Source organism: Tachyglossus aculeatus, chromosome 2 (assembly GCF_015852505.1).
Source record: "Tachyglossus aculeatus isolate mTacAcu1 chromosome 2, mTacAcu1.pri, whole genome shotgun sequence".
Classification (NCBI taxonomy): domain Eukaryota; kingdom Metazoa; phylum Chordata; class Mammalia; order Monotremata; family Tachyglossidae; genus Tachyglossus; species Tachyglossus aculeatus.
Window position 1 is genome coordinate 99,444,118 of NC_052067.1, and position 53,475 is coordinate 99,497,592.

A 53,475-nucleotide genomic window follows, 5' to 3' on the forward strand; every position below is an offset into this window, starting at 1 on the left:
AACGTATATGCGAGGACGCCTACACATCCCAGCATGCACTGCCAAGAGGAAGGGCATCTGGGTACGCCTACACATCCCAGCATGCACTGCGAAGAGGGCAGGCAGCTGGGTACGCCTACACATCCCAGCATGCACTGCCAAGAGGACGGGCATCTGCGTACGCCTACACATCCCAGCATGCACTGCGGAGGGGGGGGGGCGCTGCCCGGGCTCCGGCTCCCAGAAGGCTCCGGGTCTCCAAGTGGGCAGCGTCTTTCTCCGGCGGCTTCGTCCCCCTCCCGAAGCCCCCGTGTTGTGTGGGCGCCAAGGTAACGAGATCCGGTGTCCCTCACGGCGCTCTTCCCCTGGATCGTAGTGCGGAACAGCGGGGCCGGCGGCCGGAGGGGTGCGCGCGCATCCGCCCGGGCGCGCATGCGCCGTCGGTTGTGCACACGACACACGGTTGGGGGTGTGTGTGAGGAGAACGGACCATGGCGGCCGGAAGTGGCGGCCATTGGCCTCACGGGCCTCAACGGCTTTTTTTACAATAATAATCCTAATAATGGTACATAATAATGATAATAATGGTACTTGTTAAGCGCTTACTATGTGCAAAGCACTGTTCTAAACACTGGGGAGGTTACAAGGTGATCAGGCTGTCCCACGGGGGGCTCACAGTCTTCATCCCCATTTTGCAGATGGGGTAACTGAGGCCCAGAGAAATGAAGTGACTTGACCAAAGTCACACAGCTGACAATTGGAGGAGCCGGGATTTGAACCCATGACCTGTGACTCCAAAGCCCGGGCTCTTTCCACTGAGTCACGCTGCTTCTCTGTACTAGACTATCAGCCCGTTGTTGGGCAGTGATGGTCTCTGGTAATAATCATAATGGTGGCGTTTATTAAGCGCTTACTATGTGCAAAGCACTGTTCTAAGCGCTGTGTTATTTGTTTTGATGTCCGTCTTCCCCCATTCCAGACTTCAAGTCTTTTAGACTGTGAGCCCACTGTTGGGTAGGGACTGTCTCTATATGTTGCCAACTTGTACTTCCCAAAGCGCTTAGTACAGTGCTGTGCACACAGTAAGCGCTCAATAAATACGATTGATTGATTCAAGGCCCTACTGAGAGCTCACCTCCTCCAGGAGGCCTTCCCAGACTGAGCCCCTTCCTTCCTCTCCCCCTCGTCCCCCTCTCCATCCCCCCCATCTTACCTCCTTCCCTTCCCCACAGCACCTGTATAGATGTATATATGTTTGTACATATTTATTACTCCATTTATTTTACTTGTACATATCTATTCTATTTATTTTATTTTGTTAGTACGTTTGGTTCTGTTCTCTGTCACCCCCTTTTAGACTGTGAGCCCACTGTTGGGTAGGGACCGTCTCCATATGTTGCCGACTTGTCCTTCCCAAGCGCTTAGTACAGTGCTCTGCACACAGTAAGCGCTCAATAAATACGATTGATTGATTGGGGAGGTTCCAAGGTGATCAGGTGGTCTCACGGGGGGCCTCACAGTCTTAATCCCCATTTTACAGATGAGGGAGCTGGGGCCCAGAGAAGTGAAGTGAGTTGTCCAAAGTCACACAGCTGACAGTTGGCAGGGCCGGGATTTGTACCCGTGATCTCTGACTCCAAAGCCTGTGCTTTTTCCACTGAGCCACGCTGCTTCTCAGAAATGTTGCCGAATTGTACTTTAATAATAATAATGGCATTTATTAAGCGCTTACTGTGTGCAAAGCACTGTTCTAAGCGCTGGGGAGGTTCCAAGGTGATCAGGTGGTCCCATGGGGGGCTCACAGTCTTAATCCCCATTTTACAGATGAGGTAGCTGGGGCCCAGAGAAGTGATGTGACTTGCCCAAAGTCACACAGCTGACAGTTGGCAGAGCTGGGATTTGAACCCATGACCTCTGACTCCAAAGCCTGTGCTTTTTCCACTGAGCCACACTGCTTCTCATAAATGTTGCAGAATTGTACTTTAATATAATAATAATGGCATTTATTAAGTGCTTACTATGTGCAAAGCACTGTTCTAAATGCTGGGGAGGTGCCAAGGTGCTCAGGTTGTCCCATGGAGGTTCACAGTCTTAATCCCCATTTTACAGATGAGGTAACTGAGGCACAGAGAAGTTAAGTGGCTCAATGGGAAGAGTCCGGGCTTTGGAGTCAGAGGTCATGGGTTTGAATCCCGACTCCACCACTTGTCAGCTGTGTGACTTTGGGCAAGTCACTTAACTTCTCTGGGCCTCAGTTACCTCATCTGTAAAATGAGGGTGAAGACCGTGAGCCCCACGTGGGACAACCTCATCACCTTGTATCCCCTCAGCGCTTAGAACAGTGCTTTGCACACAGTAAGTGCTTAATAAATGCCATCATTATTATTATTCTTCTTAAGTGACTTGCCCAAAGTTACACAGCTGACAAGTAGCGGAGCTGGGATTTGAACCCGTGACCTCTGACTCCAAAGCCCGTGCTCTTTCCACTGAGCCACGCTGCTTCTCATTACACTGCTTGTCTTTCCAAGCGCTAAGCACAGTGCTTTGCACATAATAAACACACAATAAATACGATTGAATGAATGAATAAGCCCCCCTTTTCCTCTCGTGTCCCCCCCCCCCCCATGGCCCCAACTCCCCCTGCTGTACCCCCCTCCTCCCTCACAGCACTTGTGTATATAAGTACATATTTATTATTATAATTCTGTTTATTTTTATTAATGATGTGTATGTATCTATAATCCTTTTTATTTATAATGATGCTGATGCGTGTTTACTTGTTTTGATGTCCGTCTTCCCCCATTTTAGACTGTGAGCCCGTTGTGGGTGGGGATTGTCTCTGTGGCTGAATTCTACTTCCTAAGCGTTTAGTACAGTGCTTTGCACACAGTAAGCGCTCATTAAATACGATCGACTGAATGAATGAATAAAAAGTAACCAGGTTGTCCCTCCAGCGCTTAGAACAGTGCTTTGCACATAGTAAGCGCTTAATAAATGCTATCACTATTATAGAGGGCTCCCAGTCTCAATCCTCATTTTACAGCTGCGGTAACTGAGGCCCAGAGAAGTTAAGTGGCTTGTCCAAGGTCACACAGCAGACAAGTGGTGGAGCAGGATTAGAACCCACGGCCTCTGACTCCCAAGCCCGGGCTCTTGTCACTGTCACGATGTTAGATATCACTCTATTTATTTCTTTATTTATTTTACTTGTCCATATCTATTCTATTTATTTTATTTTGTTGGTATGTTTGGTTTTGTTCTCTGTCTCCCCCTTTTAGACCGTGAGCCCACTGTTGGGTAGGGACTGTCTCTGTATGTTGCCAATTTGTACTTCCCAAGCGCTTAGTACAGTGCTCTGCACGTAGTAAGCGCTCAATAAATACGATTGATGACGATGATGATGTCTCAGGGCCGCTTCGGGGGGCGTCTCCCCCGCGGTCACGCTCCCCGTCGGGGCAGGAAGGGATGGCGGGGGGCCTGAGGAATCAATCAATCATCAATCAATCGTATTTATTGAGCGCTTACTGTGTGCAGAGCACTGTACTGTGGTCACCCTGCCATCGGGAGACGGCGAAGTCTCAGGGGACCGGCCTTCATTTATCTGTAATTTATTTGCTTCATGGGAGAAGACACGGGATGTTCTGGAAAAAAACACATCCACCGACGACACTTGATAATAATAATGATAATAATAATAATTATTATTATTATTCATCGTATTTATTGAGTACTTACTGTGTGCAAAGCACTGTACTAAGTACTTGGGAGAGTACAGCAGCGTGGCGTAGTGGAAAGAGTCAGAGGACGTGGGTTCTAATCCCAGCCCCACCATTTGTCAGCTGGGTGATTTTGGGCAAGTCACTTCCCTTCTTATAATAATAATAATAATAATAATAATTATTCCTTTCCAAGCTGCTCATTGGGTAACCAGGTCATTCCAGGTCACCTGTATACATGTTTGTACAGATTTATTACTCTATTTTACTTGTGCATATCTATTCTATTTATTTTATTTTGTTAATATGTTTGGTTTTGTTCTCCGTCTCCCCCTTCTAGACGGTGAGCCCACTGTTGGGTTGGGACCGTCTCTATATGTTGCCAACTTGTACTTCCCAAGCGCTAAGTACAGTGCTCTGCACACAGTAAGCGCTCAATAAATACAATTGATTGATTCTCTGTGCCTCAGTTACCTCATCTGTAAAATGGGGATGAAGACTGTGAGCCCCATGCGGGACAACCCGATTACCTTGTCTCTACCTCAGTGCCTAGAACAGTGCTTGGTACATAGTAAGCGCTTAACAAATGCCGTCATTATTATTATTACAATGTAACATTAAACACACACTCCCTGCCTACAACGAGCTCACAATCATGGTATTTGTTAGGCGCTTACTATGTGCCAGGCACTGTTCTAAGCGCTGGGGTAGTTACAAAGTTGGACTCAGTCCCTGTCACAAATAGGGTCACAGTCTTCATCCCCATTTTACAGATGAGGGACCAGAGGCACAGAAAAGAGAAGTGACTTGCCTGAGGTCACACAGCAGGCAAGTGGAGGAGCTGGGATTAGAACCCACGACCTTCCGACTCCAAGGCCTGTGCTCTATCCCTTACACCATGATGCTTCTCATTACTTCCCAAGCGCTTAGTACAGTGCTCTGCACACAGTAAGTGCTCAATAAATCATCATCATCATCAATCGTTATTTATTGAGCGCTTACTGTGTGCAGAGCACTGTACTAAGCGCTTGGGAAGTACAAGTTGGCAACATATAGAGACAGTCCCTACCCAACAGTGGGCTCACAGTCTAAAAGATAAATGCGATTGATTGAATGAATGAATGAATACTATAATGTCTGTCTCCTCCTCTAGACTGAGAGCTAGTTGTGGGCAGGGAATATGTCTGTTGATTGCTATATTGTACTCTCCCAAGCGTTTAGTACAGTGCTCTGCACACAGTAAGCACTCAATAATAATAATGGTGATGGTGGTATTTGTTAACCACTTACTATGTGCGAAGCACTGTTCTAAGTGCTGGGGGGGATACAATCAATCAATCAATCAATTGTATTTATTGAGCGCTTACTGTGTGCAGAGTACTGTACTAAGCGCTTGGGAAGTCCAAGTTGGCAACATATAAGAGACAGTCCCTACCCAACAGTGGGCTCACAGTCTAAAAGGGGGAGACAGAGAACAAAACCAAACATACTAACAAAATAAAATAAATAGAATAGATATGTACAAGTAAAATAAATAAATAAATAGAGTAATACATATATACAAACATATATACATATGTGCAGGTGTATATACATATATAGAAGGTGATCAGGTTGTCCCACATGGGGCTCACAGTCTTCATCCCCATTTTACAGAAGAGGTAACTGAGGCACAGAGAAGTGAAGTGACTTGCCCAAGGTCACACAGCCGACAAGTGGCCGAGCCGGGATTCGAACCCATGACCCCTGGCTCCCAAGCCCACGCTCTTTCCACTGAGCAACGCTGCTGCTCTGTAAATGCGATTGGATGAATGGATGAATAATATAATGCCTGCCTCCTCCTCTAGACTAGGAGCTAGCTGTGGGCAGGGAATATGTCTGTTTATTGCTATAGTGTACTCTCCCAAGCGTTTAGTACAGTGCTGTGCACGCAGTAAGCGCTCAATAAATACGATTGAATGAGTGAAAGTTCAATCTTTAACCAAAAGGGGGCGCCAGAGTCCCGGCGGTGCTTGGCCACGTGGCATTACTGAATTAACAGTTCATTATTTTACTATAAAACGGTGGAAGAGAAAATCAGAACTAGTGTTGTCAGTCAATCACTGGTATTTATCGAACTCCTGTATGGCCTGTTTCCCCTTTAGGTACTAAACTCATTCATCCATTCATTCATTCAATCGTACTTATTGATATAGTCTTGTGATTAAAAAAAAAAATTAGAAAAACCGTGGAGGTTCAAGCACAGAAAAACATGAAATAGTGGCCTGGTACTTAGCAACAAAACCCGCCATTTTCAGGCAGTCCCAAATTAGCCTTAATGTTACTTTCATAGAATTAAGGAGAGGAGCGATGAATGAAGTACACTTCTCCATAGTCAACCCAAAACACTTAATTTTATTTGTTTGGACGATTTTGACACCTGTCTACGTATTTTGTTTTGTTGCCTGTGAGCCCACTGTTGGGTAGGGACCGTCTCTATATGTTGCCGACTTGTACTTCCCAAGTGCCTAGTACAGTGCTCTGCACACAGTAAGCGCTCAATAAATACTATTGAATGAATGAATAGTACTTGCCGAATACAGAGCGCTGTTCTTAAGCACATGAGAGAGAACAGTACAATTAGAGAAGAACGCGGATTAGTGGAAAGAGCTCGGGCTTGCGAGTTTAGAGAACCTGGGTTCCAATCCCAGTATTGCCACTTGCTGGTTGTGTGATCTTGAGCAAGTCATTTAACTTCTTGGCCCCTCAGTTGTCCCGGCAATAAAATGGGGGTTCAGTGCCTATTTGTAGATAATGAACCCCATGTGGCACAGGGACTGTGTCCAACCCTCTAGACTGTAAGTTCACTGGGGGCAGGGAATATGTCTGTTAGATATAGTGTACACTCCCAAGCACTCTGGGCTCAGTAAGCGCTCAATAAGTACGATTGATACTCTGTGTCTCCTGTTGTGCTCAGAATTGTACTTGGCACATAGTAAGGATTTAACCTATACCTTGCTTGTCTACTCAGTTATACTTTCTCAAGCAGCGGGGCTCAGTGGAAAGAGCCCGGGCTTTGGAGTCAGAGGTCGTGCGTTCAAGTCCCGGCTCCCCACCTGTCAGCTGTGTGACTTTGGGCAAGCCACTTCACTTCTCTGGGCCTCAGTTACCTCATCTGGAAAATGGGGATGAAGACTGTGAGCCCCCTGTGGGACAACCTGATCACTTTGTAAGCTCCCCAGCACGTAGTAAACACTCAATAAATGCCGTTAAAAAAGATGCTACTACAGTGCTCTGCACACAGTAAGTGCTCAATAAATACCATTGATTGAGTGGGAAGGTAACGTTTTAGAAAAATGAAATGGAACAACATTTCCATGACCCAAAATACTTTTTTTTTAAGGCCCATAATGTAGCACCCCGACCTGCAATTTATTTTGGTGTCTATCTTCCCTGTTAGGTTGTAAGCTCCTTGAGGACAGAATCACATCAGCTTATTCTGTTGTACTCTCCTGCACACGGGTATTCAGCACATGCTGTTGATGGTTATACGATCATATTATGTCACTAGGTACCTTTCTGCAAGAATGTGGAAAAGAATCCCTTAGCCCATAACGAACCACTCTGAGCATCGTACTTGGGCATGGCTTCTGGAGTGGGCCAGTGTGACTTTGGGCAAGTCACTTAACTTCTCTGTGCCTCAGTTACCTCATCTGTAAAATGGGGATTAAGACTGTGAGCCCCACATGGGACAACCTGATCACACTGTATCCTCCCCAGCGCTTAGAACAGTGCTTTTGCACCTAGTAAGCACTTAACAAATACCAATATTATTATTATTATTATTGCAATTGTGGTCACAGAGTGATTCTGTTCTGTGCACAATGCAACCTTCTTTGCTGGACGTAGGGAGTAGCTTTGGTCAAGCCCCTGCTTCCAGCATGATACCACGCTGGAAGTTATCATCATTGTTATTATGGTATTTATTAAGCATTAAATGTGTGTCAAGCACCGGGGTAGATACAAGTTAATCAGGTCGACACAGTCCCCACTCAGATGGGGCTCACAGTCTAGGTAGGAGGGAGAACAAGCATGGACTCCTCATATTACAGATGAGGAAACTGAGGCACAGAGAAGGGGAATGACTTATCCAAGGTTATCCAGCAGGCAGTTGGTAGTAGAATCCAAGTCCTGTGATTCCCAGGCACACGCTTTTTCCAGCGGGCCACACTGCTGCTGTTGAACACACTTTTCTCCTCTTAACCATTAGTGCCCGAGCAGTACTTACCCCAGGGGGCTAGAAAAAGTACCCTCCTGTATTTTCAGGGACACAGCGCGGAAGAGATCATCATCATCAATCGTATTTATTGAGCGCTTACTGTGTGCAGAGCACTGTACTAAGCGCTTGGGAAGTACAATTTGGCAACATATAGAGACAGTCCCTACCCAACAGTGGGCTCACAGTCTAAAAAGACTCTAAAGAGATGTGTAACATTCAATATCTCTATCAGCAGTGTGATCTTTGAACTGAAGGACAAGGTACCAAATGTAAAATATTTTGAATGGTTGTTCCTGAGTACACTGGTAAACATTTACCCTTCAGCCTTATGGTTCACATCGTACTCAGCAAAAGCTCTCCGTATTAAGATCCTAAAGATTGATCATTAATCTAATGCCAAATTCAGGAGACAGCACGTGAGAGGGGAGCGAGGCTTGAGCCAAGGTAAACTGTGTATGGGCTGCAGTAGGTGGGCTGTTGATGTTGTGGGTAAGGGAATGAAACCGTATTTTTCCCATTTGTTTATTTCCTCCCATTTGCATTTTGCCTTGCAAATAGTGAGGTTTTACTGCATTGAGAAGACTACCTTAATGCAATCACATATCCTCTCCCGCCTCCATCACTGTTTCAGCCTCCTTGCTGACCTCCCAGCCGCCTTTCTCTTCCCCACTCCAGTCCATACTTCACTCTGCTGCCCAGATCGATTTTTCTACGAAAAACGTTCAGGACGTGTTTTCCCCACTCCTTAAGAAACTCCAGTGGTTGCCCAGCCACCTCTGCATCAAACAAAAACTCCTCACCGTTGGCTTTAAGGCACTCAGTCACCTTGCCCGCTCCCATCTCACACACATATTTGTAATTTATTTATTTAGATTAAGGTCTGTCTCCTTCTAGACTTTAAGCTCGTTGTGAGCAGGGAATCTGTCTGCTTATTGTTATTATTATTATTTAGTACAGTGCTCTGCCCGTGGTAAATGCTCAGTAAATATGATTAAATCAAATAAGACCTTGATCGGTACCTTTCTTTAGTCAAGGTTAAGCCTACAAATTGGCAACAGTGGTTAGAGGACTGTCTGGGGATTGTCATCTTGAGCAGCCCCCTTAAGGGTTAGGACTTCCTCCCATTTTACCTCTCCATCCCTGACTTTTTTTTTTTTATCTTTTATCACTTGTCAGCTATGTGACTTTGGGCAAGTCACTTAACTTCTCTGTGCCTCAGTTCCCTCATCTGTAAAATAGGATTTAAGACTGTGAGCCGCCTGTGGGACAACCTGATTGCCTTGTAACCTCCCCAGCGCTTAGAACCGTGCTTTGCACATAGGAAGCGCTTAATAAATGCTATCATTATTATTATTATTACTGTGGATTTCTCATCCGCGAATTTATCCAAACCCCTCATGAGCCTCCTCAGATTTTTGGCCTGCTGGACTTCTACTGGTCATTAGTTCCATTACTTGATCACTGTCTGAGTGAAGTGTGTTTGAAAATTTCTATTTCAGTGCAACATTATTGTATAACAAAGTTTGAATTTTTTTTCAAAGGTACATGTTTTTAGCTAAAAAGACTTCTGCACTTTTAGTTCTATAACATGGGGGTTGCATTCTCTGAAGCCTCATGCATTGTAGGGCTCACCTTTCCAGGGCTGCGGCACGTCACACCCAAACAGGAGAATGTTTCACGCGTTTGATCGAAAATGCACCTCGAGAACACGTGTTATGGCAGAATTGAGTGTGTTTTGGAAGAAGTGATTGCCTAAATTGAAGTCTGTTCAGCTAACTAGGTTTGGGTGATGGTTGCAGTAAAGCTGAAAGCCCAACTAAATTAATCATTTAACAGCGTACAAATCCTTGCCTTACATAATAAAGGCTCAGACAAGCACACCTGAGATAGATTCTCAAAGGGGTCATGCTTGACATGTTTCCTGTCGGGTGCCCATTTGGGAACTTTAAGGACCAAGTATGACCTCAAATCCCACAATATAGCGCAAGAAAAATGAAAGAATCCATGCTTGGTAAGTCATGTTTCTATTTGAGGTCTTCAATGTGATTTGCAATCCAAAAATAACATTTTCAAGGAATGACCTCGTGCATGTTGAAACTACATATACTATACAAATCCATGAATAAAGGAAGCAAGTGTCACTGAGAACATTCCTTCTAATTTGTTGTAGAGAAGCAGCATGGCTCAGTGGAAAGAGCACGGGCTTTGGAGTCAGAGGTCATGGATTCAAATCCTGGCTCCCCTAATTGTCAGCTGTGTGATTTTGGGCAAGTCGCTTCTCTGGGCCTCAGTTACCTCATCTGTAAAATGGGGATTAAGACTGTGAGCCCCCCGTGGGACAACCTGATCACTTTGTAACCTCCCCAGCGCTTAGAACAGTGCTTTGCATATAGTAAGCGCTTAATAAATGCCATCAGTATTATTATTATTATTATTTCTATGACGTGTGAGTCATGAGGAAAGACCTCCTGCCATGTGTTTCAGAGGAAGCAGCGTGGCTCAGTGGAAAGAGCCCGGACTTGGGAATCAGAGGTCATGGGTTCTAATCCCGGCTCCACCACTTGTCAGCTGTGTGACTTTGGGCAAGTCACTTAACTTATCTGTGCCTCCGTTACCTCATCTGGAAAATGGGGATTAAGACTGTGAGCCCCACGTGGGGCAACCTGATTACCTTATATCTACCCCAGTGCTTAGAACAGTGCTTGGCACATAGTAAGCGCTCAACAAATGCCATCATTACTATTATATGAGGGAGGCATCTATCTGGTCAGGTGCTCCTTCAAGTGACAAGGAGGTGTATTAATAGTATTTAAGTGCTTACTATGTGCTAAGTGCTGGGGGTAGATACACGATAATCAGGTCCCACATGGAGCACCACAGTCTACGTAGGAGGGAGAACAGGTATTGAATCCCCATTTTGCAGATGAGGGAACTGAGGCACAGAGAAATTAAGTGACTTGCCCAAGATCAATCAATCAATCGTATTTATTGAGCACTTACTCTGTGCCGAGCACTGTACTCAGCGCTTGGGAAGTACAAGGTGGCAACATAGAGAGACAGTCCCTACCCAACAGTGGGCTCACAGTCTAAAAGGGGGAGACAGGGAACAAAACCAAACATACTAACAAAATAGATCACACAGCAGACAAGTGGCGGAGCCAGAATTAGAACCCAGGTCCTTCTAACTCCCTGGCCTGTGCTCTTTCCACTAGGCCACGCTACTTCTCTGGTGGTTCAGTCTTACAGGAGTTTTCCCAATCAGTTGTGGAGGTTGTGGGGGCAAGGGGAGGTACTTGTTTATCAAAAAGGAGTTTGTGGAGCGGGGCTGATGGAAGGTAAATATCTTCCAGAGAGTTCCATGAAAATGCTGAAAATCTGAAGGAACAGGTGTGGGATTGAGGGATGAATAGAGCATGAGAACACGCTGTGATTGAGAAGAGCACGAGTATCCATTTGGGCCTGCCGAAGTAACCGTACCCTGTCTGGGACGGTCTTTCGAACCCGGGTCTGGCCCACGGGGAGATCATCATCATCAATCGTATTTATTGAGCGCTTACTATGTGCAGAGCACTGTACTAAGCGCTTGGGAAGTACAAATTGGCAACATATAGAGACAGTCCCTACCCAGCAGTGGGCTCACAGTCTAAAAGGGGGAAGACAGAGAACAAAACCAAACATACTAACAGAATAAAATAAATAGGATAGATATGTACAAGTAAAATAAATAAATAATAATGGAGATGAGGCACAGTTCCTCGTATAGAGAAGCATTAGCGCAAGCTTTCTAATGCCAGGGGGCTGGAGGATAGATAACTCGTGGGGAGCTTAGCAGGGAGAGTAAAAGGGGGCAGCCATCACAGGACTCCTCTGTCGGGCAAGGTTAGATGGAAAAAGAGACGGTGGAAAGTGAGAGCTTGCCCAGGGTATCTTGAGAGGGGATAGGAATAATAATGTTGGTATTTGTTAAGCGCTTACTATGTGCAAAGCACTGTTCTAAGCGCTGGGGTAGATACAAGGTAATCGGGTTGTCCCATGTGGGGCTCACAGTCTTCATCCCCGTTTTACAGATGAGGGAACTGAGGCCCGGAGAAGTTAAGTGAGAGGGAATGTTATTGGTGATCCCGGACTAAGCCCCCTTTTTCCTCAGCTCCCCCTCGCCTCCGTGAGCCTGCTGTTGGGTAGGGACCGTCTCTCTATGTTGCCAATTTGTACTTCCCAAGCGCTTAGTACAGTGCTCTGCACATAATAAGCGCTCAATAAATACGATTGATGATGATCGCCTGGACTCTCTCCCTTTGCTCTAACCACCCCCACCGCCGCAGCACTTGCGTATTCATTCATTCATTCATTCAACCGTATTTATTGAGCACTTACTGTGTGCAGAACACTGGACTAAGCGCTTGGGAAGTACAAGTTGGCAACAGGTAGAGACGGTCCCCACCCAACAGCGGGCTCACAGTCTGGACGGGGGAGACAGACAACAGAACGAAACATATTAACAGAATAAAATAAGTAGAATAGTAAATATGTACAAGTAAAATAAATAGGGTAATAAATCAGTACAAACATATATACAGGTGTATATGTGTACATATCTATAATTCTATTTATATTAATGCCTGTTTACTTGTTTTGATGTGTGTGTATCTATAACTCTGTTTATTTAGATTGATGCTGTTGATGCCTGTTTACTTGTTTTGATGTCCGTCTCCCCCCCACTTCTAGACTGTAAGCCCATTGTAGGCAAGGATTGTCTCTCTCTGTTGCTGAATTGTACTTTCCAAGCACTTAGTACAGTGCTCTGCACACAGTAAGCGCTCAATAAATACAATTGAATGAGTGAATGAGTCATGTCCTTCCTGGGGGCCTAAAGCCGGCAAGCGGAAGGTGCCGTCTCTAGACTGTGAGCCTGTGGGCAGGGAATGTATGTTATTTTATTATATAAAATGTAAAGTTTGTTGTATATGTCCTGTCCCAAGTGTTTAGTGTGGTGCTTTGAACACAATAAGCTCCCAATAAATACAATTGACTGACTAACTGACTGCAGGAAAGTAATAGGGCAGTTCTAGGATAAGAACTAAGTGGAAGACTTGCTTTTCTGCCCTGTGCTGCTTTTGCAGTTAGTTTGGTGCATGGGAACCTCATATTAACACCCGACTCTAGTCATTTGCTACTATCACCTAGCAGTTGGGTTCAAGTCGATTTATCAATTCTATCTTTTCTTTTTTTTCCTCCCTGAAAGTTATGTTCTCTAGTGTAACCTAATGACTGGCCTTTTTTCCAGGTTCTTCGGGGACCATGTTCACCTGCGACATTTGCGGAGCAGTGGTAAGCTCTAAATCAGAAATGAAGACCCACCTCGTTAGAGATCATCTGGAAAGTGAAGTCATCTGCCCATTCTGCGAGTTGACTGGTGTAAATTATGATGAAATGAATTTCCATATTGAAGCAGCCCATCCGGAGGGGAATGAATCCGAAGGAGGTATTGAGAGGATCAACACAGTACAGGGTAGAACTTCTTATAGGCAAGCCAAGAAAGAGGCTAAAACTGGAGTCCAAACAGATTTAAGCATTCCTGGTACAGCTGAAGAGTTGAAACATGCAAGTTTCAGCCACACTAATGCCACTTTAAGCAGTAAAACATTTAATTCAGAAAATGTGGCTGAATTTTCGGAAAGGGAACCGAAGCCACCCGACGCCCCTGGAATGAGTAGTACATCATTGAACGGTACACCGTCTGATATGCCGGAATGCCCATTCTGTGGGAAGAGAGAGAGATATGGTGAAGATGTGGAAGTGCACATAAAAATAGAGCATGCCGATCTACTAGACGCACCGATACAGGGTAAGCTCATCAGGAGCGGGAATTCCGTCTTTGGTTTGTTGGGTGAGACTTTCTCCCACCGTATTGCTCAGGTGATGATGGAGCCTTCTGTCAGAAGCAGCCGATGAGCTCCGTCGCCTGTCATGAGCCCCGACGGAGATCTTTGCCCTGCCTGCCCATGCCCGGCTCAGCGGGCTCTGCCCTCCCACGCTCCTGGGGAAGGGGATCAGACTGACCCCGGCCAGAGTCAGCCCTTCTCTCTTCCCGGGAAGCAGCGACAACTGTTGCTACGAAGCAGCGGGTGAGGAGAAGCAGTGTGCTCTCGCGGATAGAAACAGGGGCCTGGAAAGTCAGAAGGACCTGGGTTCTAATCCCGGCTCTGCCGGTCGTCTGACGGGTGACCATGGGCAAGTCGCTTCACTTCTCTGTGCCTCAGTTACCTCATCTGTGAAATGGGGATTAAGACCGTGAGCCCCATGTGGGACGTGGACTGTGTCCAACCTGATTAGTGTGTACATATTTATTACTCTATTTTACTTGTACATATCTATTCTATTTATTTTAATTTGTTAGTATGTTTGGTTTTGTTCTTTGTCTCCCCCTTTTAGACTGTGAGCCCACTGGTGGGTAGGGACTGTCTCTATATGTTGCCAATTTGTACTTCCCAAGCGCTTAGTACAGTGCTCTGCACACAGTAAGCGCTCAATAAATACGATTGATGATGATGATGATGATGATGATGTATCTACCCAGCGCTTATTACAATGCCTGACACATCGTAAGTGCTTAACAAATACCGCAAAAATTAATAAAAGCACCACATGGCACAGTGATGTCATTATATTGTGCTGTATGCAGAGTGCAGAGTGATGCATTGATGTCACATTATGGGGGGGGGCATGCATCATATAATTAGCGCTTATTACAATGCCTGACATATAGTAAGTGCTTAACAAATACCACAAAAATAAAAAAAAAGCACCACATGGCATGGTGATGTCATTATAGTGTGCTGTATGCAGAGTGATGTATTGATGTCACATGAATCATATAATTGTTCTTTGAACACCTGTCGGTCAAGGGGTTCATTTTAATTTGGCCCTTTTACACGGAAAGGTTGCCAGTCCCTGTACTAGCACAAAAAGGATCTATCTTTACTTAAAAACAACGCAAGAACATGTGTTTAAATCCCATACTGAACTTTTCAGGCACGTTCGTAGGCATGGGTAATATTTCACCTCTGTGATGTCATCTAATACGAAGGGCAGGCATGCACACAGGTGTATATGTAATGGAAAACTGTTACTTGGGTTATCTTTAGTTTGGATAATCGCAAGAAGATATTTATTTGGAGATATGGCAACACAATTAGGCTTGTTCCTATTGAGGGAGCCAAACCCATTTTTCTTTACTTCTCTGAAACATTTGTGTCTCATGAATTCAAACAGTTGAAAGCTGATTGTGTCTCCTCTGGAGAGATAGGGAGAAGGACGGACTGGAAAGGGCGGCGATTGTGTAAGTGGAGGGCAAACCTCTACTTTAGAAAGAAATTTAAACAGTTTTGATTAAGGATTTAAGATAATCAACAGTGGTGAAACTGATTAAGCCAAACTGATAAGAACTCTGTCTCAAATGCAGGCAGTGGTCAACATCACTATGAATGTCCAATGTGTAGACTGGTTTGCACAAATTACCAGATTCTCCGGGAACATGTGGACTTGCATATCGAAGAAAGCAGCTTTGCAGAAGGTAAGATGAACAATGAAAACTTTAATATCGCTAAGAACTTTTAGCACCTTACCACCGGGCTCTTAAAACATGAGGGGGGAAAAAAAGCAATTTCTGGCTTGAACCACAAATCCTGGATTATCATTTTAAATATCGGTCCTTCACATTCGAGAGCCAAGGAGCAGTGTGGGCCTAGTGGATAGAGCACAGGCCTGTGAGTCTGAAGGACCTGGGTTCTAATTCCGGCTCTGCCCCGTGTCGGCTGTGTGACACCTTGGGCGAGTTACTTCACGTCTCTTCAGTCCAGCTTTGCAGAAACTGGATTGTTTTCAGGTGGGAAAAGGTGATCCGGAGAAGCAGCGTGGCTCAGTGGAAAGAGCCCGGGCTTTGGAGTCAGAGGTCATGGGTTCGAATCCCGGCTCCGCCACATGTCTGCTGTGTGACCTTGGGCAAGTCACTTAACTTCTCTGAGCCTCAGTTCCCTCATCCGCAAAACGGGGGTTAAGACTGTGAGCCCCACGTGGGACAACCTGATCACCCTGTATCCCCCCCGCGCTTAGAACAGTGCTCTTCACATAGCGCTTAACAAATGCCATCATTATTATTATTATTATTATTATTATTATTATTATTATTATTATTATTATTATCCGTAGAGCTGCCCTTAGTGGCTTACCAGGCCCAGGGAGGATCGCTAAGGTAACTGCTTGGTAGGTGATTTGGGAGTGTTTCTGGGGGTGGCGGGGACACCTATGTGCATGTCACTGGCATTCAGCTTCTCTCGTGTGAAAGAAGATCTAACATTGTTGATACCTGATTTTTATAGTATTTAAGCCTTGCATGCCAGGCACCGTCCTAAGTGCTGGGGTAAACACCCGATAATCAGGTTGGACACGTTCCTTGCCTCCCACAGGGCTCAGGGTCTTAATGCCTATTCTGCAGATGAGATAACTGAGGCGCAGAAAAGTGATGTGACTTGCTCAAGGTCACACATCAGATAAGTGGCGGAGCCGGAGTAAGGTCCTCTGCCTCCTGGGCCTAAGCTCTTTCCACTAGACCATGCAGCTTCGTTACCTGCATTTATAATCTGAAAACCTGATGGGATTTTGGAAGGTTAACCACAACAACAATAATAATAATAATAATAATGATAATCATTATTATTGCTATTGAAACACTTACTGGGTGTCGAGCACTGTTCTAAGTGCCGAGGTAGATACAAATTAATCAGGTTGAGCGTAAATCCTGTCCCACATGGGGCTCACAATCTAAAAAGGAGGAAGAGTAACTATTTAATCGATCAATCAATCAATCGTATTTATTGAGTGCTTACTGTGTGCAAAGCACTGTATGAGACACACCTTTGGGTCAGACAGCAAGCAACCGACAGAGCCGGAATTAGAATCCAGGCCCTCTGATTCCCAGGCCCATGTTCTTTCCACTAGGCTGCATCCTCCTTCCTGATATAGGAAGAAGCGTGGCTTAATGGAAAGAGGTGTGGCTTGGGAGTCAGAGGTCGTGGGTTCTAATCCCGCCTTCGCCACTTGTCAGCCGTGTGATGCTGGGCCAGTCACTTCTCTGTGCCTCAGTTCCCTCATCTGTAAAATGGGGATGAAGACTGTGAGCCCTACATGGGACAACCTGATTACCTTGTATCTACCCCAGTGCTTAGAACAGTGCTTGGCACATAGCACCTAAACAAATATCAACATTATTATTATTATTATTATTATTATTATTATTATTATTATTATTATACAGGGCTGCATCTAAACTCCCAAGCAACTCCACTTCTTAAATTATGGGTTCTCCTGCTTTAATGCCTCTCTTTATTTTCATTCTTGTAATAATAATAATGATGGCATTTATTAAGCACTTACTATGTGCAAAGCACTGTTCTAAGCGCTGGGGAGGTTACAAGGTGATCAGATTGTCCCACAGGGGGCTCACAGTCTTAATCCTCATTTTACAGATGAGGGAACGGAGGCACAGAGACGTGAAGTGACTTGCCCAAAGTCGCACAGCTGACAATTGGCGGAGCCAGGATTTGAACCCATGACCTCTGACTCCAAAGCCCGGGCTCTTTCCATTGAGCCACGCTGCTTCTCTTCTTCTTTCTTCTTCCTTCTTCCTTCTTCCTCCTTCCTCCTTCCTCCTTCTTCCTTCTTTCTTCTTCTTTCTTCTCCTTCTTTCTTCTTCTTCTTTCTTCTTCTTCTTTCTTCTTCTTCTTTCTTCTTTCTTTTTCTTCTTTCTTCTTCTTCTTTCTTCTTCTTTCTTCTTTCTTCTTCTTTCTTCTTTCTTCTTCTTTCTTCTTTCTTCTTCTTTCTTCTTTCTTCTTTTTCTTCTTTCTTCTTCTTCTTTCTTCTTCTTCTTTTCTTCTTCCTCTTCTTCTTCTCCTCTTCTCCTTCTCCTCCTCCTCCTCCTCCTCCTCCTCCTTCTTCTTCTTCTTCTTCTTCCTCCTTCTTCCTCTTCCTTCTTCCTCTTCCTTCTTCTTCCTTCTTCCTCTTCCTTCTTCCTCTTCCTTCTTCTCCTTCCTTCTCCTTCCTTCTTCTCCTTCCTTCTTCTCCTTCCTTCTTCTCCTTCCTTCTTCCTTCTTTTTCTTCTTCTTCTTCTTCTTCTATGTACATTTCTAAATTGATTGCTTTTCAAAAGAAGTTTGCACCTTGTGCTTCCATGTCTGACAGAATTTTAATGTAATTTCAGATGACCATTTATTGCCACATCTTATTATAACAGTGAAATTCAATGTGTGACTTCAGAAGTCCATTTATTCAATTTCAGAGCTCCCAGGCTTCCTGTTGTCATGTATTATAGTGCTCTGTTGAGGTATCTGGCTCTCTTTAGTGACTAGTTTAATATTACAGAGACAAACTTTATCAACTGGAGGTATTTTTAAAATGAAGCTTTGTGACTTCTGGTACTTTATTTTACTGTGACTTTTTTTTTTCTATTTTTCTTTACCCTGTATCTTAAACATCATTGCCAGGTGGGGACAGAGATGGATGCTCAAGTGATCTGAAATTGGCTCAACAACTCCAGGAGGAAGAAGACAGGCAAAGAAAGTATGAAGAATCAAGACAGGAGATGGAAGAGTTCCAGAAACTACAGGTTCAAAAACGGAAAATTTAGCCATTCTTCATAGAAAATAGGGAAGCAGCAAGGCCTAGTAGATGGAGTGTCACAAGGACTTGGTTTCTAATCCAGGCTCTGCCACTTGTCCATTGTGTGACTTTGGGCCAGTCACTTCACTTCTCCGTGCGTATTACTTTATCTGTAAAATGGGGATTAAGACTGTGAGCCCCATGTGAGACAGGAACCATGACCAACTGGATTACCTCATATCTACTCCAGCACTTAGTACAGAGTCTGGCCCAGAGTAAGCGCTTAAGAAATGCCACAAACACAAAAAGGGTATGAGCAAGGAGTCAGGGGTACTGACAGAGAAGCAGCGTGGCTCAGTGGAAAGAGCCCGGGCTTTGGAGTCAGAGATCATGGGTTCGAATCCCAGCTCTGCCAATTGTCAGCTGTGTGACTTTGGGCAAGTCACTTAACTTCTCTGGGCCTCAGTTACTTCATCTGTAAAATGGAGATTAAGACTGTGAGCCCCCCGTGGGACAACCTGATCACTTTGTAACCTCCCCGGCGCTTAGAACAGTGCTTTCCACATAGTAAGCACTTAATAAATGCCATTATTATTATTATTATTATTACCATCTTGCTCTCTCCTTCACTGCATCTACCAGCAAGTGGGAAAAAGAGAGCAATCTAGACGACATCTAAAATGTTGGGTTCTTTATAGCAGATTGGACCCAGGGCAGTCCTGGCTAGAGGAGCCTGAAAACTACTGTGGTTATTCTAACTACCCCAATTTCTCCACATAATTTTTGCAACCCAATAATAGTAATTGCGCTATTGAAGTGCTTAATGTGGGCCAAGAATCGTACTAAGCACTGGGGTAAATGTAAGATAATGAGGTCAGATAAAAATCAGGTCTCACATGGGGCTCACAGCAGTAGGCCTCCTACTTGCGGCCTAGGCCTATTTCTCTTAGGTCTTGTTGTTCCCTGATGTAATAATAGTAATAATGATGGCATTTATTAAGCGCTTACTACCTGCAAAGCACTGTTCTAAGCACTGGGGAGGTTACAAGGTGATCAGGGTGTCCCATGGGGGGCTCACAGTCTTAATCCCCATTTTACAGATGAGGTCACTGAGGCACAGAGAAGTTAAGTGACTTGCCCAAAGTCATACAGCTGACAATTGGTGGAGCTGGGATTTGAGCCCATGACCTTTGACTCCAGAGCCCGTGCTCTTTTCCACTGAGCCACGCTGCTTCTCTGTAGTGATGGAATTTTGTAATGTCGTTATAAACTACAAATATTTGAATAACACAAAGTAGCTGTACTTTGTGATCTAGCCAGTACACGTGTTCCGTCTTCTGTTTTTGTGCCAAAAGTTTGCAGTGCGTGGGCAATCACGAATATGTCAGCCGATTGATATCTGTTGAGTGCTTACTTTGTGCAGAGCCCTGTACTAAGTGCTTTAGAGAATACTATATAACAGAGTAGCCCCTTTACCCGCTCACAACGAGCTTACAGTCTAGACCAAATCTTGGATTTCAGCAGGCCTGGTTCTACCTCTCACATTCATTTGTATTACTGATGTAAAGAAGGCAGTTTTATTTCTGTAATTTCTCCCTTATTTGATGTTTACCCTCTTTCCCCTGTTTTCCTTTTCTTACTCTACCTACCCCCTCGCTGATTTCTCTAGGACTTTCTGGTACAGACAGTTTCTAGGTGCATTCACTTGTTAACTTATGCACTTATGCTGGAATTTCCCCCCATTTTGTTGTGATCAGTGACATTATTTTCCTGCTGTCTCTTTCTTCAATGCTCCTCTCCCTCCGGTCCTGGCCAACACCATAGGATAGTAATCCAATCTTCCGTTTTTGCTAAGGTGAACTGGATTTTCTTTGTCCTACCTTTTCTGAGAAAACAACTCCTGAGAAGGGGGACTGTGTTTGTGTTTTTAGACTGTGAGCCCACTTTTTAGACTGTGAGCCCACCGTTGGGTAGGGACTGTCTCTATATGTTGCCAACTTGTACTTCCCAAGCGCTTAGTACAGCAATCTGCACACAGTAAGCGCTCAATAAATACGGTTGATTGATTTATGGAGTTCCAGTCTGTAAGGAACTCCTTGTGGTTGATGCATCGTCCAGCTTTCAGGCGGGGGATAGAAGTCGGGTTCTTTCTGGTTTTCCAGTGAGGAAAGACAGTGCTAGAACCCTGACTTCTTGCCATAGAGTTAGGAAAAAGATCCTGGATCGTGGTGATTCCTGGTCCAAATTTCGGATGATGTCAGATCGACATTGACATCAAGCCATCCCCTAGTCCTGTGCCCACGGCAGCGGGGGGAACTCAACTGTGTCGTCTCGGGGAGGGACTGGCTTGGTGGATTCCAAGCAGGTCCTAGCCCCAGGTTGTGGCTGGGGAGAGCTTGCCTGAAGTGGGAAGGCACTGATGGCTGCCGGGGGCTGCCAGGCTTATAATGGGAAAAATAACATCAGGCTCTCACCTGAAGTTACAAACTTCCGATAGGCGATTTCCAAGCCTGTCAATTCAGCTTGGAATGCAGTTACATCCTGGGAATTCTTGCGGAAACCCACGCATAAGCCAAGATCAGCTAGCCTCCACTCCAGTAATGCCCGCCAGTTGGCAGGTTCAGGAATGATTTGGAAGGACACGCTAGAGAGACTCGTGAATTGGAGAGTAAAGTGTAGGGGTTTTGAAATCTTAGGTTTGGCAGAATTCCTGGTAAAACCCAGAAAAAAGGTCACTGGTCCCTGACCTGCTGCTTAATTTCTTCTCCCATGAAATGGAGATAAGGTCCCAGGGATGGGACAAAAACAAGATCTTTAAAAGTTTGGAATACTTTGCTTCCACAGGTGCTGCAGTATTTGAGCATGTTATACAGCCAACAGTACTCTAGTATATGCATTTCAATTAATTAGAAGCAAAGCAGTGTGAGCTTTAAGGCATACTTTTTTCCAAGTGGTATTTTTCCTGTTCAGTGTGGGGTTTTTGCTTCACCAACACTCTCCTTTCCTGGTTCTCCTCCTATGTCTGTGACCATTCCTTCTCAATTTTTCTCTTGCTCCTCTGCTTCCCACCCTCTAACTGTGGGATGCCTCAAGGCTCAGTTCTGTGACCCCGTCAATTCTCAATCTACACCCACTCCCTTGGGGAGCTCATTCGCTCCCACAGCTTCAACTTCCATATGTACAGCAATGACAACCTGCAAACCATCTAGACCTTTTAGACTTAAGTCTTCTAGAAAAGGCAGGTCCCGCCAGGAGGGTCGTCCAGCCAAAATGACCACGTTTTGTTCTCAGGTGATGTGCTTTCTAGCAGCATGTTACTACATTGGTAATGAGCACATTGGTAATTGTGCATTCAATAGTTGATACCCAGAATGTTTATTCCATGTTCAAACTAGCTCAGCCATGGGAGAATTTTGGATAAAAGTACCCATTTGTTTTGTAGTAATAATAATAACAATTGTGGTATTTGGTGAGCGCTTACTATTTAAGAGAAGCAGCGTGGCTCAGTGGAAAGAGCCCGGGCTTTGGAGTCAGTGGTCATGGGTTCAAATCCCGGCTCCGCCACTTGTCAGCTGTGTGACTTTGGGCGAGTCACTTCACTTCTCTGGGCCTCACCTGTAAAATGGGGATGAAGACTGTGAGCCCCCCGAGGGACAACCTGATCACCTTGTAACCTCACCAGTGCTTAGAACAGTGTTTCCCACATAGTAAGCGGTTAATAAATGCCATTATTATTATTATTATGTGTCAAGCACTGGGGTAGATAAAAGATAATCAGGTCCAATATGGGTCTTCACCGTCTAAGTAGGAGGGAGAACAGGTATTGAATACTCATTTGGTAGTTGAGGGAACTGAGGCACAGAGAAGTTAAGTGACTTGCCCGTGTTTTCTGAGAGCAACACTGCCAGTATCCAGAAGCCAAGGATGTAAGTTAGCTAGTCTCTTGACTGGCCTGTCAGCAGTAAACTCGTTGTGGGAAGGGAATGTGTTGTACTGTTGTACTCTCCCAAGTGCTTAGGACAGTGCTCTCAGAGCTCAATAAATACAATTGAATGAATGAATAAATGGCCCAGTTGAGTGAAAGACCTATATCTGCAACCCCAGCTCACCTAAAGTGCCCAGGAGCCTTTCTGCTGCTCATCCGTCTTGTGTTGTCTCAGCGTCGTGGGAAGCGCTGCGTGAAATGGCAGCACCAGCCCCCGATGTAGCGAGTTATTCGTGTTTCTTTCTATTAGAGGCAGTATGGCCTGGACAGCTCTGGAGGATACAAGCAGCAGCAGCTGCGAAACATGGAACTAGAAGTGGGCAGGGGCAGGATGCAGCCTTCAGAATTTCACAAGCGGAAAGCCGAGATGATGGAGTCATTAGCTTTTGGCGTTGACGATGGAAAAACAAGAACATCGGGTGAGTCCTTCGTGCCCCGTTCAAGGGCACACACGTGTGGTGACCTTGGATTTCCAGGTCACCATTGGAAATTCAGCCAGGGAAAATCATAAAATTGCTCCCCTATTTGAAATCATTTTTATGTTAGGACTGAAAACATTTCTCTTTGTAATGTTATACACTTGAACCTGGGCCCTTGTACCCTGGTCACTAATGAATTTTTGTCTGTAGCATTTCAGTAACCACAGGTTCTCGTTGGATCAGCCACAAAGGCAGAAACAAAGTAGCCAGCCTTTTCGGTGGCTCCACTTTTAGTAGTCTTTGTGAGATTTCTCTTACCATCTGTGTATATGAGTTCCCTGCCTAGTCTTTAGCAAGGAACTCACTCTGCGCTTTCTATATTTTCTTTCCTTCAGGGATTATCGAGGCCTTACATAGGTGCTATCAGAACGATCTCCGAGACGTTCGTCGTGTCTGGCTTTCCATGGAAGTGGATCACTTCCATTCGTCTTTAGGAGACAAAGGTTGGGGTTGTGGCTACAGAAATTTCCAAATGCTCCTTTCGTCCCTATTACGAAATGATGCCTATAAAGACTGTCTGAAAGGTACGACAAATGGAGTTACATGTAGAGTTCAGAGATCAGGAAAATTTGGATGTAGACCCTTCTAGTTTTGAGTAATAGAGGCCCAGGCCTACCTACATAGGCCCGTGCATCACGGAAAATACACGCTTTTACGAAAGCAAGACTTTGTGTGTGCATGCGTACGTTTTGTGCACGGACCTCCCCCTGCTTTGTGATTCCACATCAGCTGTTACTGTATTCCTCCACCTCATTCGCTGAATTTAGAGGCTCGGGGTGGCCCTTTATAAATTTAAACTTTAGCCGCTCAAGCCCAAGACCTTCTTTGAAAAAACATTCTTTCTGGCATAGTGGGTAGAGCACAAACCTGGGAGTCAGAAGGTCATGGGTTCTAATCCCGGCTCTGCCACTCGTCTGCTGGGTGACCTTGGGCAAGCCACTTCACTTCTCTGGGCCTCAGTTACCTCATCTGTAAAATGGGGGTTGAGACTGTGAACCCCACGTGGGACAGGGACTGTACTCAACCCGATTTCCTGGTATCCACCCCAGCGCTTAGTACGGTACCTGGGACATAGTAAGTGCTTAACAAATATCAGAATTATTATTATTAACCTATTATTATAATATTATTATAATTATATTATTATTATAAGCCTCTTTATAGAAAAGTAAGAGCTCAGGCTGCAGGAAGGAGTGAAGCAGATAGGACAAATGGCTCGTTGAAATGTTCTGGAATTCTGAGACCATGCCACCTTAATCTTCCTCAAGTTAGTATCTGTGCTCCGCACACAGTAAGCGCTCAGTAAATGCCATTGATGATGATGATGGTCAGGTAACTTGGTCTATAGGGCAAGTCACTTCACAGCATTCATCACTGATAGTTTATTACAGTTTCTGTTTCATCTGAAGCAAGATTATGTTGTTCTAGACTGTGAGCCCGTTCGTTATTGGGTAGGGTCCGTCTCTGTGTGTTGCTGATTTGTACTTCCCAAGCACTCAGTACAGTGCTCTACAAACAGTAAGCTCTTAATAAATACGATTGAATGAATGACCCAGGACTATGGAGAAATGGTTAAGGAAAGTGACCAGATTGGGGATGAACAGGTGCTAGATCTTTTCACGTGTGAATTAAATAAAAGCATTCCCCTTGGCTGTAGTAAAACTAGGGCTTGTGAATTTCAAATGCAGCTGTGCCCCCAGTTACAAAGAGAATGCTTCTTGTCTGCCCTGAAAATGTTATGTGGTGACTGTAAAAGGTGTACACTTTCTGTATAATTTCAGATATGTCAGTTCCTTGCATTCCAAAGCTTCAGTCTATGATTGAAGATGCATGGGAGGAAGGTTTTGATCCTCAGGGAGCCTCTCAACTCAATAACAGGTTACAGGGGACCAAAGCTTGGATCGGAGCCTGTGAAATATATTCATTGCTTACCTCGCTCAGGCTCAAGTATGTATCTAAAGATTATTTTCCATATCTCTTTTACAGCTTTGCCAATCTTTAGGTTTACCTTTGAATTTCCAATCCTTAACTGAACCCAGAAGGTAAATATTCTATTTTAAATTGCCATGGTGAACTTCTGTAACACGGCTTTGAGTGAGAAATTCAGAGTCCAGGGTCTGAGTTGAGCTAACTTTGGCTTGTCTGTCTTCGCATGCCTCAAGCACTTTGTGGTCACCCATTTTTAATGTGACCTCCCTATTTTAACTTCTAAAACTTTCCACTGAATACATGTGTGTTTCAATTTTCCCCTATTGAAACTCCAGCAGATCAATCAAGCATTTACTTAGTGACCAGCTCTTTATGAACTGGGTATTTTGTACCGCTTCTTAGCGTCATTAGTCCAGCCTTGAAAACCTCCTCTACTGACAATAACGACATGTTGACTGAATTTTCTTCCAGTCCTATATCCGCATTTGTTATTCTGGCCTGGGTTTTACCTAATCAACCCACAAGATGCCAGTTCCGAATCAAAGTAAAGCCTCATGGATTTAAAAAAAAATTTTTAACCAAATGTCATATTCGAAACGTGAAATCCTTGTGGGAAACTGACTGTGACTGGCTCTTTAGAAACTGGGACTGTTTTGTCTCATGTTCAGAATGGTTTTTCCACACTTCTCCCAGGGACCATTTGAAAAGAGACCTTTCATTTTCAGACATGAAACATTTATCAATCAGTTGTATTTATTGAGCACTTACTATGTGTGGAGTACCCAGTACTAAGCACTTGAGAGAGTACAGTATAACGGAGTGGGTGGACATGTTCCTTGCCCATAAGGAGCTTACAGTTTGGAGGGGCAGACAGACAATATAAATGAATTATGTGTATGTATGTAAATGCCTTGGCTGAGGGTGGAGCGAATAAAGGGAGAAAATCCAAATGCAGTTTATGTGGTGCATGCTGCTTTCCAATTCTCTTGCTAGATGTGGGAGCTGATGATTTGTTTGGGTATTTCATGTGGCCGAAAAATGCTGAAAAGGCGAACATTTTCATTTCCTTATCATTTGCTAATGCACTGTTCACTCTGAATTAATTGAGTGTGGGGAGGAGGGAGTATCTGTAGGCCCCTGCCAAGGAAAAGAGCTCCTGTCTTCTCCGTCCCATAAATTTTAGGCATTCAGCCCCCGGCAGGGTAGGCATCAACATTATTCATTCAGATGCCATTTTGCCTACGGGGTAACGTGAAAACTACATTTGGTAACCACTCTAGGTGATCACAGTTTTGCTTACAGCAAGATATTACTGTAATTGAGGTGGTAAGAATGAAAGAATTATGTTCTTAGGAATTTTTTTTTCTTAAAATTAGAAAAAAGCACAGTATTCTTACTGATGCTTTTATTAAAAAAAAAATCCTCCAGTTTAGAGGAGCTTTTGAGAAGCAGCATGGTCTAGTAAATAGAGCATGGGCTGGGAGTCAGAAGGACACGGATTCTAGGACCTGGGTTTTAATCCCGGCTCTGCCACTTGTCTACTGTGTGACTGTAGGCAAGTCATTTCACTTCTCTGTGCTTCATTTGCCTCATCTGTAAAATGGGGATGAAGACTGTGAGCCCCATATGGGGCAGGGCCTCTATCCACCCTGATTATCCTGTCTCTACCCCAGCACTTAGAACAGTGCTTGACACATAGTAGGCACTTTACAAATGCCATCATCATTATTATTACTATAGGGAAAGGGAAAGCCAGAAGTCTCTGAGGCCATATATGGACCTGATTGGAATGTGTTTGTGCTTATATTCCATTCCGAATGTTTATTACAACTAGGTATCCAGGTGTAATTTCAATGTTAAAATCTCTGCTCTACTGTGAAGCAGGACTACTTATTTGGTGGGTTGGCTGCTGGTAGCAGAAGTTATAAAAGAATAGTGGCTGAAGTTATTTTGATCCCTGGATGCCTCATGAAGAGAAGGGCATATGGTTCTTGGTACTCACTATCAAGGGTGATTTAGAGGTAGTTTAACATTAAAATTGTGCTTTCAGCAATATTTTTTCACGGATTGACTTCTAGGTGTAGAATTATTGACTTTCACAAATCCACCGGCCTTTTGGGCACACACCCTCGCTTATTTGAATGGGTTTTGGACTACTACTCTGCAGGCAGAGAAGGAGGGCCCAAGGTAGTATGCTCTTCCAAACCTCCCATCTACCTTCAACATCAAGGTCAGTGTGAACTCCATCGGTCTTCCTGGTTTTCTCACACTTATACAAAAGACCTTTAAAGGGTTTTTTGTTGTTGTTGTTGGTTTTTTTTTTGTGTGTGACAGGTCAGAATCCTAGGAATGGGTGGGAAGGCTTATGAAGTTCTCTAGTCTCCTCTGCGTAGACCTAATTCCCCATTCCCATAAGCTTGTTGTGGGCAGGGAATGTATCTGTTTATTGTTACATTGTACTCTCTCAAGTGCTTAAAACAGTGCTCTGCTCTGCATACATTAAGCACTCAGTAAATACAATTGAACAATTGAGCCAAAGGTGACATACCCTGGAAAGCCAAGGCTCCATGGGCAGTGAACTTTGGCCCTTTATTAGGAGAGGTTATTTTCATTTGTACATAGTATTAGCAGTCTTCATTTTGGTTGACTGATTGGTATTTAAGCGTTTCCTATGTTCCAGGTGCTATACTAAGTGCTGGAGTAGATACAAGATAATTAGGTCGGACATAGTCCCTTTCTCACATGGGGCTGACAGTCTTCATCCCCATTTTGCAGATGAGGTAAATGAGGCACAGAGAAGCAAAGTGACTTGCTCAAGGTCACACAACAGTCAAGTGGCAGAGTTGGGATTAGAACCCATGTCCTCTGATTCACAGGTCCGTGGTCTTTCCACTTGGCCGCAGTAAATGATTAGAATTATGACTAAATCTTGGCAGTAAATGCAGTATTTCTGTTGTGCCCCCACACTTACCCTGCTTAGTTACAAGTACTTAGGCCATATGACAGTTTCCATATAAAGATACTCATGGATAGTCTCAGTATGTAAAATCTGGCCACATGTCTTGCAATAAGTGTTGACACAGTCTGGAATCATAAGCCTTGCCCGACATTATGCTCAATCACTGCAAGCAAATCAGTTCCCTCCCTTGGCCCCGTCTCTGCTAATAATAACAACAGCAACAACAATAATAATGATAATAATAATGGTATTTGTTAAACGCTTACTTTGTGCCAAGCACTGTTCTTGTATCTAATAAGGTTGTCCCAAGTGGGGCTCACGGTCTTAATCCCCATTTTACAAGTGAGGTAACTGAGGCCCAGAAAAGTTAAGTGGCTTGCCCAAGGTCACACAACAGACAAGTGGCAGAGCTGGGATTAGAACCAGTGGCTTCTGGGTTCTCCTATTTGGTGGGAATGGAAGGGACCAAGCGCTTTTATCTTCTGCCCGATTCCTCCAAGCACCCTGAACCTCTTTCAGGGACCTAATCTTGGGCTAGATGAACAGAACATATCTGTATTGAATTTATTTATATTAATGTCTGTCTCCCCCTCTAGATTGTGAACTCGTTGTGGGCAGGTATGTGTCTGTTGTTATTATTGTACTCTCCCAAGCGCTTAGTAAAGTGCTTTGCACACAGTAAGCACTCAGTAAATACGATTGATTGATTGAATGAATGAGTGAACAGAGAGGGTGATCCAGAATTGGCATTGTTCTGTTCTTCTGCAGAGAAGGTCTATTAATCACGTAACATTTACTGCCATTTTACCTTTGTCAGGTCATAGCCGCACTATTGTCGGAATTGAAGAGGGGAAGAACAGAACCCTGTGCTTGCTCGTGTTTGATCCAGGCTGCTCTGCCCAAGAAATGCAGAAGTTAAAGCAAGATGTTGACGGTAACAGTCTCAAGCTGGTGCGGAGATTTGTGGGCAGTTTAAAGCACAAACAGTACCAGATAGTGTCAGTGGATGGTGTCCTTTCCCCAGAGGAGAAAATCGTAAGTATCTATTAATAAATTGCTTAAATGGGGTAGGAAGAGACTTTTTATTGGTAAAATCCGAAACAGCTATCGGTCTCTTTCTTCCTTCGTTCAGCACCTCCTCATTTTCCGTTTCATCGTCAGGATGAATCGAGCACCTGCTGTGTGCAGGCACGTTTCTCTTAGGTATTTGGGAATTTCTCATCGTCTTCGTCCTGGAACCTGCAGTCCTGATGGGGACCAACGATCAATCTTATTTATTTTTATTTTTTTATGGTATTTGTTAAGCGCTTACAGTGCGCCAGGTACTGTACGGAGCGCTGGGGAAGGTGTAAGTTTGGACGTAATTCCTGTCCCACGTGTGGCTCACATTCCCCATTTTACCGATGAAGCAACTGGGGCACAGAGGAATGACGTAACTTGCCCAGGGTCGCACAGCAGGCTAGTGGCAGAGCTGGGATTAGAACCCAGGTCAATCAATCAATCGTATTTATTGAGCGCTTACTGTGTGCAGAGCACTGTACTAAGCGCTTGGGAAGTACAAGTATCAGTATCAGGTCTTTCTGATTCCCAGGCCTGTGCTTCTTCACTGAGTGCTAAGCATTGTTCTAAGCCCTTGGGAGAGTATAGCATAACAAAGATTGAAATTATGCAGGCGTACATAAGAGCTGAGGGAGGGGTGAATAAAGGGTGCCAATCCATGTGCACATGTACGTATCTTTAAGTTTTATATTATAAATGATTTATATTCATGTTGGTCTCCCCATCTAGACGCTAAGCTCATTGTGGGCAGAGAATGTGTCTGCCAGCTGTTGTATTATAGCCTCCTAAATGTTCAGTATAGTGCTCTACATATACTAAGCACTCAATAAATACCACTGATAGATTGAAGTGCAGGGGCAATGCAGAAGGGAGTGGGAAAAGAGGAAATGAGGGCTTAGATGGGAAAGCCTCTCGAAGTTGATGTTTTTATAAATCTGTGACATTCAGTCTTCAATAGCTGAATGCTTAGAGACCATTTCATGTTTCCTTTTAGTTTTAGGTTTTGGCATAATAATAATTATATTGGTACTTGTTAAGTGCATAGTATGTGCCAGGCACTGTACTAAGCACTGGGGTAGATACAAGCAAATCGAGTTGGACACAGTCCCTGTCCCATGAGGGGCTCACAGTCTCAAACCCCGTTTTACAGATGAGGTAACTGAGGCACAGAGGAGTGAAGTGACTTGCCCAAGGTCACGCAGCACACAAGCGGCAGGGCCGGGTTTATCTGAAGTTAAACAGTATTTGGTGTATTTTAGGCTTGCAAGTGACTGTAATGGGAGGGGTTTGAAAGGTTTGAATATTTATTGTAGTGTTTATTGTGTGTCAAGCCCTGGGGTAGGTATAAGTTAATCAGGTCGAACACAGTCCCTATCCAACATGGGGCTCCCAATCTGGGTTCCAGTCCTAATTCAGCCACTGCTGTGTGACCTGGTGCAAGTCACTTAACCTCTCTGGGCCCCAGTTTCCTCATCTGTAAAAATCTGGATTGTAGGATGGAGTCCGACTAGCTAACTATGCTTATTACATAGTAAGCTTTTGAGGGTATTACTATTGCCAATTATCACTCCGCAGTTCTATCCTTCTTTGTTTTTAGTCATTCTTCTTTGAACCTTCTCCAGTTTTCCATACTCCTTTTAAAGTATCACGACCACATAATAATAATAATAGTACTAATAGTATTTGTTAATCGCTTAGTATGTGCCAAGCACTGTTCTAAGCACTGGGGTAGATAACAGCGTAATCAGGTTGTCCCACTTGGGGCTGACAATCTTAATCCCCATTTTACAGACGAGGTAACTGAGCACAGAGAAGTTAAGTGACTTAACCAAAGTTACACAGCTGACACGTGGTTGAGCTGGGATTAGAACCCATGACCTCTTTTGTTTTGTTGTTTGTCTCCCCCTTCTAGACTGTGAGCCTGTTGTTGGGTAGGGACCGTCTCTATACATTGCCAACTTGTACTTCCCAAGCGCTTAGTACAGTGCTCTGCACGCAGTAAGCGCTCAATAAATATGATTGAATGAATGACCTCTGACTCCGAAGCCTGTGCTCTTTCCACTAAGCCATGCTGCTTTTCTGTGGAACCTGATAAGGCTGTGTCCAATACAGACTATACCAAAATTATTTTCTGACCCATGTCTGTCTCTTTTCACATGTCCAAATACTTTGCTATTCATTCTCGGATTCAAAAAGTTTTTTTTTTTTTTTTGAAGGCCTTATTAATGGTTGTTTTCTTTGACATCTATCTTAATGGCTCTGGATGGGCCATACAGTATCCCTAACTTTCACTGTAATAATCCATTATAATCCCCTGTCCATGTATTTGTCTAAAACTCTTTTGAACCCATTCCTATTTTTTGCCATCATAACTCAGTGCAAGAACACATTTCACATATCATCTACTGAGTGGAAAAAGTATTTCCTTTGGTTTGTTCCAATTTGGGCCTCACCACATTGGAAGGAATGGATCGGTCATGATGTGAATCAATCAATCAATCAATCGTATTTATTGAGCGCTTACTATGTGCAGAGCACTGTACTAAGCGCTGGTAACTTTTAGTTACCAGCAATTTTCTGTTTTCCCTGACCATACTCTTGAGGATTCTGTAGACTTTAATCATATTTCCCCTCAGCCCTCTTCTGCCCAAATTTAAGATGAAAATGGATTTTAGTGATCAATAATTTCATGTTTGCCCTGACCCTACTCTTGAGGAAATTTTCCCCTATTCTCCCCGCCAATCATCTTCTGCCTCTTTCTATGCCTTTCAACTTCCTTCCTTCCTTCCTAAACTATGGCAACAGGAATGCAGAATTCCAAGTGTGTGTGCGCTGGAAGCTTATGTAGTAGCAAAATTGTGGCTATTGTCTTGCTTTCTACCCGTTCGTGGTACTGGTCAACATTCAGTGGGCCTTTTTGGCTGCTGTGGCAGAGAGGAACAGTTAATAATGACTCATAAGCTCTCTCCTGAGTTCAGTCAATCAGTCCAATCATATTTATTGATATTAAATTATCAATCATATTAGAGAAGCAGCATGGCTCAGTGGGAAAGAGCACAGGCTTTGGAGTCAGAGGTCATGGGTTCAAATCCCGTCTCTGCCAATTGTCAGCTGTGTGACTTTGGGCAAGTCACTTCGCTTCTCTATGCCTCAGTTACCTCATCTGTAAAATGGGGATTAAGACTGTGAGCCCCCCGTGGGACAACCTGATCACCTTGTAACCTCCCCAGCGCTTAGAACAGTGTTATGCACATAGTAAGTGCTTAATAAATGCCATCATTATTATTATTATTATTTATTGAGTGCTTAATTCGTGCAGAGTACTATACTAAGAGCTGGGGAAAGTTCAATATATCAGAGTTGGTAAACAGGATCCCTTCCCACAATGAGTTTACAGTCTAGAGGGGGATACAGACAATACAAAGAAATGACCGATTTGTACATAAGTGCTGTGGGGCCTGGGGGGAGGGGGGTTGGTGGTGAATAAAGGGTGCAAATCCAGATTCAGAAGGGAGTGGGAGAAGAGGAAATGAGGGGTTAGTTGGGGCAGTTGGTGGTGAAAAAAGGGTGCAAATCCAGATTCAGAAGGGAGTGGGAGAAGAGGAAATGAGGGGTTAGTTGGGGGAGTTGGTGGTGGAAAAAAGGGTGAAAATCCAGATTCAGAAGGGAGTGGGAGAAGAGGAAATGAGGGGTTAGTTGGGGGAGGCCTCTTGGAGGAGATGGGCTTTTAATGTGCTTTGAAGTGGGGGAGAGTGATCACCTGTCATTTAGAAAGGGGACAGTGTTCCCGGCCAGAGGCAGAGGTGGGTGAGAGTCTGCTGTGAGGCCAAAGAGATCAAGAGACAGTGAGTGGGTTGTAGTAGGAAATCAAGGAGGTAATAATGTAGGACCAGGCGAGGTAGTTAAGCAAATTTAAGGAGTGTCTGCCCAAGGTGAATGGGCAACTACTGGAGGTTCTTGAGGAGTGGGGAAACTTGGACTAAGCTTCTTTTGTGGAAAAATGATCAAGGCAGCAGACTGACAGTATGGACTGGAGTGGAGACAGGAAGATCAGCAAGGAGACTGATGCAGTAATCACGGTGGGAGGGTATAAATGCACGGATTAACACGATAGCAGTTTGCATGGAGAGGAAAGAGTGGATTTTAATGATGTGGAGGTCGAACTGGCAGGATGTGGCGGTAGATTAAATATGTGGGTTGAATGCATGAGATGAGTCGAAGATAATGTCAAGGTTCAGGAGCTGGAGACGGAATGAATAGATTAGAAACCACGCTACAGCATTAATTGGGAATTTTCTGCCGAATAGTACTGTACACGGAAGGTTGGCTGCCATTCTTTGACCTGCTTGCTCAACCTTGAGGTCTTCCTGCAGTTTGCGCCATCTGCATGGCATTACATCAAAAGGACTAGCTTATTCTCTGCAGACTTTGAGATATAATGTGTATTCTGTTTATCATCATCATCAATCGTATTGAGCGTTTACTGTGTGCAGAGCACTGTACTAAGCGCTTGGGAAGTACAAGTTGGCAACATATAGAGACAGTCCCTACCCAATAGTGGGCTCACAGTCTAAAAGACTTATTAATATTTATTAATATTATAGTTAATACATTATAAATTAATTAACTACTATATTATAATATTTATTAATATTATTAATGTTTATTAATATTGATGCTGTTGATTCCTGTCTACATGCTTTGTTTTGTTGTCTGTCTGCCCCCTTCTAGACTGAGCCCATTGTTGGGTAGGGATTATCTCCATTTGTTGCCGAATTGTACTTCCCGAGCGCTTAGTACAGTGCTCTGCACACAGTAAGTGCTCAATAAATGTGATTGAATGAATATCACTCCCTCTTCCAGATCAAAGTGATCTCCACTATTTGCATAAGATTGGATGGTCTTTATTAAACTTTTGCTGTGTATTAAAATAATAAGAATAAGCACTTAGTACAGTGCTCTGCACACAGTAAGCACTCAATTAATACGATTGAATGAATAATAATAATAATGGTATTAAGCACTGTACTAAGTCCTGGGGTAGATACAAGCAAATCGGGTTGGACACAGTCCCTGTTCCACGTAGGGCTCACAGTCTCAATCCCCATTTTACAGATGAGGTAACTGAGACACAGAGAAATGAAATCAATCAATCAGTCATATTTATTGAGCCCTTACTGTGTGCAGAGCACTGTACTAAGCGCTTGGGAAGTACAAGGTGGCAACATATAGAGACAGTCCCTACCCAACAGTGGGCTCACAGTCTAGAAGGGGGAGACAGAGAACAAAACCAAACATAAAATAAAATAAATAGAATGGATAGGTACAAGCAAAATAAATAAATAGAGTAATAGAGAAATGACTTGCTCAAGGTCACACAGCAGACAAGTGGCAGCACCAGAATTGGAACTCACAATCTTCCAACTCACAGGCCCGTGCTCTATCCACTACACCATGCTGCTTAGCTCGATACAAGATAATCAGATTGGACACAGAACCTGTGCCACACGGGTCTCACAGACTGAGAGGGAGGAAGAACGGGTGTTTTAGCTCCATTTTAAAGAGGGAAAATGGAAACACAGAGGAGTTCAGTAACTCGCCCAAGGCCACACACGCAGCAAGCGACAGAGCCAGTGTCTCCTGATTCCCAGTCTCTTGGCTCTTATTTGCTTCCCATTAAACAGAACATTTTCTCTGGCTCCACAATTATTACTCAGTCTTTTTAAAAAGCCCTTTCTGTGGTACCTTGACCAAGTCCTTTGGAAAGATGCATTTTTCTTCTCTATTCACATGTATGTTGACCCCTTCAAAGAATTCCAGCAGATGCGAAGTGCAATTTTTTTTTCATAAAGAAATCAGGTAATTGTTTTGTTTTACAAAAGGCAAATTGATCCTGAACCTAATTGAAGGATTTTACTAACTGGCTATATATAGATATAGGTCTATATATAGATGGAGATCAGTATAAAATCCTACAATTGGCTATATAGACAGATAGATCTGTCTTATATGTATGTATAGCCAATTCTTGTTTATACATTGCATGCAAACACCTATACACACACACATATAATAATAATAATGATGGTATTTATTAAGCGCTTACTATGTGCAAAGCACTGTTCTAAGCGCTGGGGAGGTTACAAAGTAATCAGGTTGTCCCACGTGGGGCTCACAGTCTTAGCCCCCGTTTTACAGATGAGGGAACTGAGGCCCAGAGAAGTGAAGTGACTTGCCCAAAGTCACACAGCTGACAATTGGCGGAGCCGGGATTTGAACCCATGACCTCTGACTCCAAAGCCCGGGCTCTTTCCTTTGAGCCATGCTGCTTCTCAATATGAATCATATTTGAGTGCTCACTGTGTGCTAAGCAATGTACAGAGAAGCAGCATGGCTTAGTGGATAGAGCATGGCCTCGGGAGTCAGAAGGTCATTCATTCATTCAGTCATATTTATTGAGCACTTACTGTGTGCAGAGCACTATACTAAGCACTTGGGAAGTACAAGTTGGCAACTAGACAGAAACAATCCCTACCCAACAACTGGCTCACAGCCTAGAAGGGGGAGACAGACAACAAAACAAATAATAATGATGGCATTTATAAAGCACTTACTATGTGCAAAGCAATCAATCAATCAATCAATCGTATTTATTGAGCGCTTACTATGTGCAGAGCACTGTACTAAGCGCTTGGGAAGTACAAGTTGGCAACATATAGAGACAGTCCCTACCCAACAGTGGGCTCACAGTCTAAAAGCCCTGTTCTAAGCCCTGGGGAGGTTCCAAGGTGATCAGGTTGTCCCATGTGGGGCTCACAGTCTTAATCCCCATTTTACAGATGAGGTAACTGAGGCACAAAGAAGTTAAGTGACTTGCCCAAAGTCACACAGCTGACAATTGGCGAAGCCGGGATTTGAACCCCTGACCTCTGACTCCAAAGCCCGGGCTCTTTCCACTGGGCCACGCTGCTTCTCATAAGAAGGTCGTGATTCTAATCCCGACTCTGCTACTTGCCTGCTATGTGACCTCAGGCAAGTCACCTCACTTCTCGTGGCCTCAGTTCCCTCATCAGTAAAATGGGGATTTGAGACTGTGAGCCCATGTGGGACAGGGACTTTGTCCTAACCAGTTTGCTTGTATCCACCCCAGCGCTTAATACAGTGCATTGCACATAGTAAGTGCTTAAATACCATTATTATCATTATTATTATTATTATTATTATTACTGTGCTAGGCACTTGGGAGTTTACACTATAACAGAGTTGGTAGACATGTTCCCTCTCAAAGTGAGTGTGTGTGTGTATATATATATACGTACATATGTATATACGCATATATGTATATACGCGTATATGTATATACGCATATATGTATATATATACATGTATATATATATATATATATACATATATACACATATGTATATATATGTATATATATTTGTACCTGACTTGATATTTTGTATCTTCTGTAGTGCCCAGGTAGTGCTTGGCACATATTAACATATTTAACATATACCTTGTGGGCTAGGCTCTTCTACCAACTCAGTTGTACTTTCCCACGTGTGTAGTACCGTCCTCAGCACATGGTAAATGCTCAATATATATTGAGTGAGAAAATAACATTTTAGGGAACTGAATTGTAACAATGTTCCCATGACGCCCCATGATTTTTTTTTAAAAGCCCATAATGCAATTTATTTTAATGTCTATATTCCCCAGTAGTTTGTAAGTTCCTTGAGGACGGGGTCATGTCAACATATTCTGTTATACTCTCCTGAATATCTTTATACAGTGCTTTGCACATGATAAGTATTCAGTACATACTATTGATAGGGATCAAATAGGTTTGCTAGAATGTGGAAAAAACTCCCTCAGTCTATAATGAACCGTTCTGAGCATCGTACTTGGGCATGGCGTATGGAGTGGGTGAGGATTCATTGCTGTTGAGGTCTCAGAGTGATTGTGTTCTGTGCAAAATGCCACCTTCTTTCTACTGACCATTTCCGAATGTATTCTGCTCCCCCTCGTCCCCCTCTCCATCCCCCCCATCTTACCCCCTTCCCTTCCCCACAGCACCTGTATATATGTATATATGTTTGTACATATTTATTACTCTATTTGTTTCACTTGTACATATCTATTCTATTTATTTTATTTTGTTAGTATGTTTGGTTTTGTTCTCTGTCTCCCCCTTTTAGACTGTGAGCCCACTGTTGGGTAGGGACCGTCTCTATATGTTGCCAGTTTGTACTTCCCAAGCGCTTAGTACAGTGCTCTGCACATAGTAAGCGCTCAATAAATGCGATTGATGATGATGATGATGATTCTGCTGGACACAGGGAATAACTTAGCATGAGCCATTGGTAAGCAGTGTAAGCACGATACCTTGCTAGAAGTGGTCATCATTATTATTATGGTATTTATTAAGCATCTACTATGTGTCTAGCGCTGGGGTAGATACATGTTAATCAGGTCAGACACAGTCCCCGTCTCAAGAGAGGCTCACAGCCTAAGCAGGAGGAAGAACGGGCATTGAATCAGCATGAAGCAGCGTGGCTCAGTGGCTTTGAGCCCGGGCTTTGGAGTCAGAGGTCATGGGTTCAAATCCTGGCTCCGCCACATATCTGCTGTGTGACCATGGGCAAGTCACTTAACTTCTCTGAGCCTCAGAGGGCTGTAAAATGGGGATTAAGACTGTGAGCCCCATGTGGGACAACGTGATCACCTTGTATCAACCCCCATTGCTTAGAACAGTGCTCTGCACATAGTAAGCGCTTAACAAATGCCATTATTATTATTATTCCATGGATGAGGAAACCAAGGCACAGAGAAGGGAAGTGGCTTGCCCAAGGTCATACGGCAGGCGGTTGACAGAGTTGGTATTGGAGAAGCAGCGTGGCTCCGTGGCTCAGTGGAAAGAGCCCGGGCCTCGGAGTCAGAGGTCATGGGTTCAAATCCCGGCTCCGCCCATTCATTCATTCAATCGTATTTATTGAGCGTTTACTGTGTGCAGAGCACTGTGCTAAGCGCTTGGGATGTACAAGTTGGCAACATATAGAGACGGTCCCTACCCAACAGTGGGCTCACAGTCTAGAAGTTACTTGTTAAGCGCTTCCTATGTGCCAAGCATTGCACTAAGCCCTGAGGTAGCTACAAGTTAATCAGGTTGGACACAGACCCTGTTTTGCACGGGACTCAAACTCTTAATTCCCATCCTACAGATCATCATCATCATCATCATCATCAATCGTATTTATTGAGCGCTTACTGTGTGCAGAGCACTGTACTAAGCGCTTGGGAAGTACAAGTTGGCAACATATAGAGACAGTCCCTACCCAACAGTGGGCTCACAGTCTAAAAGGGGGAGACAGAGAAGAAAACCAAACATACTAACAAAATAAAAATAAATAGAATAGATATGTACAAGTAAAATAAATAAATAAATAGAGTAACAAATATGTACAAACATATATACATATATACAGGTGCTGTGGGGAAGGGAAGGAGGTACGATGGGGTGGAGAGGGGGATGAGGGGGAGAGGAAGGAAGGGGCTCAGTCTGGGAAGGCCTCCTGGAGGAGGTGAGCTTTCAGTACAGATGAGGTAACTGAGGCCCAGATAAGTTAAGTGACTTGCCCAAGGTCACATAGCAGACATCCACGGCCCTTAAGCAACTAGGGTCAAGGTACAGATGGAAATAAGCTGCACATCTTGCATGAAAATGGTCAAATTGGTAAGCTGCAGTTCTTCGATCTCTCATCTTGTCTTATGCTGTCAAGTCATCTCTGACCCATAGCGATACCATGGACACATCTCTCCCAGAACACCCCAGTTGTCAGCTGTGTGACTTTGGGCAAGTCACTTCACCTCTCTGGGCCTCAGTGACCTCATCTGTAAAATGGGGATTAAGACTGTGAGCCCCCCGTGGAACAACCTGATCACCTTGTAACCTCCCCAGCGCTTAGAACAGTGCTTTGCACATAGTAAGTGCTTAACAAATGCCACCATTATTATTATTATTATTATTATTATTAGAGCCCAGGTCAGACTCCTCCCAGGCCCATGCGCTTTCCACTGAAGAAAAGCAGCATGGCACTGTGGCTAGAGCACGGGTTCCAATCCTGACTCCACCACTTGTCTGCTGTGTGACTTTGGGCAAGTCACTTTACTTCTCCGGGCCTCAGTTCCCTCATCTGTAAAATGAGGATTAAGACCGTGAGCCCCACGTGGGACAACCCGATAACCGTATCCATCTCGAATAACATATTTATTCTGTTTATTTTATTTCGTTAATATGTTTTGTTCTCTGTCTCCCCCTTCTAGACTGTGAGCCCACTGTTGGGTAGGGACCGTCTCTATATGTTGCCAACTTGGACTTCCCAAGCGCTTGGTACAGTGCTCTGCACACAGTAAGCGCTCAATAAATACGATTGAATGAATGAATGAATAAATCATCAATCATCATCAATTGATGATGATTCCCAAGCGCAATAAATCTATCCCAGTGCTTAGGACAGTGCTTAACAAATACTGTCATCATCCACTAGACTACCCTGCTGTTGCTGGACATAGTTTTCCCCTGTTAACCAGTGGTGTCTGAGCGGTACTTAGCCCATATGGCTAGAAAAAGTACCCTCATCATCATCATCATCATCAATCAATCAATACCCTCCTGTATTTTTATGGACGCAGCACTGAAGAGATCTGTAACATTCAATTTCACTATCAGCAGCATGATCTTCGAACTGAAGGACAGCATACCAATTGTAAAATATTTTGAATTGTTGTCCTTGAGTACATCTGTAAACATTTGCTCTTCAATGTCATCATTCACATCCTACTCAGCTGAAGGCTCTTTGTGTTAAGACCCTAAAGATTTATCATCAATCTAATGCCAAATATAGGCGGAGACAGCATGGGAAAGGAGAGTGATGTTGGAGTCAAGGTTAACTGTATATGAGCTGTTGGCATCTTGGGTAAGGGAATGGAATCATGTTTTCCCAATTTGTTCACTTCTTCCCATTTATATTTTGCCTTGTGAGTAGTGAAGTGTTATTGCAATATTCAGTACCTTTCCTCGGTCTAAGTTACGTCTCCAAAATTGGCAACAGCACTTGGAAGAACATCTGGGGATTGTCCTCTTGAGCGGCCCCCCTAAGGGTTACGAATGGGCCATCCAACTCCCTCAACTTTTACCTTTCCATCCCTGCCTTTTTTTCCTTTTTTATCCTTTTGGATCTCTCATCCATGAATTTATCCAAACCCCTCATGAGCTTCCTCATATTTTTGGCCTGCTGGACTTCCTCTGGCAATTCCGTTACTTAATCACTCTGGGTGAAGTTTGTTTGAAAATCTATTTTTCAGTGCACTGTCATTTTATAACAGAGTTTGAATTTTTTCAAAGGAACACATTTTAGCTCAAAAGACTTCTGTTCATTTAGTTCTATAACCTGAGGGTCGCATTCTTTGAAACCTCTACTTAGAAAAGCATTGTAGCTCATCTTTCCAGTGCTGCAGCTTGTCAAATCCGAACAGGCTCATGTTGTCAGAAGAATGTTTCATGCGTTTGACGGAAAATGCACATTGAAAACACGTGTTATGGCAGAGCTAAGTGTGTTTTGGGAGGAGTGGTTGCTAGCTTCCCTTCTGGTCTGTAAGCTCGTGTGGGCAGGGAGTGTGTCTAGATATTGTTATATAATAATAATAATAATGGTATTTAAGCGCTTACTATGTGCAAAGCACTGTTCTAAGCGCTGGGGTAGATACAAGGTAATCAGGTTGTCCCACGTGGGGCTCACAATCTTCATCCCCATTTTACAGATGAGGTCACTGAGGCCCAGAGAAGTGAAGTGACTTGCCCAAAGTCACACAGCTGACAAGTGGCGGAGCCGGGATTTGAACCCATGACCTCTGACTCCAGAGCCCGGGCTCTTTCCACTGAGCCGCGCTGCTTCTCATAATAATGGCATTTGTTAAGCGCTTACCATGTGCAAAGCACTGTTCTAAGCGCTGGGGGGATGCAAGGTGATCAGATTGTCCCACAGGGGGCTCACAGTCTTAATCCCCATTTTACTGATGAGGGAACTGAGGCTCAGAGAAGTGAAGTGAGCCCACTGTTGGGTAGGGACTGTCTCTATATGTTGCCAATTTGTACTTCCCAAGCGCTTAGTACAGTGCTGTGCACATAGTAAGCACTCAATAAATACGATTGATGATGATGATGATGAAGTGACTTGCCCGAAGTCACACAGCTGACAATTGGCAGAGCCGGGATTGGAACCCATGACCTCTGGCTCCAAAGCCCGGGCTCTTTCCACTGAGCCACGCTGCTTCCCCTATATATGGTACTCTCCCAAGCGCTTAGTACAGTGCCCTGCAAGCAGTATTCATTTATTCAATTCATTGTCATATTAAGTGCTTAGTGTGTGCAGAGCACTGCCCTAAGTGCTTGGAAAAGTACAATACAACAATAAAAAGTGACAATCCCTGCCCACAATGAGCTCACTGTCTAGAGTCGGGGAAGCAGTCATAGATCCAAAAAATAAAATTACAGGTATATACCTAATGCTGTGGGGCTGGGAGTTTGGGGTCGGGGGGAAGAGCAAAGGGAGCAAGTCAGGGCAATGCAGAAGGGAGTGGGAGATGAGGAAAAGTGGGTTTTAGTCTAGGAAGGCCTCTTGGAGGAGGAGTGCCTTCAATAAAGCTTTGAAGGTCAGGAGAGTAATTGTCTGGCAGATTTGAGGAGGGAGGGCATTCCAGGCCAGAGGCAGGACGTGGGCCAGGGGTTGGCAGCAAGACAGGCGAGATCGAGGCACAGTGAGAAGGATACCATCAGAGGAGTGCAGTAAACGTTCAAAAAATACAATTGAAGGTATATACATATATATATATGTATATATATGTATATCCCTTCAAGTATATATTATATTATAATATATAATATATTATAATATATTATATATTAGTTGGTTATAATAATAATGATGGTATTTGTTAAGCTCTTACTATGTGCCGAGCCATGTAATCCCTGCTATACTGCCTACCTGCTGTGTGACCTTGGGCAAGTCTCTTCACTTCTCTGTGCCTCAGTTCCCTCATCTACAAAATGGGGATTTAAAACCTGCTCCTCCCTCCTACTTAGACTGTGAGCCCCATGTAAGACCTGATTATCTTATATAACAATAATAATAATGGCATTTGTTAAGCGCTTACTATGTGCAAAGTACTGTTCTAAGCGCTGGGGAGGATACAAGATGATCAGGTTGTCCCCCGTGGGGCTCACAGTCTTAATCCCCATTTTACAGATGAGGTAACTGAGTCCCAGAGAAGTTAAATCAATCAATTAATCAATCAATCGTATTTATTGAGCACCGACTTGCCCAAAGTCACACAGCTGACAATTGGCGGAGCCGGGATTTGAACCCATGACCTCTGACTCCAAAGCCCGGGCTCTTTCCGCTGTGCCACGCTGCAAAGTGCTCAGTGCAGTGCTTGGCACATAGTAAGCACTTAACAAATACCATAATCATTATTAAAAATGTGAGAACATCTCTAATGTATTTCTCAGTAGAGACTAAGCTAAAGAATTCCTTAACCTTTTTATGATCGTTTTTTTTCCATCCTTGAGTGCTTTTTTGCTCATTGGTGTGAGCATTGAGTGCTCACCAATTGTCTAGCTGCTTCACTCTCCCTGGCTTCCTGCTTTTAACATTTGGAGAACCTTTTGTTCATTCATTCATTCATTCACTTGTATTTATTGAGCGCTTACTGTGTGCAGAGCACTGTACTAAGCGCTTGGAAAGTACAATTCGGTAACATATAGAGACAGGCCCTACCCAGCAACGGGCTCACAGTCTAGAAAGGAGAGACAGACAGCAAAACAGAACAAGTAGATAGGTGTCAATACCATCAAAATAAATAGAATTGTAGATGTATACACATCATTAATAAAACAGAGTAGTAAATATGTACAAATATACACAAGTGCTGTGGGGAGGGAGGAGGGGCGATGAGGAGGAGAGGATAAGGGGGGTTCAGTCTAGGAAGGCCTTCTGGAGGAGGTGAGCTCTCAGTAGGGCTTTGAAGGGAGGAAGAGAGCTAGTTTGGCATCTTTTGTTGTAAGTCGTGGTTGAAAAATTGGGGTTTTGGGGGGTTATTTTTACAGTCTTTGGGCCTTTGGAAGAGGATTACACAGTTTATTCTATATCAGTGGTTTTCCCTGAACAAATTCCCAAAATATCACTTGTGTAGTTTGACGACTGTCCATTACTATTTTTTCTTTTTACTTTTTCCTTCTTTCTTCTTTGACAGTAATGGGGAAATCACTTTTTATTCAGTTGCATTCTCCCAGTTACAGATTAGACTAGATTCAAACTTCCCAAAAGTGGAGCGACCCTATGTTGTTGCTTTCCAAGAAGTCCTTGCAATGGACGTTATTTGTTTTCTGGAATCATTCGACTGGTTTCCCCACATTTCACAATTATTGGGCTTGGATTCCCCATTTTGGATTTTTTCCCCCCCTCTACCTGCTCTTTGTCCCCAGCAAAGAGTTGCTAAATGGCTTTTGTTATTCCATTAAACTTGAATAACACTAACTTCAAAGTAGTTATGTAAATGGACTTATGTAAATGGTTTCCCCAAAGATCTAAGGAAGACTGTAAGGTTAGGGTAACTAGAGTTTTAATTTTTCTAAGTGTTTCTTTTCTAAGTCACAAGGCAGAGAAGCAGTCACAATTAAAGTGTTTCTTACCACCCAACTTTGTCACTAACTAGTACTATCAGCACAAGTCACAAGGCAGAGAAGCAGTCACAATTAAAGTGTTTCTTACCACCCAACTTTGTCACTAACTAGTACTATCAGCACAATTTGTGTTCAGGTGCTGGTAATGGTCGGTGTGAGTCTGGTTTTTTTTTTTTATTTCTGCTAGAAATGATTACTAAATAGTAAATTATGAATACTATTAAATATTTGAATTCAAGTGTGAGAGGAGGCCTCATTAAGTTTATGGCTGAAGAAAGATATGACCCCCAGATCTTAATCATGTTCTTAATTTAGGGCATGTTGTGCTTCACGGTTGTGAGGCTCGCTGGAACATACAGAACCTTCTGTGAAACTACTTTCCAACAATGCCTGCTGCCACTTAATAATAGTAATATTAATAATTATGGTATTTGTTAAGCGCTTACTATGTTCTAAGCTCTGGGGTAAATACAAAGTAATCAGGTTGACCCACGTGGGGCTCATAGTCTCAATCCCCATTTTACAGATGAGGTGACTGAGGCCCAGAGAAGTGAAGTGACTTGCCCAAGGTCACACAGCAGTCAAGTGGTGGAGCCAGAATTAGAACTCATGACCTCTGGCTCTCAAGCCCAGGCTCCTGCCACTAGGCCATGCTGCCCCTGCTGCACTTCATTTTCTGTCATCCTCTCTTCCTAGCCAGCATTCTCAGCAACACCGGGGGTAAACCTGTCACCTTAAAAATGTTCTGTTGGATCATGGAAACCCATTAATTCATTCAATCATATTTATTGAGCGCTTACTGTGTGCAGAGCACTGTACTAAGCACTTGTGAAATACAAGTTGGCAACATATAGAGACGGTCCCCACCCAACAGCGGGCTCACAGTCTAGAAGGGGGAGACAGACAGCAAAACAAAACATGTGGTCAGGTGTCAAGTCATCAGAATAAATAGAAGTAAAGCTAGAAGCACATCACTGCCAAAATAAATAGTAAAATAACCCGCTTTTGTGATGTTTTTTCTTCTTCAGGTTCGCCGGCAAGCTTCTCGAGTCTTTACAGCTGAGAGGATTCCTTGATGATGGAACAGAGTGCCTTTCTCACATTGTCGTCAAGTAATGGCCCAAAACACTTAATACATCAAACCAGTAAACACAGTGAAAATTATTTCACCTCTTGTAACTATGCAAAGGGATTTGTTATGTTTAAAAGACTTGTGCCACTATTGCTGCAGTGTCTTATAACTGTATTAATAAATGATTCATTCATTCAGTCGTATTTATTGAGAGCTTACTGTGTGCAGAGCACTGTACTAAACACTTGGGAAGTACAAGTCGGTAACATATACAGACTGTTCCTACCCAACAACGGGCTCACAGTCTAGAAGGGGGAGACAGAGAACAAAACAAAACATGTAGACAGGTGTCATAATAGAATAAATAGAATTATAGCTTTATGTGCGTCATTAACCAAATAAGTATGTAAAAGTAAAATAGAGTAGTTAATAAATCTGTACAAACAGATACAGTGCTGTGGGGAAGGGAAGGAGGTAAGACCCGGCGGGGGGGATGGGGAGGAGGAGAGGAAAAAGGTGGCTCAGTCTGGGAAGTCCTCCTGGAGGAGGTGAGCTCTCAGTAGGGCTTTGAAGGGAGGAAGAGAGCTAGCCTGGCATACCAGGCCAGGAGAGGGACGTGGGCTGGGGGTCAACGGTGGGACAGGCGAGAATGAGGCCCAGTGAGGAGGTTAGCAGCACCAGAGGAGCAGAGTGTGCAGGCTGGGCTGGAGAAGGAGAGAAGGGAAGTGAGATATGAGAGGGTGAGGTGATGGACAGCCTTGAAGCCAATAGTGAGGAGTTTTTGCTTGATTCGTGGTTGACAGGCAACCACTGGAGATTTTTGAGGAGGGGAGTGACATGCCCAGAGTGTTTCTATACAAAAATAATCCGGGCAGCAGAGTGAAGTATAGATTGAAGCGGGGAGAGACAGGGGGATGGGAGATCAGAGAGGAGGCTGATGCAGTAATCCATTTGGGATAGGATGAGAGATTGAACCAGCAAGATAGCAGTTTGGATGGAGAGGAAAAGCGGATCTTGGCGATGTTGTGGAGGTAAGACTGGCACGTTTTGGTGACGGATTGGATGTGTGGGGTGAATGAGAGAGTGAAGTCGAGGATGACACCAAGGTTGCGGGCTTGTGAGATGGGAACGATGGTAATGCTGTCTACAGTGACGGGAAAGTCAGGGAGAGGGCAGGGTTTGGGAGGGAAGATGAGTTCAGTCTTGGACATATTGAGTTTTAGATGGCGGGCAGACATCCAGATGGAGAGATGTCCTGAAGCCAGGTGGAGATACGAGCTTGGAGGGAGGGAGAGAGAGCAGGGGTGGAGATGTAGATTTGGGTGTCATTAGCGTAGAGATAATAGTTGAAGCTGTGGGAGCGAATGAGTTTACCAGGGGAGTGAGTGTAGATAGCGAACAGAAGGGGACCAAGAACTGACCCTTGAGGAACCCCTACAGTAAGGGGATTGGAAGGGGAGGAGGAGCTCGCAAAGGAGACTGAGAATGAACGGCCAGAGAGATAAAAGGAGAGCCAAGAGAGGACGGAGTCTGTGAAGCCAAGGTTGGATAGCGTGTTGGGGAGAAGGGGGTGGTCCACAGTGTCGAAGGCAGCTGAGAGGTCGAGGAGGATTTGGATAGAGTAGGAGCCATTGGATTTGGCAAGAAGGAGGTCATTGGTGATCTCTGAGAGGGCAGTTTCGGTGAAGTGTAGGGGACGGAAGCCAGATTGGAGGGGGTCAAAAAGAGTTGGCATTGAGGAATTGGAGGCAGCAAGTGTAGTCCACTCACTCTAAAAGTTTGGAAAGAAAGGGTAGGAGGGAGATAGGGTGATAACTAGGAGGGGCAGTGGGGTCGAGAGGTTTTTTTTAGGATGGGGGAGACGTGGGCATGTTTGAAGGCAGGGGGAAGGAACCAGTGGAGAGTGAGCGGTTGAAGATGGAAGTTGAGGGGAGGAGGGAAGGGGTGAGAGTTTTCATAAGATGAGAGGGAATGGGGTCTGATGATCTGTATTGAACTATGTGTGTGTTCTCCCATCCACTTGACACAATGGGATTTTCCTTCAATTGGGAAGTCTGTGAAGCTCCACCTTGTGCCTGTTTCTACTAAAGGTTTTCTTTTTTAATTCTTCCTGCTTCCCCAGCTCCAATTCCCGACTCCACCCTCCCCTTCTACCACCCAACACTTCCTGGCTGTGACTTAGCTGCGCATTCCACTCTTTGTACTCACATCACGCGCTGACAGAACAAGGTAGTACCAGGTTACTTAGTCTCAGCTTGTACTGAGCTGAAATGGAAAATAGAGTAAAATGAACGTTCGTGTGGGATATGTTTGACCTGCTCCCCGGGTACCTCTGGGTGGAACTCCCTGCCTCTGCATCACAAATCAAGCAGCTGCAGAACAGGTAGTCTTCGACTTAAGATATTTCAAGTTGACAAGCAGAACTTTCTTTCAACATTTCTAAACTTACACCCTGGTTCCACTTTCCAACATATTGGTTTCTGCTCTCCGACACTGGCCTCTCTCCCTTGGACTGTGAACCCCATGTGGGACAGGGATTGTGTCTGACTTGATTGTTCTTGCATCAACCTCAGCTCTTGGTACAGTGCTTGGCACATTCCAGGTGCTTAACAAAAACTATAATGATCAAGCACTCCCCCTCTAGAGCTCGCTGTGGGCAGGGAATGTGTCTGTTTATTGTTATATTGTACTCTCCCAAGCGTTTAGTACAGTGCTTTGCACACAGTAAGCGCTCAATAAATACGAGTGAATGAATGGGACTTCGTCTGTAGCACTAATTCTGGGGTGATGGTACATAGGAGTCTGTGAGAAAATGGGGGAACTATTTAAAAGGCCGTTAAGGAGAGGACAGGGGAGAAAGATAAAAAGGGGCAGAGATCATTAATCCAAATGGATAATAAGAGTGAAGGTAGAACTGAAATTAGTTTCACGCATAAGAACCATAAAAGTCCAACAGCTTTTTAGAGAGGCCTCAGCTCATGTCAGTCTGAAGCAGTCAAAGCCAACACTGAGGGTGGCCAAATGTGTAAGGCATTATTGATATAATAATAATAATGGTATTTGTTAAGTACTTACTATGTGCCAGGCACTGTTTTGAGCACTGGTGTAGATACAGGATAAGTCCCTGTCCTACACAGGGCTCACAGTCTTAATCCCCACTTTACAGATGAGGGAAGTGAGGCACAGAGAAGTGAAGTGGCTCACACAAAGACACACAGCAGACAAGCGGCAGAGCCAGGATTAGAACCCATTACCTGATTCCCAGGTCCATGCTCTATCCACTACACCATGCTGCTTCCCTACCACTAACATGGACTTGACAGTTCAATTTCTCTCTGAAATGAGGCTTATAAAGATATGGTGTGTGATAACAGTTTAGCCATTCAGAAAATATAAGATGTAGGCTTATGGGCTAATCCTTCAGGTATGGCCACCTAGGCCCCTTTAGCTGTGGTTGCTGTCACTTCTGGGACTTTATGAGCAATAAAACTGCTTTTCTCAGAAAGAGAATTACAATAATTGAAAGGCATTTTTTCCAACGGTGTCCTCATGGCTTGGTATTAAGAAAACCTAGCTACCTCTGCCTCAAGGCCGAAGGTCTAGATTTTGGGCTTTGACCTAAAAATTCAGCCAGGGAGAGTAATAAAGAACATTTGCTACTGGGGACTTATGTTTGTTTTTCTGCTTTATCTGAAGCCTGGAAAAACATCAGAGGACTAGATAGTGTAAATGTTTGCCAGAACTTTGGTTAGAGTTTAAAGAGCAGCAAAGCCCAAAGCTGACAGTTACTAACCTTAAAGCCCTTCCATTTCCTCAACTTATTTGCCGCCTTCTCTGCATGATAGCGCCTGAGCACTTGGGTGTTTACCCTCTATGCGCTCTGATCATCATCATCAATCGTATTTATTGAGCGCTTACTGTGTGCAGAGCACTGTACTAAGCACTTGGGAAGTACAAATTGGCAACACATAGAGACAGTCCCTACCCAACAGTGGGCTCCAGCCTCCACGGCACTTCCTTATGCTCTGCCATTTCTCTTCTCCGTATCAACATCCATCTCCCCTTCTAAACTGTTAGCTCCTTGTGGGCATGGTGCTACCCGCTCTGTTGAATTGGACTCTCCCAAACGCTTAATACAGTGCTCTTCAGAGAGCAAGTGCTGGGGTAGATACAAGGTTATCAGACTGGATGCAATTCCTGTCCCATAAGGGGCTCACAGTCTTAATCCCCATTTTGCAGATGAGGGAACTGAGGCACAGAGAAGTGACTTGTCCAAGTCACTTAGCGGACAAGTGGCAGAGCTGGGATTAGAACCCAGGTCCTCCGGCTCCCAAGCCCATGCTCAATCCACTAAACCACGCTGCTTCTCACTAAGTGATCCTGGTGAGCCCCCCTGGATTTCTGTACCAACAAATATTGATGGGCCAATTTTTGAAGATCTCAGGAGCTGTTTCTCTTCCTTCCAGCTGTAGCCCCTTTGCCTGTCCCACAAAAGAAACTTGGCTACATCTTCCTGAGTGTGGCTTTCTGTTCACTATACTGGCTGCATGGGTTCAAATCCCGCCTCCGCCACTTGTCAGCTGTGTGACTTTGGGCAGGTCACTTAACTTCTCTGTGCCTCAGTTCCCTCATCTGTAAAATGGGGATTGAGACTGTGAGCCCCACGTGGGACAACCCGATCACCTTGTAAACTCCCCAGCGCTTAGAACAGTGCTTTGCACATAGTAAGCGCTTAATAAATGCCATTATTATTATTATTATAGTCACATCATCCCTCTCCAAGCTGGAGACAGCGATCCATGGTTAGAGCTGCCCAGCCCAGTAAAATGGTGGTTGGATTTTTCCAGTTGTTTTCACCGATGCGGGCTCAGCCCCACGTGACAGTTCAGTTTAAAAACGAATCTTTGGAGCAATGAATGCTTGAATGGTCTACACAAGTTGCCTGCCCTTTGATATGTAGGTTTTTAAAACATTTTGTTTGTGCCTCAAATCTCTGTGGGGCAAAGTAAACCCCTGGGGGCAACTGTATTTTTGAGCGGATCTTTCCGGGTAAGTAAAGAGAATGTCTTTATAGCATTCATTCATTCATTCAATCGCATTGATTGAGCACTTACTGTGTGCAGAGCACTGTACTAAGCGCTTGCAAAGTACAATTCGGGAACATATAGAGACGGGCCCTACCTAACAATGGGCTCACAGTTTTTAATAATAATAATAATAAAGGCATTTATTAAGTGCTTACTATGTGCAAAGCACTGTTCTAAGCACTGGGGGGGTTACAAGGTGATCAGGTTGTCCCACAGGGGGCTCACAGTCTTAATCCCCATTGTACAGATGAGGGAATTGAGGCACAGAGAAGTTAAGTGACCTGTCCAATGTCACAACTGACAATTGGTAGAGCCGGGATTCGAACCCATGACGACGGCTCACAGTCCAGCAGAAGGAACCTTGACGTAGTGCACCTGCCTGATTAGCAGACCACATTTCATATTGTGTTTCCAGCTCTAGGAAGCACTGAAAGACCTGGGAATCATAGTGGACCACAGGCTGACTATGAATTAGTAAGTGAATTACTAACATAGCCAACATGATACGGGGATATGCCACCGGGAATCACTTGTTGTGGGCAGGGACTGTGTCTACTGACTCTGTAATATTGTTACATTGTACTCTCCCAAGCACTTTGTATAGTGCTCTGCATACAATATGTGCTCAATAAATAATTGATTGACTGAGTCTACCTTAGTCTCAGTGACGCTGTCCTCTTCTGGTCCTCCTAATTGTCATGCTGCTCCTTTTGGGTCTCTTTCTCCGGCTCCTCTGCCCCTCTCAGTTAGGGGGTCCCTCAAGGTTTGGTCCTGGGTCCCCTTCTATTCTCCATTTACACCTACTCTCTTGTGAGCTCAGCCCCTCTCAGGGCTTCAACTACCATCTGTATGTTAGTGACTTCCAAATCCACATCTCCAGCCCCGACCTGTGCCCGTCTCAACAAACGTATTTGTTCCTGCCTTCAGGACACCTCTGCTTGGCTATCCTGCTGTCGCTTCAGATTCGAGGTGCCCAAAACTGAACTTCTCATCTTCCCTCCCAAACTGTCCCCGCAACCCCCCAGACGTCTCATCGTTGTAGACAACGGCACCATCCTTCTTGTCTCACAAGCCTGCGTCTTTGGTATTTTCCTTGACTCATCAGTCAATCATTTCTTGAGCATTTACTGTATGCAGAGCACTGTACTAAGCACTTGGGAGAGCATAACAGAGTTGGTAGACATGTTCTCTGCACACAACAAGCTTACAGTCTAGTAGGGGAGGGAGGCACTAAAGTAATTTATGGATATGTACACAAGTGCAATCTTGACAATCAATCATATTTATTGAATACTTGTGCTCAGAGCACTGTACTGAGAGCTTGGGAGAGTACAACAGAGTTGGTAGACACATTCCTTGCCCGCAAAAATTTAGTCTAGGGAGGAGACAGAAAACTGACCTTCCTGTCTCCAGTTTTTCCCCTTTCCAATCCATACTTTGCTGCCCAGATCGTTTTTTCTAAAAAATCGCTTTGTGAATGTTCCCCTACTCAAATGCCTCCAATGGTTGCCCATACATCTCTGCACCAATCACAAATTCCTAACCATCAGATTCAAGGCACTCAATCAGCTTTCTCCCGCTTACTTACCGTTGCTTTTCTCCCACTATAACCTAGCTCACGCACTTCTCTCCTCTAAAACCAACCTACTTATTGTACCTTGATCTCATCTCTATTGAATGTCATCCCTCTTGCCTGAAACTCCCTCCCCCTCTGTAAAGATGGACCTCTACTTTTCCCATCTTAACCGCCCTACTAAAAATCTTATCTCCTCCAGGAAATCTTCCCTAAGCTGTCTTCACCCATCCTATTTCCCCTCTCTGCTGTCTACTCGTGCACTTAGTTAATAATTGTGGTATCTGTTAAACGCTTGCTATATGCTTTCCTTACCTGTAATTTATTTTAATGTATCCCCCACATTAGACTGTAAATTCCTTGGGAGCAGGGATCCTGTCTACCAAGTTTATTGCGGTCTCCCAAGTGCCTAGTAGAGCTCTGCACAAAGTAAGCACTCAATAAATACCACTGATTGACTTCCATGCGGGAGGTGGGCCATCATTCCCAATGAGAGGATTGTGTTCATCTGGATCACTGCACTTCAATGTGGAGAAACCGGAGAGAGTCTTGGGAAGAATACAAAAAAATGAAAGGGAAGCAAAATAGGTCTGAAGAGGAAAGGGTAGAGAAACTGTAGGTGTTTATCCTGGATGAGTGAAGGTTTTTATTTGGCTTTACAAAATTCTTTCATTAGAAACAGTTCATTTAAATATGCTTATAGAGATAAACTGGTAAAAACCTATGCAGTGTTCATTTCTTCTGTTTTCTTCTCCTACAGGCCATTGCCCTCTTCATCGCTTTGTTTCCATCCTCGGGTTCAGGTCAGGCTTCCCAAAACTTACAGCCTGGAGAAAAGAAGGCTGAGGGATGTTTTAACAAATGTCTCCACATCTGTGACTGGTTTTATGGGGAAGATGTTGACCAGCTGGTCTCCAAGATAAGAGGATGAGTCTCCATTGCAGCAGGAGAGATTTGGGTTAGACAAGAGAAATAACTTCCTGATTGCCATGTGAATTAGGCATTGAAATAATCCATGTTAGCGAAGGTCCTTCTATTTACAAAGTGCCACACTGGTTGTCTATTGCAGGCAGAACATTGCACTGGGCACCTATTGGCTGCCTACTTTGCTAGGCATTTGAAATATATGAGAAGTAAAAGACAGAATCTCTGCTCTCAAATTACAGTTTATTGGAATGAACTGGTGAAGAGGGTTATGGGAAGTTTCGGGGGTTGCACTAGATGATTGATGTAAATCTCAATTCCGCTTCACTTGGGCTTGCTGATTCATTCATTCAATCATATTTATTGAGCGCTTACTGTGTGCAGAGCACTGTACTAAGTGCTTGGGAAGTACAAGTTGGCAACATAGAGATGGTCCCTACCCAACAATGGGATCACAGTCTTTGGAATAACTGCAGCTCATCTTTCCTGCTGTGAATTAGAGCCCAGAGGGAAGGTACAAGCTTGGGGGTTTTTTTGTGTTTTGTTTTTTTTTTGTGTGTGTGGTACTTGTTAAACGCTTTGTGCTAGGCACTGTACTAACCACTAGCGAAGATACAAGCTAATCAGGTTGGGCACAGTCCCTGTCTTAGATAGGGCTCACAGTCTTCATCAGATGATCGGAGAAGCAGCGTAACTCAGTGGAAAGAGCCCGGGCTTTGGAGTCAGAGGTCATGGGTTCAAATCCCAGCTCCACCACTTGTCAGCTGTGTGACTTTGGGCAAGTCACTTCACTTCTCTGGGCCTCAGTTACCTCATCTGAATGGGGATGAAGACGGTGAGCCCCTCGTGGGGCAACCTGATCACCTTGTAACCTCCCCAGCGCTTAGAACAGTGCTTTGCACACAGTAAGCGCTTAATAAATGTTATCATTTTTATTATGATGATGGTTACAGATGAGGTAATTGAGGCACAGAGAAGCTAAGTGACTAGCCCAAGGTCACACAGCAGACAAATCGCAGAACCTAGGTCCTTCTGACTTTGAGGCCTGTGCTCTATCCC

At 44.1% G+C, this 53,475-nt stretch overlaps 1 protein-coding gene across 1 annotated transcript; it reads left to right on the forward strand.

The window, feature by feature from the left end:
• Positions 1-235: 235 nt before the first annotated feature.
• Positions 236-45,029, forward strand: ZUP1 (zinc finger containing ubiquitin peptidase 1). The gene is made up of 10 exons (XM_038742096.1): positions 236-308; positions 13,238-13,798; positions 15,416-15,526; positions 18,492-18,613; positions 22,842-23,010; positions 23,406-23,594; positions 24,852-25,017; positions 27,078-27,229; positions 28,776-28,993; positions 44,789-45,029. The coding sequence occupies exons 2-10, from the start codon at positions 13,252-13,254 to the stop codon at positions 44,834-44,836; spliced, it is 1,722 nt and encodes a 573-aa protein (XP_038598024.1). The 5' UTR covers positions 236-308; positions 13,238-13,251; the 3' UTR covers positions 44,837-45,029.
• The last annotated feature ends 8,446 nt before the right edge of the window (positions 45,030-53,475 follow it).

What these genes read in the sequence shown, in the direction of transcription:
- ZUP1 (XM_038742096.1), top strand. Translation starts at nt 13,252, where the DNA reads ATGTTCACCTGCGACATTTGCGGAGCAGTGGTAAGCTCTAAATCAGAA. An exon ending in AGAAAGCAGCTTTGCAGAAG is followed by an intron (nt 15,527 to 18,491) that starts GTAAGATGAACA and finishes CATCATTGCCAG; the next exon opens with GTGGGGACAGAGATGGATGC. An exon ending in TGGAAAAACAAGAACATCGG is followed by an intron (nt 23,011 to 23,405) that starts GTGAGTCCTTCG and finishes TCTTTCCTTCAG; the next exon opens with GGATTATCGAGGCCTTACAT.